The 72,089-nt window shown below is 41.8% G+C and overlaps 1 protein-coding gene and 1 long non-coding RNA gene across 2 annotated transcripts; one reads left to right on the top strand and one right to left on the bottom strand.

Annotated features, from left to right (window-relative positions):
• Positions 1-1,124: 1,124 nt before the first annotated feature.
• Positions 1,125-7,072, bottom strand: LOC137096371 (uncharacterized). The gene is made up of 3 exons (XR_010909405.1): positions 6,717-7,072; positions 5,212-5,340; positions 1,125-1,184 (listed from the first exon to the last, which is right to left on the bottom strand). It is a non-coding gene; the product is annotated as an uncharacterized lncRNA (long non-coding RNA).
• A 30,813-nt stretch (positions 7,073-37,885) lies between these two features.
• Positions 37,886-66,260, top strand: LOC132765687 (von Willebrand factor A domain-containing protein 7-like). The gene is made up of 17 exons (XM_067465521.1): positions 37,886-38,214; positions 39,791-39,913; positions 40,832-41,011; positions 42,588-42,663; positions 45,763-45,854; positions 47,169-47,333; positions 49,356-49,565; positions 50,470-50,608; positions 52,201-52,337; positions 54,462-54,749; positions 54,876-55,091; positions 56,946-57,118; positions 58,484-58,598; positions 60,817-61,021; positions 61,335-61,416; positions 63,957-64,180; positions 66,155-66,260. Exons 1-17 carry the CDS (start codon positions 37,962-37,964, stop codon positions 66,258-66,260), a joined length of 2,784 nt encoding a protein of 927 aa, XP_067321622.1. The 5' UTR covers positions 37,886-37,961.
• The last annotated feature ends 5,829 nt before the right edge of the window (positions 66,261-72,089 follow it).

Raw genomic sequence — 72,089 nt, 5'->3', positions numbered from 1 at the left:
AATACAGTTAAACTGCATTATATGAATCTACTACCATTTCCAAACTGCATTATATGGCAGTGTAACAACAACAGCAATAATAGTAATAATCTTTATTTATACCTTACCACCATCTCCCCGAAGGGACTCGGGGTGGCTCACAAAGGCACTTCAAGTGCCATACATAACAAACAATACATACGCATATAAAACAACAGCATAATTGTAAAAACAACAGCCACATGTTAAACCTCATCTAATAAAATTGTATACTTCATAAAACACAGTGTAGGTGAGAGGCTCATACAGAGCAATGTATAAGGAGGAGAGAACAAGTAGGTTAGATTAAATGTCCATTGTCTCCTTTTCATAAATAGTTGGGAAGGAATAATCTCCTCATTTAATGTTGATCTAAAATTAGTTAAGATTTTTATATTCATTTCCAAATAGGGAAATATATTTGTGGTGGTTTTGTGTGTTTTATAATACACCATGAACAATTGTGGTTGGTATTTATTAATGATGGCTAATGGTTTCCCCTGACATTAAGTTCTAGTTGTGTCCGACTCTGAGGATTGGTGCTCATCTCCATTTCTAAGCCGAAGAGCCGGCATTGACCATAGACACCTAGGTCATGTGGCCAGCATGACTGCATGAAGCGCTATTACCTTCCCGCTGGAGCAGTGTCTATTGATCTACTCACATTTTGCATGTTTTCGTACTGTTCGGTTGGCAGAAACTGGAGCTAACAGCAAGAGCTCATGCTGCTCCGCGGATTCCAACCTGCGACCTTTCGGTCAACAAGTTCAGCAGCTCAGTGCTTTAACCCACTGCACCACAATGCTAATTGACATCACGAGAGGCCATCCCTTCGTCTCACGTTTCAACCCAGGAACCTCAGGACTGGGTTGAGTCTGAGACAGTAGCCTTGCCCCCACCAGCCACATCTTGACTTTATGAGTATGCTGAGGTTACAATGGTTTTCAGTTTAAAATAAACTAGCCAAATGGTCATTGTGGATTTCTTATTGTCAACCAATGCTTAAGTGGCCTTTTGAGACCCAACCACACACAATTTCTGGGGGAGACTAGGGCTATGTTCTTCTTTACCACTGATGAGAGCATTTGGTCTGAAAAGAGATGAAATATACCTACCTCCGTTACAATTGAAAACATCCATCTAAAAAAATTAGTGGTATGAGGGTCCTATGGAGAAAAGGAAAAGGAAAGCAAATTCAAGTCTACATCATGGAAAGGGTGGAAAGGGCAATGGGGAAAGTTGTATTTCAGGAAAGCTGCTTCCTACCATTATGGCAGGCCCAACACCCAGGAGGTACATCTACACTGGAGACCTAATACTGTTTGACACTACTTTAGCTTCCATGGCTAAAGAATCATTAGAGTTTTAGCTTGATATGGTCTTCAGCCTTCTCAGCCAAAGGAGCTGGCGTGTCTCAACAAACTATAAATCCCATGGTTCCATAGCATTATTATTATTATTATTATTATTATTATTATTATTATCCAAAGCAAACAAGACCACTCTGCTGGCTGTTGTATTGGGTCACGCATCGGACGCCTCTCAAGTGTCTAGGACTATGTGATGTATTGGCGAATAATGTGTGCAGATCCAGTAATGTGGCCTTTTGCAGCTGGCAGATAATAATTTTGTCTGCGGCAATTGTGTTTAAGTGCAGGCCAAGGTCTTTAGGCACTGCACCCAGTGTAGCAATCACCACTGGGAATACCTTTACTGGCTTGTGCCAGAGTCTTTGCAGTTTGATCTTTAAATCCTCATATCGTGTCAGCTTTTCCGGTTGTTTCTCTTCAATCCTGCTGTTGCCTGGGATTGCAACATCAACGATCAATACTTTGTCAACCCGCCTGTTTAAGGAACTCCATTGGCTGCCGTTCATTTTCCGGTCCCAATTCAAGGTACAGGTTCTTACCTACAAAGCCCTGAACGGTATGGGACACGCCTACCTGCATGACCACATTTCTGTGTACGAACCCACACAATGTCTTGGATCATCTGGAGAGGTCCTGCTCTTGCTCCCGTCCCCTTCGCAGGCACGATTGGTGAGGACGAGGGAGAGGGCCTTCTCTGTGGTGGCCTTCGACTCTGGAACTCACTCCCCAAGGATATCAGACAAGCCCCCACATTGGCAGTCTTTAGGAGGTGCCTGAAAAAGTGGCTGTTCCAGTGTGCCTTCCCTGAATAAGGAAACAATGCCCTGCTCTGATTCATTCTCTGCAATTGTCCTCAGGAGCACTTTACTACCCATTGGGTTGGTCTCCCTACATTATCTTTTAAAACCCTCCTGCTTAGATACATCCTATCTCTGTTCACGCCCAGTGTTGATTTTAATTTTTTTTTAATTTATTACATCTGGCCCGGCCATAAGGTTTTAAATGCTCCGTGTTATTGTTTACATGTGAGTCATATTAATTGTACTGTTTTATTTGCTTGCTGTTTTGTTTTTACTGATGTCTTGTTGGGCTTGGCCTCATGTAAGCTGCCCCGAGTCCCCTTGGGGAGATGGTGGGGGGTATAAATAATGTTGTTGTTGTTGTTATTGTTATTATTATTATTATTATTATTATTATTATTTGTTTTTTAACATGATTGTGAGGTCATAAGTATTGTGCTTATTATTATTATTATTATTATTATTATTATTTTACTGACACAGAGCCACAGTATGTCACAGCAAACGAGATCTCTGTGCTGGATTTCATATCACAAAATCCCAAGTTACAAAATATTATTATTATTATTTGCCATATTTTTACCCTGCCTTTCTCTACCCCGACAGGGAGACTCAAAGTGGTTTACAATGGCACAACGTTGTGCCTCAACACAATCACGTAAACATTTCAAAAATTGCAACATATTAAACAGAGTTAAAACAGAGTTTAAAAGTTAAAAACATAGAAAACATGCCATCCAAGCTCATAGTCTGAGTCCGTTCCAAGGTCAATTCCACAAGATTTCGATTCAAAAATACTGCATTGCCTTAGTTTCCAAAGGCCTGCTCACAGAGCCAGGTTTTGACTCTTTTCCTAAAGGCTAATAGGGAGGGAGCTGCTCTGATGTCGCTAGGGAGGGAGTTCCACAACCAAGGGGTCACCACTGAGAAGGCCCTGTCTCTTGTCCCTGCCAGCCACGCCGGCAGGACTGAGAGCAGGGCCTCCCCAGAAGATCTTAATCTACATGCTGGTTCGATACGTTCGAACAGGTAGCCTGGGCCGGAACCATTTAGGGCTTTATAGGCTAAAGTCAGCACTTAATTGTGCTCTGTAGCCAACTGGCAGCCAGTGGAGCTGATGCAACAGGGGAGTTGTGTGCTCCCTGAACCCCGCTCCAGTGAGCAACCTAGCATTGAGCTAATAGTGGTGTCAAACTGCATTGACTATGTAGTATATAATCACCTCTGGATATTCACTACCACAGTATATGATGTGTAAAGTTATATTTAACTTTACATATAATTAGCTACGTGGTGGAAGGTCTAAGGAACGCTATTAATGAAATGCAAAACTGCATTACGAATATAAAGCATTGAGAAGACTGTATTGTCGAAGGCTTTCATGGCTGGAATCACTGGGTTGTTGTGTGTTTTTCGGGCTGTGTGGCCATGTTCTAGAAGCACTCTCTCCTGATGTTTTGCCTGCATCTATGGCAGGCATCCTCAGAGGTTGTGAGGTCTGTTGGAAAATTGGGTTTATATATCTGTGGAAAGTCCAGGGTGGGACTTCATTTCTTTCACAGATATATAAATCCCATTTTCCTAGTTTGCAACAGACCTCACAGCCTCTGAGGATGCCTGCCATAGATGCAGGCGAAACATCAGAAGAGAATGCTTCTAAAACATGGCCATAGGTAAAGGTAGTCCCCTGACATTAAGTCCAGTCATGTCTGACTCTGGGGTGTGGTGCTCATCTCCATTTCTAAGCCGAAGCGCCAGCGTTGTCCGTAGACACCTCCAAGGTCATGTGGCCGGCATGACTGCATGGTGCGTCGTTACCTTCCCGCCGGAGCGGTACCTATTGATCTACTCACATTTGCATGTTTTCGAACTGCTAGGTTGGCAGAAGCTAGGGCTGACAGCGGAATTGAACCTGCGACCTTTCGATCAACAAGCTCAGCAGCTCAGTGCTTTAACCTCCCATGGCCATACAGCCAGAAAAACCTTCAACAACCCATTGAGAAGAGTGTCCTGATGTACATCAGACTTGGCACCAGGATGCTTCCTAGCCAGTGCCTCACTATACATCAGTTTTATCGTGCATCAGTTACGTTACGCATGAATCACTTCCATTTTCCACAGACATAAGTCCTCTTATGGAGACAAGTTGTCTTCTAATTACATTTTCTGTTCTCCGAAAACCAGTAACTAAGGCAGCTTACAAATTAAAGTTGACACATATATTTGGAATGTGCAAAGGAGTAACATTAAAATGTGTATAAAATGTATTTACATTACAAACAAATTAAAACGCATGTGGTACTTTAAAAAGGTAAAAACAACATCTTAACAACACTACAGATCAGTTCTTGTGGGTTTTTTCGGGCTATAGGGCCATGTTCCAGAGGCATTTCTCCTGACGTTTTGCCTGCATCTATGGCATCTATGGCCTCTGAGGATGCTTGCCATAGATGCAGGCGAAACGTCAGGAGAAATGCCTCTAGAACATGGCCCTATAGCCCGAAAAAACCCACAAGAACTGAGTGATTCCAGCCATGAAAGCCTTCGACAATACATTGAACACTACAGTTATCACCTCCTTGGGTGCATCTGAACTGTGGAATTAATGCAGCTTGTCACCACTTTAACTGCCATGGCTCAATGCTATGTTATTATGGGAGCTGGAGTTTTAGAACATCATTAGATTTATCTGCCCCAAAATGCTGGTACTTCCGTAAACTACAACTCCTATATGAAACATTTCCACTGAAAAGTCCATAACATTATCACAGTAATTATTTGGCATCAGACAACAGCGACATAGCCTTTTTCCATCCAGAATATCAAGGCACATAATTCACAACATCTGCTTTGAACTGGCTTATCTGAGTCCACACTGCCATGTAATCCAGTTCAGTGTGGATTTTATACAGCTGTGTAGAAGGAACCTACAATTGCTAAACTTATACACAAGTACACAGAGTAAGCCTTGACACTGTTGATGGTACCAAAGTAACTTCCAGAACGCATTTGTAGATACTTACAATTGTTAATCACTTCTCATAGCCAGCTCAGTTGGTGTCCTGCGTGAAGGTACCGAGAAGCAAGGATAGATCAGCATGTTTTAAAGTCTTCAACATTTGCAGAAGTAGAAAAAGAGGAAAAACCTTCTTCTTTTTTAAAACGGAAGAGGTGAGAAATTCAGAGGAATAAAGCAAACTAATTAAAATGTGCCGCATTCAATAGTCCAGTAAGTGTTTGGGGGGAAAACAAAAACAAATGGTGTATCCACAGGTGCAATCCCTTATTGGGAAAAGATATATTGCAATCTTTTGCAGCAGGACTCACTTGTACCATTTCAACTACAGCCCTTTTCCTTCCCTATTTCTTTTGAGACTTCCCTACATTGCCTTTTTGTCCCCAAGAAGACTTGGTCTTCCATTTCCCACCAAGGATGATTCAAACATTCTTTAGACCGGAGTTTTCCAATCTTTTCTGGTTGATGATACATTTTTCAGACACGCATCGTTTCGCAACACAGTCATTCAGTTTTACAAGCAAGCTGGAGATCAAACCAACGCCTTATAAGACATACAGGCACATACATAAACTGTAATAACAACATGTGTGAGGACACAGCAAATTTCATGAAAACGTTTTATTTCTATTTTTTTAAATGTGATTTATTGCTTATATCACATAGACTCTGATGTTTCTTTCACACTATAGTTTGGAAAGCGCTGCTTTAGACTCTAAAACAGACGTAGGCAAACTTGGGCCCTTTGAGTGTTTTGGACTTCGACTCCCACAATTCCTAACAGCCTACCAGCTGTTAGGAATTGTGGGAGTTAAAGTCCAAAACACCTAAAGGGCCCAAGTTTGCCTACGCCTTCTCTAAAGTGTAAAATATATGAGATTTATTGCTTATTTCACATAGACTCAGAGTTTTCTTATTATGTTCCCAGGATCTGATCGTAGGTCTCTTCTACACTGCCATATAATCCAGATTATCAAAGGAGATAAACCACATTAAGCCACAAAGGAGATAAGCCACATTAAGTCACATTTTGAACCGGATTATCTGAGTCTACACTGCCATATAATCCAGATAATCTGGATTTTATATGGGAGTGTAGAAGGGGTCTCATATTATCTATTTGTTCCCAATCAGTTAACAGTATAGACTCATATAATCAAGTTCAAAGCAAATAAACTGGGATCAGATCCTGGCATATAGGGCAGTACAGATCCAGCTAGAGTTTGGATGGTCATCTGTTAGGAGCATTTCAATTGTGTGTTCCCACATGGCAGAATGCGGTTGGACTGGATAGTTGAGGTCCCTTCCAACTCCGTGATTCTAAAACCCAATGGGATTCATGGCACAATGGGAATTTCAGTATCCTAAATCTCCTAAATCCCATGTCATCACATGACCCATTGACCCATGCTGGTTATTTCCTTCTATCTTCACAAATTCTCTGGCATCAGTTAATAATCTGATGCATCCAAACCTCAGGCAGTTTAGGGGTTTGGTGCAATCCCTCCTTACCTCCTTCCAAATGATCCAGGTGGGTCTCCAAGCAACGGGGTATCTTCACTATCCCAGATATTTCAGCATCTGCCTTCTTTGCTTGCTTCGTCTCTGCTTTCGACCGACCAGAGAACTTCTGCTCTCAAGATGGAACTTGTGTCAAGAACTAGTTGCACACTTCTGCTTCTTCCGCCACGAAATTTGAACCCCTTGCACAAAACCAGAAACGAAACAGCAGATGTTCCCACTCAACCACAACACTAGAAGAACTAGGCCAGAAAAAAGGGGGTGGTGGGACTGCGGAAAGTCAAGAGGGGCCAGGGGTTCGTTCACAAAATGATCTGCTTTTTGGAGAAAAGCTCCTCTCTGAAGCTGCAAACAATGGAGTTGGATGCAAAAGAGACTATCTCCAAGGTCTTTCAGGAAAAGACATTTTAACCTTTGAAGCACAACACCGCATTTTTTACCGGAGGCTGGATATACACTGCCATATGATCCAGATTATCAAATCGGATAGTCCACATGATATGCTTTGAATAGGGGTTGCTGTGGTTTTTAACTTTGAATATGTTATTAATTGATTTTAACTGGGAATTCTTAATGCTGTTTCTGTCTAATTCTGTTTTAATGTTTGTATATTTGCATATTTAAAATTGTATACTAATGCTTTTATGTCAAGCCCTTTTTAATCTCCTTTCAGGAAATAAAGCAAGATATAAATAAATATAAATAATATGGGAGCCCCCAGTGGCGCAGTGGGTTAAAGCACTGAGCTGCTGAGCTTGTTGATCGAAAGGTCGCAGGTTCGATTCCGGGGAGCAGCGTGAGCTTCCACTGTCAGCCCTAGCTTCTGCCAACCTAGCAGTTCGAAAACATGCAAATGTGAGTAGATCAATAGGTACCGCTCCGGCGGGAAGGTAACAGCGCTCCATGCAATCATGCCAGCCACATGACCTTGGAGGTGTCTACGGACAACACTGGCTCTTTGGCTAAGAAATGGAGATGAGCACCACACCCCAGAGTCAGACATGACTGGACTTAATGTCAGGGGACTACCTGTACCTATAAATAAATATAATAAATACAATAAATTAATAAATAATATGAGGCCCCTTCTACGCTGCCATATAACTCAGATTATCAAAGCAGAAAATCCAGATTATCTGCTTTGAACTGGATTATATGAGTCTATGCTGCCATATAATCCAGTTCAACACAGATAATCTGAATTTTAAATGGCAGTATAGGAGGGGCTTGAGTCAAGAGAGAGGCAAATGGCTTAACCTTCACCAACCCAACTCACAATCCTCGAGTCAAGTTGCACAGTATCTATCTAAAATTGGTCAAGTTGTTGGTGCACAGAAGGCAGAAATTCCCACAAGCAAGTATTCTGTGGTTGTGGTTGTTGTGCATGCCTTCAAGGGAGGTGTTTTCTGTACTGCTAAATCAATGCTGTTGAATGAGTAGTACCTGGCTACAACTACATCTAATGTAAGATTATTTTTCTTTAAATTAAAAAAGGCAAATGGTCATAGTCAATTTTATTTATTATTTATTTACAGTATTTATATATTGCCTTTCTCACCCCTGGGGGGACTCAAAGCAGTTATACTTTGCATATCCTGTTTCCTGTTATACTTTTCACATCCCAGAATGAGGAAAGACAGACAATAGTAGATCAATTTGTTATTGTTCTTTCTGACTTGGAGGGTCCCTCTATATTGTAAAATTAATGCAGTATAACAAGCATTAATACTGTGCATGGCTTAGTGAGATGGAATCATGAGAATTGTAGTTTTACAAAGCCGTTAGGGCTGGGCTTTAGTACAGTGGGTTAAACCACCAACTGCAGAAAATCTTGCCAATTGAGAGGTTGACAGTTCAAACCTGGACTGGGGTGAGCTTCCAACCGTCAGTCCAGCTTCTGCTCACCTAGCAGTTCGAAAACAGCAATGTGAGTAGATAAATAGGTACCACTTTAGCAGGGAAGTAATAAAAGGTGCACCTGTGAACATGCCAGCAATTTGATCGAGAGAACATTTAAAGGACAACAAAGCTCCTCGTCATGGAAGATGAAGCAATGGCACCCCCTGTGGCCGGAGTCAAGCACAGCCTCCAGATGCTGAAGATGGAAAAAGATGGGAAGTCTTTACCTTTGTTTATGTACTGTCTGTCTTTGTTACTTGTGTAATGTCATACATGTGTACTGTAATCCACCCTGAGTCCCCTCAGGGAGATAGGGCGGAATATAAAAAAAGTATATTATTATTTAGACTCCGCTGCTAAAATGTACTGGTTCCTCACCAAACTAGAACTCATACGACTCCTGTGGCTTGTGAGCCATAGATGGATCAAACTCTTTTTTATTGCCCCCAAACTCTCTAGGCATGGTGTCTTCTTTCTTTCTGAAGTAGGCATTCTAGTTTGCTGATGATGTTCAGTGGTAAATGTATTACAGTCAATATGAAAGGAATCTTGAGGTTCAAGTTCAAGTTCATAAACCAGGACATAAATCATGTGGCCTGTATACCAACTCCAAACATAAGTGTACTACAACTGGCCTTGTTACCCCAGTTGAATTTCTTATGTATAAGAGAGTGGGAAAAAGAGGAACCACCAATTCTAGGCATGGCAAAACAATTGACCTTTTCAAAACATTCTGGACTTCCTCCTTAAACTCCCTTTAAAAAGAAATATTTAAACTTTCTCTCCCCAACTTCAGAATCAGAGGTGGACAGTGGACTTCCAGTCACAACCAACTGTTTTTCTCCCATGTTTTCTAATATTTTGGCATGCATCCACACAATAAATGTAGTGCACCTTGAAACCACTTAACTGCCATTATTTATTTATTTATCGTGTCAGGGGCAACCAGACCATTGTATTACATTTCTTACAGAACAAAACAAACAAACAGATAAAAAAACCACAAAGTTTGCAAACTTGGTAGTTGATTAAATGTCCTTTGACCAGTATCTGGCCACTTGGAGTGCCTCTGGTGTTGAGCAAGAAGGTCCTCCATTGTGCATGTGGCAGGGCTCAGGGTGCATCACAGCAGGCAGTCAGTGGTTTGCTCTTCTCCACACTCGCATGTCGTGGATTCCACTTTATGGCCCCATTTCTGAAGGTTGGCTCTGCATCTTGTGGTGCCAAAGCGCAGTCTGTTCAGCGCCTTCCAAGTCGCCCAGTCTTCTGTGTGGCCAGGAGGGAGTCTCTCATCTGGTATCACCCACGGATTGAGGTTCTGAGTTTGAGCCTGCCACTTTTGGACTCTTGCTTGCTGAGGGGTTCCAGCAAGTGTCTCTGTAGATCTTAGAAAACTATTTCTTGATTTAAGTCGTTGATGTGCTGGCTGATACCCAAACAGGGGATGAGCTGGAGATGTCTCTGCCTTGCTCCTTTCACTATTGGCTGCTACTTCCCAGTGGATGTCAGGTGGTGCAATACCGGCTAATCAGTGTAATTTCTCCAGTGGTGTAGGGCGCAGACACCCCGTGATAATGCGGCATGTCTCATTAAGAGCCACATCTTTGGCAGCTGACATGCCTTCAACTGCCATGCCCCAATGCCATGGAATAGAGGGGCAATGTAGATCCAGACCAAGTGGAATCACTGTGATATAAGTGTAACAGTACCTACCTTATTCCATGTAGAGTCATAGATGAAAACTGTGATTTCTTTTGGGTTTTTCTCCAAGTGTGGGGCATGCCAAACTAGGCTGGAGCTACACTGCCATATAATCCAGTTTTTGAATCCTGATATTTTATTTATTTATCGTGTCATCAGCAACCATTGTATTACAATTCTAACAGAGCAAAACAAACACAGAGATTAAAAAGAAAAAGGAAAAAAACACACAGATTTTGTAAATTTGGTATTTGGTTAAATGTCCTTTGACCAGTATCTGGCCACTTGGAGTGCCTCTGGGGTTGCCGCAAGAAGGTCCTCCATCGTGCATGTGGCAGGGCTCAGGGTGCATTGCAGCAGGTGGTCAGTGGTTTGCTCTTCTCCGCACTCGCATGCCAAGGATTCCACCCTGTAGCCCCATTTCTTAAGATTGGCTCTGCATCTCGTGGTGCCAGAGCGCAATCTGTTCAGTGCCTTCCAAGTCGCCCAGTCTTCTGAGTGCCCAGGGGGGAGTCTCTCATCTGGTATCACCCATGAATTGAGGTGCTGGGTTTGGGCCTGCCACTTTTGGACTCTCGCTTGCTGGGGTGTTCCAGCGAGTGTCTCTGTAGTTCTAAGGAAACTATGTCTTGATTTAAGTCGTTGATGTGCTGGCTGATACCCAAACAGGGGATGAGCTGGAGATGTCTCTGCCTTGGTCCTTTCACTATTGGCTGCTACTTCCCGGCGGATGTCAGGTGGTGCAATACCGGCTAAGCAGTGTAATTTCTCCAGTGGTGTGGGTCGCAGACACCCCGTGATAATGCGGCATGTCTCATTAAGAGCCACATCCACTGTTTTAGTGTGATGAGATGTGTTCCACACTGGGCATGCATACTCAGCAGCAGAGTAGCATAGCGCAAGGGCAGATGTCTTCACTGTGTCTGGTTGTGATCCCCAGGTTGTGCCAGTCAGCTTTCGTATGATGTTGTTTCTAGCGCCCACTTTTTGTTTGATGTTCAGGCAGTGCTTCTTGTAGGTCAGAGCATGGTCCAAAGTGACTCCCAGGTATTTGGGTGCGCTGCAATGCTCCAGTGGGATTCCTTCCCAGGTAATCCTCAGAGCTCGGGATGCTTGTCTGTTCTTAAGGTGAAAGGCGCATGTCTGTGTTTTAGATGGATTAGGGATCAGATGGTTTTCCCTGTAATAGGCAGTAAGAGCACCTAGAGCTTCGGAGAGCTTCTGTTCTACCATCTCAAAGCTCCCTGCTTGAGCAGTAATGGCACGATCGTCAGCATAGATGAAACTCTCTGTCCCTTCTGGCAGTGGCTGGTCATTTGTGTAGATGTTGAACATGGATGGAGCAAGCACGCTCCCCTGAGGCAGGCCGTTCTTCTGTTTCCGCCATCTGCTTCTCTGGCCCTGGAACTCAACAAAAAAGCTCCTGTTTTGTAGCAGGTTTCCTATGAGGCGGGTGAGGTGGTAGTCCTTTGTGATATTATACATTTTTCTCAGGAGGAGGCGGTGGTTCACAGTATCATAGGCTGCTGACAAGTCTATGAAGACAGCTCCTGTGATCTGCTGCCTTTCAAAGCCATCTTCTATGTGCTGGGTCAGGTTCAGCACTTGCGATCCTTGATTATCCTGATATTATATGAGTGTACACTGCCATATAATCCAGTTCAAAGCAGATAATCTGGAATGTATATGGCAGTGTAGAAGGGGCCTGAGAGGGAGAGGTGCACACAGAGACAGGGGAAGTGCTGAGCCCTTCTAGCATGTATTGAGATTTTTGAGGAAGGAAACCAAGCTGGGCAGCAGCCACCACAACACAAGATTGTGTGGCTCCGGCACAACAGATGTTCTGCATCACTGGGGATGTGAGACATGTTGCCTAGAATAACTAGATCGGGGTACATTGACTTCTAGCTATAACTCAGATGAAGGATTTCAGTAAGGCCTTTGACAAGTTCCCCATGACCCCCTTGCAAACAAACTAGTCAAATGTGGACTAGGCAATGTTACTCCATTTCAGAATCATGTATTTTAATTTTTTTAACTGTTGTTGACCTATTTATGTTAATTGTGGTGCTCTAATTGTTCTTTATGCACTTAATGATTGTCAATTGTAAGCCGTCCTGAGTCCCCCTTTGAGGGTTGAGAAGGACGGGATATAATGTTTTAAATAAATAATAAATAAATGAGATCTTTTCTTCCAAAGAATGCTACAACTCCCTTGATTTCAAGGCAATGAGCTATGGCAGTAAAAGTGGTGTGAAACTGCATTATTTATACAGTATAGATGCACCCTATAGAACCAATTTAATGCTCTTTACTTTCTTTCCTAGAGATGCGTGCTGTCTTTAAGAAGTAGAAGAGGACTGTGGTTGCACAAAAGAGGAAGTTCAGAAGGTTCAGTTTCTCAGGTGGCGACAAAAGTGGCACTGGGGGAGATTTCTACTTCTCCCTAACTTTTAGAGTTACTGTACGCCCACCTTTTCTTGTACACATCCTCTTTTTCACAGCTGCCTGTGGAGGCATATACTGAAAATTTCTGGAGATGTTTTTAAATTTGCCTGCCAATGCCTCTTTCTTATCATGACAGCTTCAACTCTATCAAGCGCTTCACTCGGAGAAGGAATGGAGCTGCCAATCTTGAGGGAGAAAGAAAGAAGGCAATTCAGATGTTAGTGGGAGAAGAGAGATCTGGAGGAGGAGGCAAATTAGTCAAGTGAGTGGCCAAGGAGGTCTTCAGCCATATTGGGTGTTCTGTCTTCCAGGAGCATAGTTTGCACTACCTTTTAGTTCTGTGAGATAGTATTCTTTTGCATTTCCCCAGGGCTGCTACAGACCCAGCAGCACCCTGGAAGTTAAACAGTATCAGAGTCTGCAAAGCCAGACTGCAGGCCCTTTTGCAGCTATTGGTTTAGGAAAGTATTTCTTTGGGTTTAGAGACTGCCCTTTTTCCTAGGGTTTGAGGTCTCCATTTTGGAATCATCCCTGCCTCCTTCAGTGTAGAGAAAGAAAGCTTCAGATGTGCTGTTGGTCAGGCAAGTAGCTCTGAAAAAATCATTCTAAGTATGATTGAGTCATATAGATAAATAAGCTAATTATGATAGATAGATAGATAGACAGACAGACAGACAGACAGACAGACAGACAGATAGATAGAATAGCAATTGAGATTTGATTGAGTAATATGGGGTCTAATTGAGTTATAGATAGATCGGATTGAGTGATTGAGTTATATAGATAAAGAAGCTAATTGAGATAGATAGCAATTGAGTTATAGATAGCAATTGAGATATAGAAAAGTTATTGAATATTATTGAGCAGTACTTCATCTCCAAAGCTAACCTTGAGCTATAGATAGGGGGGGGGGGGGCTGTTTTTTCTAACCATAGCAGCTCAGGGTTAGGGTGAAAGGATCTCAGGATATTTTCTACCTTTTGGGGAAGAGTTACCTCAGTAACTGAAGAAAAAAGAAAGATAATCTCTATGGTTTCACCAAATGACTGTTTTGTTTGTAACTGACAAGCTGTGCCAAGTCTGCAAGGACTTTGAGAAATAAATATTCTGTTTTGATGTTCCAAACCTGAAGTGGCCTCAGTTGCTGAGAATTTTTGAGCTTCTAAAGAAAGAACCCCGTGGTCCGCCCAGATAAAGAGAGAAGCACATCTTAGTTTTAATTTTATAGGGTCTGGGTGTGACAGCATATTGGGGCAATGGAATAAGGTGGCTTGGCAGAGTGTAGGATGTAGGAAAAGGCACAGAAGCATGAAAAGGAAAGAAAAATGATTACAATGAAAGTTAAAAATACAGTTAGCCCTCCAGATTGGCTGGTTTCACTTTTGCAATTAATATACTCTCTCTATGAATGTCTGAATCAGGGGTGGGGAGCCTTTTTCCTGCAAGCGCCATCATTTGTGACCTGTACTTTTAATTACACTATGTAACACTATTTTTGTTCCTGTGTTATAAATGCCATTTCCTAATTGGTTCTATCATAAAAACATGGTAAACGTTTATTAAACTGCAAAAAGTTTGCTTTTGGGGAACAGCCTCCAGCACATTTTGCTATAGTTTTTCAATGAATATTCCAAATCTCAACCAATTCAACATAGTTTGTGGCAGCCACAAAAACTAAGTTTCTGAAGTATAACAACTCCTTTCAAATTAAGTACCACACAATGAAACAGGAAATAACACTTTCAAACCAAGGACGCTATCAAAGATGTCACCCACAACTGTCACAGATTGTGCATCTTGGATTTGGAACACACCCAATATTTGTAGAATCAACTCTTGAGGTCTTTTCTGTGTACTATGGTTTCCTTAATCTGCAACTGAGATTCTGTTTTTATGAGGATTGTTTATGGTACCAGATCCAAGTCAGTACTTGGTTAGTATTTGGGAGACCAAGGGTCAGAACATCCCTGCTCTAGATCCTCCAATTCAGCACCATGGCCAACTCTCGATGGAGCTTAACTATACAGCCATGCATAAGGAATGCTTTTCTAGGTATCTATAGATCCTTCAAAATAATTTTATTGGAAGCTGACTAGAGAGTCACACTGGTCTGAGAGATTCCTAAACAGGTTTTAAAAGTGCCTTTTTCATGATTTTTCCATTTTCATGAGATTCTGTATCCATAACTCCAAGAAATGTGAAGAGATAGCTCTACGCTAAAACCTGAATTACTCCAAAATCCAAAGCTGGCTAAGATAGTGACACCTTTGCTTTCTGGTGGTTCAATGAACTCATGCACATTTTTTTTAAAAAATGTATAAAAATAGGTGTATATGAAACCTAAGTGAAGTTTGTGTTCAGCTTAGGGTCCCATCTCCAAGATACCTCCTTATGTGTTCCAAATCCTTTTTTCTTTTTCTTTTCTTTTTTTTTCTTTTTCTTTTCTTTTTTTTTCTTTCTTTCTTTTTTTTTTTTTTTGCCAAAATCTCAAACACTTCTGTTCCCAAGTATTTTTTTGAATAGGGGATACTCAAACTGTAGTAAGATTGAGTAAGTAGCAACATACATTATTATTATTATTATTATTATTATTATTATTTATTCAATACTCATTAGATACGCTGCTGAAATTGTGAACTGGACACAAGCAGAGCTGGATGATCTGGAGAGAAAAACAAGAAAACTGATGGCAATCCGCTACTCATTACACCCAGACTTTACCTGCCCAGAAAATCAGGAGGCAGAAGGCTTCTGGAAGTGAAACAAATGGTAGAAGAAGAGAAATACACACTGGCAAATTATGTGAAAGGCAGCCAAGAACCAACATTGAGGGAAGTCAATAGTAGTAAACTGCTTCAAGCGCAAAAGACAAAGAATGAATACTGTAAAAACACAATCCAGAGCAGAAGAGAAAACGGGTGAAAGAAGGCTCTCCATGGACAGTTCCTGGGGAAAACTGAGAGCCAAATTGACAAAGAAAAAACATGGCCGTGGCTCACAAATGGAACTCTGAAAAAGGAGATGGAGGGCCTGATTCTGGCAGCCCAAGAACAAGCCATTAGAGCAAATGCCATCAAAGCCAGAACTGAAATGTCAACGACAGATGCCAAATGTAGACTGCAAGAAAGCTGATGAAACAATAGATCACATCCTCGGCTGCTGCAAGAAGACAGACTACAAGCAGAGGCATAACACCGTTGCTCAGATGATTCATTGGAACTTGTGCCACAAATACCATCTGCCTGTGACAAAAAACTGGTGGGATCACAAGCCGGAAAAAGTTACAGAGAATGAACATGCCAAACTCCTCTGGGACTTCTGAATTCAGACAGACAGAGTTTTGGAGCACAATACTCCTGACCTCACGATCGTGTTAAAAAACAAAGAACTGGTTGTCGATGTTGCAATCCCAGGTGACAGCAGGATTGAAGAAAAACAATTGGAAAAGCTGACACAATATAAGGATTTAAAGATTGAACTGCAAAGGCTCTGGCATAAGCCAGTCAAGGTGTTTTTTGTAAGGTTTTTCAGGCTTTATGGCCATGTTCTAGAAGCATTATCTCCTGATGTTTCACCTCCATCTATGGCAGGCATCCTCAGAGGTTGTGAGGTCTGTTGGAAACTAGGAAAATTGGTTTTATATATCTATGGAATGTTCAGGGTGGGGGAAAGAACTCTTGTCTGTTGGAGCTAGGTGTGATATATAAACCACAGATATAGAAACCCAATTTAGATGCAGGTGAAACGTCAGGAGAGAATATTTCCAGAATATGGCTATACAGCCCGAAAAACCTACAACACCCAATACTTTATTTATATTCTGCCCTATGTCCCCAAGGGTCTCAGAGCAGATTACAGTATATATGTAAACATAAACACAGACAAACATTCAATGGTTTGATACAATTAACAGTAATTCACAGACAAAGACAAAGGCAAAGTCTTCTCCTTTTATCTCTGGCTTCTGGAGGCGGTGCTCGACTCTGCTCTGGGGGAGGTGTTCATCTCCATTCCCAAGCCGAGAAGTCTGCAGTGTCCATAAACACCTCCTTGTCATGTAGCTGGCATGACTGCATGGAGAACCATTTTACCTTCCCGCCGAGGCAATACCTATTGATCTATTCACATTTGCATGTTTTTGAATTGCTAGGTTGGCAGGAGCTGGAGCTAACAGTGAGAGCTCACTCCGTCCCATGGATTCAAACTGACAGCCTTCTGGTTAGCAACAATTTAATCCATTGCGCCACCCACTGGATTGAGCCAATCAAAGAAATTACAATCTTGAGTTTGTAAGACTTGAGTAGGATAGTGAATGATAAGAGTTCTTGCAAGTCTCTTGTTCATAGGGTTGCCTTAAGTTAAAGCCAATATGACAATGCAAGTATATTTATTATATATATATAAAAATTATAAGATATGTGTTTGATTGTTATTCTTAAGGGTACTGGTGTCCAAATGGCCATTGGGAGTATTCATTGTGTATCAACAGTCCTTAGTTTTTGTTCAGCTGCACGTTTGGTGCATATAATACCCATCAGAAGCTGTTGTGTATTGGAAATGATTCAACAGCCACTTCAGTGGCTCACCTATAGTGTAACAACACAGCAGTTCCTTGTTGTATGTGGATATTGCAAAACTGCTTGTTTCTGTTTCCCATAGATGAGAGTCCACCTATGTAGACAGAAGTCCCTTATTGAATTTCAGCTACAGTTAGACTGTTCTACTGTTGAACCAGTGTAACCATCTTAATCGTGACTCAGACTTCACAATGTGCCGGAGTTCCACTATGTAATGATGAATCCAACATGGTGACCAGGTGTCCCTTAATTTAAGGTGTGTTCCCTATTTGAGGAACAAAAGTATTTCCCCTTATAAGACTAGCACATGGCACACTCTTATTTTAGAGGATATCCTCTACTTGGGATTTGTCTTTTACAGACCCAGAAGGTGTCACTTATTATAAGGAATGTCCCCTATTGTGGGGTCAGACAGCGTTCAGAACAGCCTGAACAGGGTTCCCTTCCCCAATAAATCCCATATTTTGGGATGTGGGCCCTTCAATGCACAGAAAAATATGTGTTGTGTAATGTATGAATTTGCTAATTTTACAGAGAAACAAACAGCTTAGTTACACAAAACCAATGCTTGAAAGTGATATTTAGGTACAACATTGGCTTGCTAATAACTGCTTCCTGATAATATGCTCTGCATGCGATGAATGTCAGTTATGGATACTGCTGTTCTGTAAACCTGGCAACGCTGAAACCCAAGCACATTAAAGCTAACCCCTGTGGGGAAGCAGCTACCATGTACAGCTTGAGAAAGTTCCTTTTTAATATTTCCTGGATCCACAGGTTCACGTGTTCATGGCCATATTGACTAATGGATTCAGAGAACTGTTGTCCAACAACATCAGTGGCGTCAGATGTGACAGATTTTCAAGGAAGTCAATGTCAAACCTCCTCTGTTTCCTGCCTAAGAAAACCAATTATAGGATTATCATAAACTGGCGAGTGACTCAAAGACACATACACTGTGATGGCACACCTGAGCCTTTGGGAAAACTATAGTGTTTGGTTTTACTTGGGGATTACTTGTATACCTTCTGTTAAGATTAAGACCCTTTAACACAGAGAGGCACTTTAGGCAAGGTGAAAAGATAATCAAAAGAGTTTCCTGCAAACAAGATGAATAAAGGGTTAACTCCACCCGGGACTATCATAAGGTAACTTAAAACAATACATTACAAAAGGAGCCTTTGCTGGCTGCAGTCATCTTTCTGGAGTCTTTGAAAGTTTCCTGCCTCTGGTGCAAAGCAATAGTTATAAACTGCTGCTTGTAAACAGCCTCAATCCTCTTTCTTGTGAAGCATACGCTGGTCATAAGCTTCTGTTGTCCTTTGGACTGCTGGTATAAAAATACTGCTGAATGCAGATATTAAGGATGCCTGTTTGAAATGCTTTGGCCTAGGATTACCAGACAGTCCCAAGCCTAAGTCACAGTAGCTCTGCTGTAGAAAAGAGGGAGGTGTTCAGCAAAGAGCTCTATACAGGGAAATGGAATAGACCAACTATTCCATACTATGAGGGGGGGAGGGTGTTATGCTCCACCCAAAAACTAATTCAAAGGAAGGTATCTACACTATTGGAAAAACCTATGAACATGGGGAAGCAAAGGAGAGGAAAAGGTAGAACCAAGTCTTCACATACACAAACAAAGTTGAAAAAACTGAACTAGTGTATTGTCAAAGGCTTTCATGGTCGGAATCACTGGGTTGTTGTAGGTTTTTTCGGGCTATATGGCCATGTTCTAGAGGCATTCTCTCCTGACGTTTCGTCTGCATCTATGGCAAGCATCCTCAGAGGTAGTGAGGTCTGTTGGAACTAGAAAAATGGGTTTATATATCTGTGGAAAGACCAGGGTGGGACAAAGGACAATTTCAACAGAAATGAGGAAACCATGAAAATGAACAAAATCTGGCTACCTAAAACTCTAAAATTAAAACAGCAAAACAGCAGAGGGAAAACGATCAGGGACATCTAATCACCTCTCAACAAGAGATTGCTCCAGGCACTGCCAGGCTATCAAATGCTAATCAAGGTGGTTAGTTGAAACATTCACACCTAACTCCAGCAGACAAGAGTCCTTTGTCCCACCCTGGTCTTTCCACAGATACATAAACCCATTTTCCTAGTTCCAACAGACCTCACTACCTCTGAGGATGCTTGCCATAGATGCAGGCGAAACGTCAGGAGAGAATGCCTCTAGAACATGGCCATATAGCCCGAAAAAACCTACAACAACCCAAACTGAACTAGGTTTTGCTACACACAAATACATGCCAGACATTTGGTCATCTTACAAGAACAGAAAATACTGTATTCTTCAGTGAATTCTCTCTTTAAAATGCATAGCTCAGAGGAGACAGACATGCTTTTTGCGTACAGAAAGTCCCTGGTTCATTCCCCAGCAGTGAATAAAAAGAAACATCTCAAGATAGCATCAATGGGAAAAGCCCTTGGTAGAGATCTAGGAGAGATGCTGCCAGATGCTGCTGGACTGTTTTGAATACCACTGGTCACCAGAATGACATGTTTCTTTCTGGAATTCATAAATGAGAACCACATCACAATGGACAGGATTGCAGCAGCACCCTGGACAGATCCTTGTGTCACATCCTGAATGGACCTGACTCAAAAAGAGCTGTTTTATTTCAAAAATACGCAAAGCTCTTCTGATATGTGATGGTAATTTGGCTGGTGTGGGTGTGGTATAAATGCCTCCCCCTCTGAATGTCTAAATTTAAAGTTTGCTTTTCTTCCAGTCCAAATATAAACTTGACAAGCAGTTTCATGTTCCCTAACACGCATGAGGAACTTCTGTCGTCACTTTTTCTATTCTGCCTATTAAGGGAATTCCCTTGAATTTCTTTTTAAAAGTAAGAGAAGTATTTAGAAGCACAGGATATTGCCATAAATGTGAAGATTCAATCAAGTACGCAAAAGCTGAAGTTTTGAAGTAGCTTTATGTAAAATACATTGTAGTAATCCAGCTAGGAGATTACTGGTGCATAGATCAACCTGAACATATCAAGTGTTAAATGAGCAAGACTTAATTAGAAAGAAAGTAAATATTATTACTGACAGAGTTTTGGAGCCTTTATTTTACAGTTCTTAGATGTAAGAACTGGGCAGGCTTTAGCACAGCTGGTTAATCACCAGCAGCAATAAATCACACCAATCAAAAGGTTGTCAGTTCAAAGCCCGGGTCAGAGCGAGCAACCAACCTTCAGCCAGCTTATTGTCCACCTAAGCACTTTGGAAACAGCTGTAAGCTGCGAGTAGAGTAATTAGGCACCACAATTAAGTCGGTAGGTATTTTACAGCACCATGAAAAGGAAATGCCAGAAAATGCCGGTGATCAAAGAAAGGAGGAAGTCTGTGATCAAGGGATCTTCATAATAGAGAATGGAGGGACAGCACCCCCCTGTGGCTGGAGTTGAGCACAACCTCCAGGACGCCAAAGTTGGGAATAATGCCAACATATACCTCTATCTGCTGTCTATCCTGTCTGTTTAACAGCATTGAATGTTTGCTGTGTATGTGTTCTATGAACTACCCTGAGTCCTCTTCAGGGTGAGAAGGGTGGAATATAAATGCTAATAATAATAATAATAATAATAATAATAATAATAATGGTAGAGTCGCCACTTATAGCCAATTGCAACTACAGCTTTGTTGATTTACATTCCTTTAAAACTGAGCTCCTTATTTTTTGTTTTTACTCATGTCTCTCAGATAGGTAGATGATTGCTGGCCCAGAAGGGGGAATCATTACCATATTTACTTGAATCCAATGCAACCTTTTTTTGGCTAAATTACATTGCCAAAATGAAGGTGCGCATTAGAGTTGATAGGGCATTAGAATCATACACATAAGCCTACCTGTGTGTAAAAGGCCAAAGGAATGTGAAAGCTGGACAAGGAGGCAGAGAGGGACATGAAGAAGTGGCACCCAAAGAAGGATGGGGAAGGCCCATTCGTTCCTGCTGCTTAGCCATGGATCCTACCTCCCAGGTGGCCTTCAGGATTTCTTGCCCATTCAAACCCCAGGTTGAAGTTCCCAACTACCTCATTCACAAGGACTTCAACTTCCCTCCCTAATCATAGAATCATCGAGACTACATGGGCCAACTACTTCAACCCCCTGTCATACAGGAAAAGCACCATCAAAGCACCCTTGACAGATAGCCATCCAGCCTCTGTTTAAAAGCTTCCAAAGAAGGAGTTTCCACCACACACCAAGGCAGAGAGTTCCACTGTTGAATAGCTCTTGCAGTCAGGAAGTTCTTCCTAATGCTCAGGTGGAATCTCCTCTCCTATCAGTTGAACCCATTGCTCCAAGTCCTAGTTTCCAGGACAGCAGAAAACAAGCTTGCTCCTTCTTCCTTATGACACCCATTCACATATTTATACATGGGCACTACACCTTCTTTTCTGCAGGCTAAACATGCCCAGTTTTTAAAGACACTCCTCATAGGGATTCATGGTCTCCAGACCTTTGATCATTTTAGTCACCCTCCTCTGGACACCTTCCAGCTTGTCAATATCTCTTTTGAACTGTGGTGCGAAGAATTGGACACCAGGTAAGGTCTAATCAAAGCAGAATAAAGAGGCACCATGACTTCCCTGTATCTAGACACTAGACTCCTTTGGATGCAATCCAAAATTTCATTGGCTTTTTTAGCTGCTGCATCACACTTGTTGGCTCATGTTCAACTTGTTGTCCATGAAGACTCCAAGATCTTTCTCACATGGACTGTTGTAGAGCCAGGCATCACCCATCCTGTATCTTTGAATTTCATTTTTTCTGCCTCAATGTAATATCTTGTCAGGTTCAAAAGTGCACTATAATCGAGCAAATATGGATAAAGAACTTCTCACAAATTTATATTTTTGGCTTCTTCAATAAAAAAGGACATTTGGCATTGCTTGCAGCCGCCTTGGAGCAGATGTGATGTAGATGGGCTTTTGTTGGTATTCTTTACTGGTCTTGCATGTAAAATATGCCATGGCCAGTCATCAACGTCAGAAACAGGACTTTGAAAACAACCTCTGAACTCTTTTCTTCTAAAAGAATAATATCCCCAAATTGATTGATTTATTTATCATGTCAGGGGCAACCAGACAATTGTATTACATTTCTAACAGAACAAAACAGACAGACAGACAAAACACAAAGTTTGCAAGCTTGGTAGTTGGGAGACATGAGAGAAGCCTCTTCGCAGGATTGCAAGACATCCGGGCGTCCCCTGGGCAACGTCTTCGTAGACGGCTGATTCTCTCACTCCAGAAGCATCCAGAAGCGACTTGCAGCATGCAAACAAGCAAGCAAAACAACCCAAGTTGATGATGTTGAGAGATTAGATTTTCCTGCAGGAGGTGGTTTCTTCCCACTGAGCATACCAGATGAGGAATCTATGCAGTGGACATCTTGTTGAGTTCTCAGGGTTTTTTTTGCTTTCATGGGAATTTTGTGCTCCTAACCCCAGCAAATGTGGAGGACTGACTTTAGTGTGAATGAATCCCAGGGCTTTGGACCAACTTCATAAACTCAAACCAAGAATTCCCGTCTGGCAATTAATGCTGAGCCAAGAGGCCTTTCGCACAGATGGTCTGACATGTGGTCTCCCAGTAATACCAATAAAGCAAACAATTCTCAGGGCAAGAGAATACAGCTTTTGTGTCCTCTCAAACTGCAGCGCTTTATTTAGTGATTTTGTTCTTGTGTGGGAAAAAAGATATTCAAAATGCCAGCAGCTGTGTGAAAATAGCTTGTTGGTGTGCCTTCTTCTAACATTTCTACAGATGCCTCGAGCAATTTCCTTAATAAATCCCATTTATTTATTTATGTTTGTTTATATTGTAAAAATCCATTCTTAACATTTGCTACTTCTCTTCCTGCTTCCTGGTACAATAAAAGCACTTCTATTTATTTGACGTATCAAGTTGATATCCTGATCTTCAGAACCCATGCAGGAAGGATTCTTCTCTGATATACTGCAAATAATTTACAAGCCATTTTATATAACACTTCTCAACAGGAGTTGGCGCTTCTTGTGCCAATGAAAGGTTTAATCTGGGTCTTTGGACTGTCAAGGAACAATTCATGGCACTGAGTCCATTTGGTTGAATAGCTGCTGCACTTTGGTCAATGCCATATGCTTAGATGTGAATTCAAGATCCCATTGATATAGAAGTCAGTAACTTGCAGTTTGTATCATTTTCCACTCAAATGACCCAAAACACTTTACTTAATAACTTACAACCGCTAGCTCTAACAATAAAGGTAAAGTAAAGGTCTCCCCTTGACATTAAGTCTAGTCAAGTCTGACTCTGGGAGGTAATGCTTATCTCAATATCTAAGCCGAAGAGCTAGCATTGTCCATAGACATCTCCTAAGTCTTGTGGCCAGCATGGCTACATGGAGTGCCGTTGCCTTCCTGCTGGAGCGGTACCTAGTGATCTACTCACAGTTGCATGTTTTTGAACTGCTATGTTGGCAGAAGCTGGGGCTAAACGGTTCCGACCCAAAGTACCTTGCGGACCACATCTCGGCCTATGAGCCCACGAGGACCTTGAGATCATCTGGGGAGGCCCTTCTCTCGATCCCGCCTGCCTCACAGGCACGTCTGGCGGGGACGAGAGAGAGGGCCTTCTCGGTGGTGGCCCCCCGGCTGTGGAACTCCCTCCCTGCTGACATCAGACAGGCGCCCTCCCTCATGGCCTTTCGCAAGGGCCTGAAGACATGGCTTTTCGAGATGGCATTCAACTGAGTGCTATGTTACTGGAAATGACAACCGGAATGAATTACGACTACGAGATTGGTTATGATTCCACGATAAGATGGAGCGGATTATTTTAGTGTAATTAGATGTTGTGTATTAGTGATATGTTAGTTTTGTTGTCTTGGTTTCATTGTAAATTGTCTTTTATGTGCTGTACACCGCCACGAGTCGCCCTAGGGCTGAGAGCGGCGGTTAATAAATGCAATAAATAAATAAATAAATAAATAAATAAATAAATAAATAATGATGGGAGCTCACCCTGCCCTGCGGATTCAAACCACCAACTTTTCGGTCAGCAAGATCAGCAGCTCATCAGTTTAACCCACTGCACCACCACAGCCCCCAGTTTTAACTAACAGTGATAAAATTGCAGGAAATTACCAGCACTTAACTAATTTCACTTTTGAAAAGTGATACAGATTTTCGTTTAGAACTGTGTCTTTCAAGATATAGTTAGAAGACCTTTTTGCTTTAGAACCAAAGTGCTTCCATCATATTGTACAATTCTCATTTCAATCCCCTTCCTTTCAGATAAAGCACAAGAGAAAAAGAATGCACTGAGGTCAGTAGTCTCACTCAGTTCTCACTTGCCTTCACACATAGAAAATAACCAGCCTCCATCGCAACTAAAGATATTGTAAGTGAACTATTGTGCTTTTTTCTCTCTCTTTTGATGACACTTTCACTTACTGTGAGAACTAAACTTTATCTGCACATTGCTGAATATTAAAAGTGACCACTACCCTCAAAATATTTAAAGTTTCCCATTTGTCTAAAAAACAGCTCCTCTTGCCTTCATCAAGAAATTGTTGGACTACTTGTTCTTGAAGGGAGTGTCCCATTGAGCCGATTCTGCTGCCCATCTGGCAATGGCTTCAAACTACAGGAAAGGAGATTCCACCTGAACATTAGGAAGAACTTTCTGACTGTGAGAGCTGTTCAGCAATGGAACTCTCTGCCTGGAGTGTGGTGGAGGCACCTTCTTTGGAGGCTTTAAACAGAGGCTGGATGGTCATATGTCAGGGGTGCTTTGAATACGACTTTCCTGCTTCTTGGCAGAATGGGGTTGGACTGGATGGCCCACAAGGTCTCTTCCAACTCTATAATTCTATGTATTCACCCACAATCCGTGCATCCTCCATGTGATGTACACAGGTCTAATATTTTAGCTCTGGCCCAACATTTCCATAGGTGCAATGGGATATACAAGTGATCACTCAACATTCAGCCATTTATTCAATGGATCTACTGTACTTCATCAATTAGGTTGAGGCCAGGAGTGAGAACAGTGTGTGGAGAATATTGCAAGTGCTAGTTAAACAACATTTGGAAGGGCGCAGAAATTCCATCCTTTATTTAGAGCTGATTTAACTCTTGAAGAGTTAAATGATCTTATTCCAGCTATCACCAAGCTTTTAACCTCATGCATCTGATAAATGTTGGAGGCTATGATTTAACTCCCATAAGGCTTGACAATAACATTTCTGTTGAAGTGTCAAACACAGTATTCATCATCAGCATCAGTGTTATAAATGTGGAAACATACATGGTATTTCTAGCATGTTTTTGCTTATTTATTATTTATGGCTCATTTATCATATACCAAAAATTACTGGAGATACTTTTTGTTTTGTTAATCTGTGTTTATCTGTAGGACCTCTGATTTGGGGATTGTTGTTTCGTTGGATGTGACAGCGTGGCCAAGTTTGCTCGCTTGTTTGCTTGAATGTGTTCATTGGATTTATAACCCACCTTTGCTGCTCAGCCTCCGCAAATGAAGAGGCCATGCACATGGATGGGTTAACTAAGGGCAACTTTACTAATTGTTCCCTAATTAATAGCTATTATTCTTCCCACGATGCATTCCTGAATGCCTAATGAACTTGACCATGAACTTGACATTGAACTTTGTGAGGGCAATTATGTTCCCAGATTTATTAATGCCATATTTCCAACTCCTGTGCCATTTGCTTCCCCCCCCCCCTCTTTTATTTACCACCTAGAGGAAGGTTACAGCTCCTGGCCTACACTAAATGGGCGCCTTGGTTGTGCACCAAATTCAATTCCCTTGCTGTTTCTGCCACAGCAATCCTCCAGAATACAAAACATGTCATCTGTTGATAGGGTTCATCTCATCCATCCATCTCCACCTTGACATCTAAATCAAACTTGACATTTCAGGTGTGGAAAAAGTAGCAACGGATTACATAAAAGGTTACAGTGCTGTTTGTTCAGCATCAAAGATTTCTTAACAATTCAGCTCCTCTTTCACAGCACTGCTCAGAGAAGATTTCCTCCACACATACCTTCCCTCCATCATTTTATTTTTCATAATATCTCTGTGAATTGAATTGTTTCTGAGAGTTTCATGATTTTGAGCATTATAGCTGTGCTGGAATCTGAGTCCCAATATCTGTTTCACCATGATGATGCTGGGTCTAGTCCTGTACTGGTGGTGTCATTTGTGTCTAATCTAGAGTTGAAGGTATATCAACCAGTTGTGGAAATGTTCCTGCATTTCTCTTTCCAAATGTCAGCCCAAGTAGACCTGATGGTCAGGAGAGCTTCAGCTTTGGCTGATATGCCAGCTGCGCCCCATCCTAGAATCTGAGGACTCAAAGACAGTAGTATACACACTGGTAACCTCAAGGCTGAACTTCTGCAATGTGCTTTACATTGGCTTTACTTTGTACCCGAAACTCCAATTAGTTCAAAACATGGCAGTCAGATTATTGCAGGAACATCCAGGAGTGAACATATTAAACCTATCCTAAAGTCACTCCACTAGCTGTCCAATTAGTTTCCAGGCAAAGTATAAAGTGTTGATCTTGACCTTTAAAGCCCTACATCAGTGGTTCTCAACCCGGGATCCCCAGATGGTTTTAGCCTACAACTCCCAGAAATCCCAGACAGTTTATCAGCTGTTAGGATTTCTGGGAGTTGAAGGCCAAAACATCTGGGACCCCAGGTTGAGAACCACTGCCCTACATGATTTGAGTCCAGGTTCCTTACAGGATTGCCTTCTCCTGTATAATCCAAAACTTAGGTCTTCTGTGTGTGTGTGTGTTCATTCGTTCAGTCGTCTCCGACTCTTCGTGACCTCGTGGACCAGCCCACGCCAGAGCTCCCTGTCGGCCGTCACCACCCCCAGCTCCTTCAAGGTCAGTCCAGTCACTTCAAGGATGCCATCCATCCATCTTGCCCTAGGTCGGCCCCTCTTCCTTTTGCCTTCCACTTTCCCCAGCATAATTGTTTTCTCTAGGCTTTGCTGTCTCCTCATGATGTGGCCAAAGTACTTCAACTTTGTCTCTAGTATCCTTCCTTCCAGTGAGCAGCCGGGCTTTATTTCCTGGAGAATGGACTGGTTGGATCTTCTCGCAGTCCAAGGCACTCTCAGCACTTTCCTCCAGCACCACAGCTCAAAAGCATCGATCTTCCTTCGCTCAGCCTTCCCTAAGGTCCAGCTCTCACATCCGTAGGTTACTACAGGGAATACCATGGCTTGGACTAGGCGGATCTTTGTTGCCAGTCTGATGTCTCTACTCTTTACTATTTTATCGAGACTGGACATTGCTCTCCTCCCAAGAAGTAAGCGTCTTCTGATTTCTTGGCCACAGTCTGCATCTGCAGTAATCTTTGCACCTAGAAATACAAAGTCTGTCACGGCCTCCACATTTTCTCCCTGTATTTTCCAGTTGTCAATCATTCTTGTTGCCATAATCTTGGTTTTTTTGACGTTCAGCTGCAACCCGGCTTTTGCGCTTTCTTCTTTCACCTTGATTAGAAGGCTCCTCAGCTCCTCCTCGCTTTCGGCCATCAGAGTGGTGTCATCTGCATATCTGAGGTTGTTAATGTTTCTTCCAGCAATTTTCACCCCAGCTTTGCATTCATCCAGCCCCGCACATCGCATGATGTGTTCTGCATACAAGTTAAAAAGGTTGGGTGAGAGTATGCAGCCTTGCCGTACGCCTTTCCCAATCTTGAACCAGTCTGTTGTTCCGTGGTCAGTTCTGACTGTTGCTACTTGGTCCTTGTACAGATTCCTCAGGAGAGAGACAAGGTGGCTTGGTATGCCCATCCCACCAAGAACTTGCCACAATTTATTATGATCCACACAGTCAAAGGCTTTAGAATAGTCAATGAAGCAGAAGTAGATGTTTTTCTGAAACTCCCTGCCTTTCTCCATTATCCAGCGGATATTGGCAATCTGGTCTCTCGTTCCTCTGCCTTTTCTAAACCCAGCTTGAACATCTGGCAACTCTCGCTCCATGTATTGCTGGAGTCTTCCTTGCAGGATCTTGAGCATTACCTTACTGGCATGAGAAATAAGGGCCACTGTACGGAAGTTGGAGCAGACTTTCGCATTTCCCTTTTTTGGTATGGGGATGTAAGTTGATTTTTTCCAGTCTGATGGCCATTCTTGATGGTCTTCTAGGGGGCATCTATTCCTTCTAGCCAGAATCTAACTGACAACTATCACCCAGAGGACCTTTTCATCGGCCACCCCAAGACTGTGGAATGACCTGCCAGGTGAAATCCAACACCTGCATGAGCTGTCTGAATATAAAACACTACTGTATTTCTATCTCTTCCAGCTGGCCTACCCAGTTCTATTTAACTACGACTCTTTAATCACATTCTAGGTTTATTGTGTTTTAACTCATGCATTTTAATATGTGTATGTTTAATAAATGCCTTTATGCTCGAACAATATTGTAATATATGATTTTATAGATGCATTTAACTATGTTCTGCCCTGCCTTGATAAATTATTACTATTATTATTATTATTATTATTATTGCCATGTTCCAGAAGCATTTTCTCCTGATGTTTTGCCCACAATGTCAGGAGAGATTGCTACTGGAACGTGGCCATATAGCCCAGAAAACTCACAGCAACCCAATGATTCCAGCCTTGAAAGCCTTCAACACCAACATATTATTATTATTATTATTATTATTATTATTATTATTATTTGAAACACAACAAGATTAGTACACAGCAAACAAGGTCACTCTACTGACTGTTGTATTGGATCACACGTCGGACACTTCCAAAGTGACTAGAACTGTGTGATGTATTGGCGAATAATGCGTGCAGATCCCAGTAGGATGGCCTTTTGCAACTGACAGATGGTAATTTTGTCCGCACCTATTGTGTTTAAGTGCAGGCCCTGCACCCAGTGTGCCGATCACCACTGGGACCACCTTTACTCGCTTGTGCCAGAGTCTTTGCAGATCGATCTTAAAATCCTCGCATCATGTCAGTTTTTCCAGTTGTTTCTCTTCAATCCTGCTGTCACCTGGGATTGCAACATCAAATCAGTCTGAATTTGGAAGTCCCAGAGTAGTTTGACGTATTCATTTTCTGCAATTTTTCAGGCTTGTGGTCCCACGAGTTCTTTGTCACAGGCAGATGGTATTTGTGGCACAAGTTCCAATGAATCATCTTAGCAATGGTGTTATGCCTCTGCTTGTCGTCTGTCTGTGCAATCTTCTTGCAGCAGCTGAGGATGTGGTCTATTGTTTCATCTGTTTCCTTGCAGAGTCTACACTTGGAGTCTGTCGTCGACTTTTCAATTCTGGCTTTGGTGACATTGGTTCTAATGGCTTGTCCTTGGGCTGTCAGTATCAGGCCCTCCGTCTCCTTTTTCAAATTTGTGAGCCACATCCATTTTTTTCTTTGTCAATTTTGCTCTCAAAATTGTAAAACTACAACTCCCATGATTCCATAGCATTGAGCCATGGCAGTTTATCTGGTGTCAAACTGCATTCATTCTACAGTATAGATGCACCCTAAAATGTGAAATGATAGCGATCCTCAAATACCTGAAGAGCCACCACATGGAAGATACAGCAAAATTGGTTTCTGCTACCCTAAGGGGTCAGATTTGAACGAATGGATTTAAATTACAGTAAAGAGGATTCTGATTAAACATTCAGAAGAACTCACTAATACTATCTGTAAGAGTGATTCAACAGTGGAATCAAAAATGTGGCTATGGAAGAAGATCCGATTCACAGAATCATAGAGTTGGAAGAGACTACAAGGGCCATCATTGACAATTATTTATTTATCCAGGCAAAATGACAAGTTTAAGAATGGAAAGAGAAATAGGCTTGAGTACCTGTGTATTTAGGGATTTATGTTCATGGAGCTGGATTAAAGTTGCCACCTTTTCTTTCTTTGCCTTTTTCTTTCCTGACAGCTTTTTGTTTACATAGTTGGCAGGTAAAAAATAATCTTGTCATAGCTGGAAACAGATTTTCTCTTGATTCTGGCCAGTGTGGATGGATGGGAATTTTGTTTTGTTTCATGGATTCTGCATCAATAGGTTTAACCATCATTCCGAAACAAAACATTCCAAAAGGCAAACCTTGGTTTTGCTATTTTGTACAAGGGACACTATTTTATTGAGATCCCCCTGGTGGTGCATTGGGTTAAACCTGAGCTGCTGAACTTGCTGACCGAAGGGTCAACGGTTCAAATCCAGGAAGCAGGGTGAGCTCCCACTGTTAGCCCCAGCTTCTGCCAACATAGCAGTTCAAAAACATGCAAATGTGAGTAGATCAATAGGCATCGCTTCAGTGGGAAGGTGACGGCATTCCATGCAGTTATGCCGGCCACATGACCTTGGAGGCATCTACGGACAATGCGGCTCTTCAGCTTAGAAATGGAGATGAGCACCAACCCGCAGAGTCGGACATGACTAGACTTAATGTCAAGCAGAAACATGTACCTTTACCTAAAAGGTGGCGGCACTCCATACAGTCATGCCGGCCACATGACCTTGGAGTCATCTATGGACAATGCCAGCTCTTTGGCTTAGAAATGGAGATGAGCACCAACCACCAGAGTCGGAAATGACTAGACTTAATGTCAAGGGGAAACCTTTACCTTTACCTACTATTTTATTACACCATTGTAAATAATGAAACTTGCACTCTACATATATTTGGTAACCATAGGATAGGAATTCCTGCTTCTTGGCAGGGGGTTGGACTGCCAAGAAGCAGGCCCATGAGGTCTCTTCCAACTCTTTGATTCTATGATTCTATGATTCTATGATTCTAAGTCTGGAAACCAAACCCCAGCAATCACCAAGGCCAAATTGTAGTTAATTCTTACAAAACAAACTCCAAATTTAGAAGGTCACTTTATTCCTGACTCTATTTAGCTGAGAATGTTAGGTTTTTATTACTAACATTGGCATTAAGTAGATGGTGAAGGAGGGACATACATAGACTTTTGATGCCGGGTTGTAGAAGTGTGCCTGCAGCAAACAGTGCCATTAAGCTTGAGTTTGGAAAGAATTGGGTTCTATTCCAGCTGTGTGTGCCTGTCTGTGTTGTTCATTTGTTCAGTCATCTCCGACTCTTCGTGACCTCCTGGACCAGCCCACGCCAGAGCTTCCTGTCGGCCGTCACCACCCCCAGCTCCTTCAAGGTCAGTCCAGTCACTTCAAGGATGCCATCCATCCATCTTGCCCTTGGTTGGCCCCTCTTCCATTTGTCTATAATAGAAAAAACAAATGGCAGTTGCCTACAGAATCCCTTATTGAGCATTTGTGAATACCAGATATGTTATCGAAAAATCAGACACCCCAAATTATGAATAATATAAAATATATAAATCTATAGACACAGCTCCATTTAGCATACAGCAAGTGTGTGCGCCTTTGCTCAACAATATTTTTGTGAAATAACTCTTAAATGTTGTCTAATATCCTACCAGACCCTAGGAAACAATTCCTTCAGATGACCATAATCCCCTCTGAATGGACTGGGAGATTTGAGGGGAGTGCGTAAGGAATTTGCATCGGGACTCCTGTATCCCCTGATATAATCAGAGTTATCTGTGGAAACAATCCATCTCACATTATCCAAGCTAACCTTACCCTTGCAACACCCATTGAAATGGTCATCACCTCCAAGCACCCATTGTATACTTTGGACTAACTCCATTGTGTCCACCGGAGCCAAACCATTAAGCCAATCATAAACCCATTGGCAATTGCCACACCACATTCCTTCCCGATCACACCCCTCTCAAAGGTGGATCTATAAATGAAGTGACACTTCAATTACAATTACAGTTTATTAAACTTCCTGCCACCATGAAGAGTTAACCAGCAATTATGTTGTCCTGAGCCACTCAGGATGCGGATCCTAGCTAGATAGTTTCAAAACCCATCAGGAGCTTGTGTGGGGGTTTTTTGTTTTTTTTAATCACTATCAAATGAAATAAAAATGCTGTGTATGTGCTATTGTGGTATGTCTCTTCAGAGTGTTGTCTCCACTGACATCCTCTCTGTCCATTGAGAATAAATGATTTAGCCTTCGACTCACCTGTGTCTCATTTGGTCTTCTGGAAAGCTGGGCTCACCTGGCCTCCCAACCCGTGGTTCTTGTGGATGCTGAAATCACATAACAAATTTAAAAAGTGGTTAAGCCTGGTTGCACTGCTTGCAAATCACTACTGATTCTTTTTCAAATATTCCTGGGTGTGGTGAGTGGGAAGGGATCACAAAAGTTTGCCAATTTTAATCTTGAATCCATCAATCTGCAAACTTCCTTTTCGGTGAAGCCCATTTGGCTGATGACTCACATGAAGTTATTCTTCAGAAAACAAAACACAAAGCGCAAAACCAAACCAAGGGACCCGTGAATCCAAGGACTATTCAAGGTGAAGACTAACAAATAAAATGAGCTGAAGTTTAGAGAAAATTTGACTGAGTGGGATGATGAAAGTTAGCCATTCGTTTGGAGACTGTCACATTTTTTTCACCAGAGAAAATAGCATGCATGTGATAGGGGCAGCTAGGCTAACGTAGTGCTTTATGAGTTGGACTACAACTCTGGAAACCAGGTTCAAATTCTCACTTAGTCATTAAAATTAGGCCTGGGCGGTTTCGTTTCGTTAATTCGTAATTCGTTAATAATTCGTTAATTTTTCCAATTACAAAACGATAACGAACCATTCTGGAGCAATCATTAAAAAAACGAATTTTTAAACACGTTTTGTAAATGCTTCGTATTTCGTTATTGTATTCGTTTCGTTATTGTTCAGAGGTCGTTTCGTTATTATTTCCGCATGTCTGGGCCAGTTTTATGGTTTAATTAGTGAAAAAAAATTATAATATCACACCAACAGTCAAGAACAGAGGGAGAGGGAAGCTTCAGAAGTTTTTGGAGGTTTTTTAGCGTATTTCGCGGTCGCGTCCGCCATTAACGAATCGATTCGTTATTGTTTCAGAAATCGATTCGTTATTTTTTTTACCATTTACGAAATTTCGTAAATATCGAACTTTTTAAAAGGAAAATTTTGTAATTATTTTAAATATCGAAACAAAAAAAAACCCCAAATACAAATCGATTTTAGAAACAAATTTTTGCGTTGTTACCCAGGCCTAATTAAAATCACTAGGTAGCCTTGGGCAATTTATACTTGCTCAGGGCCTGTCCAGGAGCTTGGGCAAACAAGAGGATAGCCAGATGCAATTCCCTGTAAATGTGGAAGCAATTGCTACAAAAGGCAAAAAACACTAGATTTCTAGGTGCAGGAATATCATGGTTTTGAGCCAAATATCCGCATTTTCGAATGTCTGTATGTCCCTGCAATCAAAAATCATGCGATTTTTTTATCAATGTTTGTTTCTGGGTTTTAGATGTTTGTTCCTGATTGGTCAGTTTCTAAAAAGGTGACAGCCACGTATAACCCAGAAACAGCACCCTGTTGTTTGATTCCAGAAGCACACAACCAAATCTGTCTGGACAAATAGTCAGGCAGCCAGGCTCTAAAAAGTGTCAATAATGACAGAGTTCTGTTCCTGGGTTAAAATGTATGTTCCTGTTTGATTGTGCAGTGCTGACTTGGGCAGAACTGGTCCTACCCCATAAACTTTGTGTGGCAGATACTTCATGAAATGTCTGGAGGACGCAGACTTTTTCAGTGATTCCCTGCAGTGATTCTCCACATATCCACATATCTGCATCTTGGCAGCGATCTTGGGAGCCTCTAAATCTCGCAGCAAAACATCAAGTCTGGACAACGGAGGCAGAAATCCCGGGACCAACAGGTCTGTATGTGGACCTCTTCTAAAGTCCCGGGATTTTTTGCCCCTTTTTCAAACCCGTGATTTAGTGCTGTCTGGAAGCACTCTCAACCTCAGAAGAAGACAATGACAACCACTCTCTATAAACCCTATGTAGGTTTGCATTAGGGTCCTCATAGATCAGAAAACTCTGGAATATATACAGTCATAATATGTGATATCCCTTTAACAATCTAATTCAGCAATTCAAAGAATTCTAAAGACCTTGTAAAACGATGACTCCCAGAATCCATAGCATTGAGCATTAATTCTACAGCACAGATGCACCCTTAGTTATACTCAGGGCTATCCACCTACCTTTTCACACATTGAGTTTATTTGAGTCCACCTATGGGGACAATGTTTGGTTCTGGGGTATTTCATTTTTTTGGTATTCCAGATAAGGGAAATTTAGCCTGTACTAATTCATAGTTTTGGTTGGCAGTGGTTCTTCAGAGTGTTAGAAAAAGTTGGAAAGTGACTTTTGGACTGCAGTTTCCCAGAGTTTATCACTGGCCATATTGACTAAGATGTGTATTCGAAAAGGTGATGGTCAAACCTCATGCATTCCTCATAAAGAATAAAGTACAGGTTTAGTCCCTCCCTGGATAAGCCAAGGATTGGTTGATTTACACAGGATTTAAGATTCGATGCGTATTTCTGCTATTTATAGACTTTGCCCATTCTTGTTCCAGGAAGTTATATAAATTATTTTCAATAAGCTAAAGGTCAAAATATCATATTTGGGATTTTTAATTGCCAGCTTTCAGAACCAGTGCTACGCAGGCCAAAGCTCAATGAAACAAGAATTAAGAGCCAGGATTTTGCAGTGTAGTGGTTGAGTAAGACAAAAAGAAGTTAAAGGAAAAGACTTCTTGGTTTCTTCTGGGCAAGATTGTTGTTGTTAACTGCCTTTAGTTCAACTCTGAGTTGTGGTGACCTTACGAAGAAGAGATCTCCAAGTCACTGTGTTATCAAGCACTGTGCTTTGGTCTTGCAGACTCCAAGCTGTGGCTTCCTTGATTGATTCCTATCGTTCTGGAATGCGATTTTCCTCTTTTACGATTGCAGTTCATTATGCATGTATTATTGTATTTTCTAATGAGTCATATCTTCCATGATATGGCCAAAGTACAACAGTCTCAGTTCATCTTGAATGAACACAACAATATCGACTCTAAGGAATGCATGGCTACATTTTCATAATCCAAACTGCAACACAGGATGCCTGCTCACTAGGCTTGTGCAATCTGGGTAAATCTTTATCCGTTTCATGTCCCAGCTTTTGGTGGGGGCCCTGATCCATTTTTTGAGAGCCTCCCGAATTCGAGAGAGCAGATATCTGCTTTTGCTCTGGGGTGCCAATAGACCCATTTCCAAGGTAGGAGAGGCCTTTATGGGGGGGGGGGGAGCTTCCCAGATTCCCCTTCCTGTCATTTTAGGCATTTAAGCTATTCATTTATTTCCTATATTTTTACCCCTCTGAGAGGGGACTCAGGGTGGCCTCACAAAAGCACCATGAGATGCCAACTTCATAAAAACATTCAACCATACATTAAAATATTAAAAAACAGCAATTAAACAATTGATTAAACATGCCTGTTAAAATTAGAGTCCAAAAGTCCAAAATCCAAAGTCCAGTTCAGGTCAATTCATTGTCTTGAATCTTGAATCTTCTTTTACTTGCTGCTATTACTGGTCGAACGCTTGGTCCAATAGCCAGGTCTTAAGTTTACTTCTGAAAGAGAGGAGGGAGGTGGCCAATCTGATGTCCCTGGGGAGGGGGTTCCACAGACAGGGGGCCACTGCAGATAAGGCCCTGTCCCTCGTCCCCACCAGTCGTGTTTGCGATGGCGGTGGGACCGAGAGCAGGGCCTCTCCAGATGATCTTAAAGTTCGTGATGGTTCATAACAGGAGATAAATTCGGACAGGTAGTCTGGGCCAGAACCGTTTAGGGCTTTACAGGTTAAAACCAGCACTTTGAATTGTGCTCGGAAACTGGATGGGCAGCCAGTGGAGCTGGCATAACAGAGTTGTGCGCTCCCTGTATGCTGCTCCGGTGAACAACCTGAGTGCCAGCTGTTGGATTAATTTAAGCTTCTGGGCAGACTTCAGAGGCAGCCCCACATAGAGAGTGTTGCAGTAGTCTATTCGGGATGTAACAAGAGCATTTACCACCGTGGCCAAGTCAGACTTCCCAAGGTACCGGCGCAGCTGGCGCACAAGTTTTAATTGTGCAAAAGCTCTCCCGGCCACTGCCGAGACCTGGGGTTTCAGGCTCAGCAATGAGTTCAGGATCACTCCCAAACTGCAAACCTGTGTCTTCAGGGGAAGTGTAATCCCGTCCAACTCAGGATGTAACCCTATGCCCTGTACGGCCTTTTGACTGACCAGGAGTACCTCTGTCTGTATTTCTACTCTAGAGGAGAGGCACTGCAGGCAGGCGCGTCCCATTTCTCTACTGGGCCTGCACGCCACACACACTCTTTCCAAGGCATTGAAAGGAAGCAAGTTCTTAAAGCTGTTTCTTACTCTAGAGGAGAGGCGCAGGCATATGTGTGCTTTCTCTCCTGGGCGTGCACCATGCCAACATCCATGCACTCTTTCCAAGGCATTTTTATGAGGCTTCCCACTTCCAGGTAAGGAAGACTGATGACCTACTGGAGCTATCTTCCCTGGATTTCCTTTTTTCCTGGCACGCTTCAATCTCCTTTCTTCTTACGGTTTAATGCTTCATTACAACTGTTTCTTTCTTTTTTTTCTACTCTAGATGAGAGGTAACTGGTAGAAGTTTTCAGAGAATGAGGGTTTTCTTTTTCTTTACTGGGGAATGAATAAAAAAAGATTAAACTGTGATGCCAAAATGCAATGGAAGAGCCAAGATGGGTTCCTGCTTGCTTTTGTTGTGGGTGGGTTTACGGACCCTTACCATTATGGGCTCCCAAAGTACCGAAGGAAGAAATGAAATCCACGCACAAGTATACTTCTCACAGTAAGAAAAGCTACAGCAACTGGGCTGTCTGTGAAAAAATAAGAGTGTAAATTTCCTGTTTCCCCAAAAATAAGACATTATTTTTCTGGATTTTTTGAAGATGTTCGAAATATAATTTTAAACACTCAGTTCTTGTGGGTTTTTTTGGGCTATATGGCCATGTTCTAGAGGCATTTCTCCTGACGTTTTGCCTGCATCTATGGCAAGCTTCCTCAGAGGGGAAAATTAGTCCTAGGTGCAGGAGGAGCCGAAAAACGTCAATTTGGAGCAAAACTTAATATAAGTCCCTGTTTTATTTTCGAGGAAACAGGGTTTTATGTCAGCAATCAAAATGGCTAGAGCTTGGGTCTATTCCTGTCCCTATATTCCTTTTCCTGGGAATAGGAATTTCATTTTAAAGCCTATCTGTCACTCTTAAAGGTGTCAAAGTCTTGAGGCATGTTTATAGGTGAAGCACATTGACATCTCCCTTCCAGTAGAGATAAGGAGTGCTGACTAGTGATCAAAGAAAAGTTTGGGAAGTGGATAATTCCCCCTCCCTCCCTTTCTTTTATTTTTGTCCTTGTAGTTTTAGACATATGAGGAAATGGAGTGAACAGGTAGGGAGGTTCCCTGTGAGATGCCTCAGCTATTTATCCGAGAGGGCAAATGCAACACTCTGCTGTCAAAGCAGTCCAGGAGGCACATCAGGAGGGAGCGGAAGGCCTGTCCCATTTCTGCCATCCATCTGATCCCTGATATTAAAAGAATAGACATGCTGCTCCTCAAAAATCTCCCTCTGCTCCTCTGTCTGAGCATTGCGAGTGGATTCCGCCCCAATCATGAATCGGGTGGGATTGATCCAAGTGACTTCACGGATACTGATATTACGGAGATGGGGGTGCTTCGGGCCGTGGCGTGGTACATGGAGAGGAACCCTCTGCCCGGAAAACCACCCATGACCCCAGGACAGTTGGAAAATATGAAGCCACTGACTGCTACTGGACTTTTCAAGGCCTATTTTCAAGGTAGGAGAGGAGAAAAGATGAGGACTTTCCAAGCTCTATGCAAATAGTCCTTGTTGTCTTCCATTTTTGTTCCACGTGTTATGAATGTAGGTCTTGTTCGCTTCTCTATGGGAGCCAGGAGACCTGAGTTTGGAAAAGTTATCTTTTGTGGTCCAGAGAACATAACCCAAGCCCCCCTCTACACTGCCCTATATCTCAGTATCCAATCTCAGATTATCTGCTTTAGACTGGATTGTATGAGTCTCCACTACCAGATAATCTGCAATAAGAAAATCTGGGATAAGATCCTGGGGTATAGGGGCATTGTGGAAGGGGCCTTAATGATCTCAGGGCAAACTGCATATTCAAATTCATTGTTCCAATCCCTGCTCAATGAAACTCTGGAAATCAACATTGATTTACAGGATTTCACTGGCTCCTTCTTGGCGAGCTGAACGTCATCATGCATTGACTTTCTCCTACAATCCCCCCAAAAGCATATTTTTTCTTATGCCTAGTGACTGTTCTTCTGTTCAACTTGGAGCCCTTCCACACAGCCATATGACCCAGAATATCAAGGCAGAAAATCCCATAATATCTGCTTTGAACTATGTTATCTGGAGCCCCAGTGGCACAGTGGGTTAAAGCACTGAGCTGCTGAACTTGTTGACCGAAAGGTCGCAGGTTCGAATCCGGGGAGCGTCATGAGCTCCTGCTGTCAGCCCCAAATTCTGTCAACCTAGCAGTTTGAAAACTTGCAAATGTGAGTAGATCAATAAGTACTGCTTGGGCAAGAAGGTAACGTCACTCCATGCAGTCATGCCGGCCATGACTTGGAGGTATTTATGGACAATGCCGGCTCTTTGGCTTAGAAATGGAGATGAGCACCACCTCCAGGGTAGGACATGACTGGACTTAATGTCAGGGAAAAACCTTTACCTTTACTATCTGAGTATACATTGTTCAAAGCGGATAATGTGGGGTTTTATTGAGCTGTTTAGAAGGGGCCTTAGAGGAAGTAAGCCCCTGTCCTGTACTTATCACCCTTCAACTCATTTCTGATACATGGCAACCTTAAGGTGAACTCATAGGATTTCCTAAGGCTGAGAGTGTGCGACTAACCCATTGTCACCAATCTGGTTTCAATGACTGAGGGCCTTTCCACACAGCCCTATATCCCAGAATATCAAGGCAGGAATCCCACATTATGAGTGTGGATAACCCAGTTCAAACAGATATTGTGGGATTTTCTGCCTTGAAATTCTGGGATATATGGCTGTGTGGAAGGGCCTTGAGCAGATATTTGGACATCAGAGTCATAGTTTAGTGCTCAGACTGCAACACTATGCTACTCACCATCACCAGACATTTACGCAGGAGTGAGAGAAAATGTGGTTGGACTACCACTCCCCTTAATCTCAAGAGCCAGAGTGGCTAGTGATGCAGGATTTGGGGAATTGTATTCCAATAACATCTGGGGGGCCTTGGTTCCTGTTATTGTATCTAAATCCAGTTTGTAAAAATATAAGTTTGTATCTATGGATTTTGTGTTTCTGTAATAACATGACCTGTCTTCCCCCCTTTTTTCCTTGCCCAGCTGATGTCTCCCCCAATCGCTTTGTGAAAGCCCTTCAAGAAATCACCTCTGGGAATAATCTTGTGGAGGTCCTCCACATGGAGGACAGCAGCTTCTTCTTCTACTGTGAGGAGATCACTAAAAGTAAGCATGTGTTCAGAAGTGTTGTGACCTTCAGGGAAGTATTTCTTGGGGTTGGGTGCAAGGAAGAACTCAACTGTGAACTGGAATGGATTGGATATCTTGTTGAAACAAATAGGGTGTGGACAGAAATTCATGCAAATCCTGGAGAATTAAAAACATGATTTGCCTTTCATTAATTCCTGTGCTCTGTCACTGCGCTATAAATCTATTAGTCCAAACATAGAATCATAGAGTTGGAAGAAACCTCATGGGCCATCCAGTCCAACCCCCTGCCAAGAAGCAGGAAAATTGCATTCAAAGCACCCCTGACAGATGGCCATAGCCTCTGTTTAAAAGCTTCCAAAGAAGGAACCTCCACTACACTCTAGGGCAGAGAGTTCCACTGCTGAACGGCTCTCACAGTCAGGAAGTTCTTCCTCATGTTCAGATGGAATCTCCTTTCTTGTAGTTTGAAGCCATTGTTCTGCGTCCTAGTCTCCAGGGCAGCAGAAAACAAGCTTGCTCCCTCCTCCCTATGACTTCCTCTCACGTATTTATACATGGCTATCATGTCTCCTCTCAGCCTTCTCTTCTTCAGGCTAAACATGCCCAGCAATTTAAGCCGCTCCTCATAGGGCTTGTTCTCCAGACCCTTGATCATTTTAGTCGCCCTCCTCTGAACACTTTCCAGCTTGTCAATATCTCTCTTCAATTGTGGTGCCCTCAACAGGAAAATATTGGACACAATATTCCAGAAACCAAAAATGACAAGCCTACAGTAGGTCCCTCTCTCCATTTCTAACTCTACTCCAACTAAATCTAGGACTAGAGCAAGACATGCTATTTCGGACTGAAACCTGGATTAAACTTCCTCATGTTTGAAAGGAAATATGGTAAAAAATTGTTACAACCAATCTCTTCCATGCTATTCATTCCTAGGCATCAACCAACTCCGAATATTGAGGGACTCTGTGCTCTCTGGCCTCAAAGGCCATGTGAATTCGTCTGCTTTGGAGTCAGCTCGCCTGAGTGCTGGGAAAGCCCTCCATGTCCTCCAGAAATTCTACAGCAACACCAACTGGGCTGAAATGGGCAACAGCAAGCCTTATGAATATCTGTGTAAGTCAGACTGAATACGGAAAATCTAGAATGAGCCTTCCATATTTGCTGTAGTTCACTCCCCAGCTTCTAAAATAAAGAGGATTCATTTGAAAAGGGGGAAAATGCATTGTACATGGTGGCGCAGCGGGTTAAACTGCTGAGCTACTGAACTTGCTGACCAAAAGGTTGGTGGTTTGAATCTGGGGAGCGGGTTGAGCTCCTGCTGTTTGGCCCAGCTTCTGCCAACCTAGAACTCTGAAAATATGCAAGTGTGAGTAGATCTGTGGGAAGGTAACAGCGCTCCATGCAGTCATGCTATCCACAAGAACTTGGAGATGTCTATGGACAACGCCAGCTCTTCGGCTTATAAATGGAGATGAGCACCACCCTCCAGAGTCAGACATAGCTAGACTTAATATCAGAGGAAACCTTTGCCTTTACCTAACAATAACACATTTGATTTATACTGAACATTTCATCCTAGCTAATGTAGCTAATGCTCTTCATAAAACACAATTGAAACCACACATTGCAAATATATCCTGCTGTACTAAATTACAAGTTAAATCAGAGCTTTCCAAACATTTTGTGTTGATGACACACTTTTTAGACATGCATCATTTTGCAACACGGTAATTCAGTTTTACTAGCAAACCTGGAATTAAACGAACCCCTTATGGGAGATATACACATACATAAATTATAATGATGAAATGTATAGGGGCAGAACATATATCATTCAAACATTTCATATTTTTAAAATATTTGACTTAATTTTTATTTCACATAGACTCAGAGATTTCTCATTACGGTTGTGCAACACACTTACACACACTGCAGCTGACGCACTAATGCAGGAGTCCTCAAACTTTTTAAACAGAGGGCCAGGTTGCAGTCTTTCAAACTTTTGAAGAGCCAGATTATAATTTGGAAAAAAAAAACATGAATGAATTGCTATGCACACTGAACATATCTTATTTGCAGTGCAAAAAAACTCTTTAAAACAATGCAATAATTAAAATGAAGAACAATTTTAACAAATATAAACTTAATAGTATTTCAGTGGGAAGTGTGGGCCTGTTTTGGCTAATGAGATAGGATTGTTGTTGTTGTTGTGTGCTTTCAAGTTGTTTCAGACTTAGGTTGAGCCTGAGCGAGGGCCAGGTAAATGACCTTGGAGGGCCGTATCTTAGTTTGAAGACCCCTGCACTAAAGTGTTGTAACCCACTTCTTGGAAAACTCTTGGTTAAATAAATAGGCAAAATACTTTTTAAAAAGGTATTCAAGTTACTTTTTTATTTTTACACCGGTTACAACCTTCTCAGACCATGATCTGACAAATGAACTTGAACATATGCCAAACTTTCCAATTACTTTCAAGAGAAATCTGTGAAAAGAGATCCAAAGAAGTGCAGAAAGCGCAGTTCATATGATGAATTTAAGTAATTGTAAAAATCTCTGCACCCACATGTGTATTTTTTCAACCACATTTTTCAACCACAGAAGCATCCTAAACTCAGCTGGGTTTCAGAAGTAAGTGGAATTCAGATGTGTCTCTAAAATGGAATCCCTTCCTTTTCTGTGTGTCTTGCAGTAAACACAACCAGTCGGGCTTTTCCTGCGGCTCCAGCTTCCAAGACGACGTGTGGCAACTGTGTGAAAGAGTCAGGGTAAGACCAGTATGGGGCCAAACTCAGAGAATGCAGAGAAGAATTTGGACTTATGTATGAGCCACTATCTAGGAGCCCCCAGTGGTGCAGTGGGTTAAACCACTAAGCTGCTAAACTTGTTGACCATAAGGTCACAGGCTCTAATCCGGGGTGGGGTATGAGCTTCCACTGTTAGCCCCAGCTTCTGTCAACCTAGCAGTTCAAAAACATGCAAATGTGAGTAGATCAATAGGTACCGCTCCAGCAGGAAGGTAATGCCGCTGTATGCAGTCATGCTGGCCACATGACCTTGGAGGTGTCTACGGACAATGCCAGCTCTTTGGCTTAGAAATGGAGATGAGCACCACACCCCAGAGTCAGACACGACTGGACTTAATGTCAGGAAAAAAAACCTTTACCTTTACCTATGAGTCACTAACAATGGTTGGATCTATACTGCCATATAATCCAGTTTTTGAATCCAGATTACCTGCTTTGAACTACAAGATATGAGTTTCCATTACCATATAATCTGGATCAAAACATATACCGTAATCTGGATTCAGAAGAGGGATTATATGGCATTGTAGATGGGGCCAATAACTATGGGTCCTTTCACACAGCCATATAACCCAGAATATCAAGGCAGAACATCCCACAATATCTGTTTTGAACTGGGTTATCTGAGTCCACACTGCCATATAACCCAGTTCAAATCAGATAATGTATAAATATGTGAGAGGAAGCCACAGGGAGGAGGGAGCAAGCTTGTTTTCTGCTTCCTTGGAGACTATGGCTTCAAACTACAAGAGAGGAGATTCCATCTGAACACAAGGAAGAACTTCCTGACTGTGAGAGCCGTTCAGCAGTGGAACTCTCTGCCCCGGAGTGTGGTGGAGGCTCCTTCTTTGGAAGCTTTTAAACAGAGGCTGGATGGCCATCTGTCAGGGGTGATTTGAATGCAATATTCCTGCTTCTTGGCAGGGGGTTGGACGATGGCCCATGAGGTCTCTTCCAACTCTTTGATTCTATGATTCTATGAATGTGGGATTTTATACAGCTTTGTGGCAGGGGACTACCAGAGGAAGGGGTAATAAAAGCTTCCTACATTGTAGAAGTAATGCAGTTTGGCACCACTAAAACTGCTGATGCTCGATGATATGGAATCATGGTTTCTGCAGTCTTACAAGGTCTTTAATCCTCGGCCAAAGAGTGCTAATCCCTAGCTATTAGTCATGGAAGTTAGTGATGTCAAACTGCCTTAATTCTGTGGTCTGTAGATGGACTCCCTGTCATCTAGTAGAGATGATAATAACAGGAGACAAGAGAATCATAGAATCATAGAATTGGAAGAGACCTCTTGAGCCATCTAGTCCAACACCCTGCCAAAAAACAGGGCAATCGCGTTCAAAGCACCCCCAAAAGATAGCCATCCAGTCTCTTTAAATAGCTAATTTCCGTGTGTGGATAAGTTCCTGGAAGCAGTTTATCTGTTCAGTACCTCGTTCCTGGAAGCAGTTTATCTGTTCAGAATGCAGGTATAGTTTTGTTCCCTTTAGTTATCTGGTATTGTTCCATTATCCAGGCGGAGGCCACAAGGGGGTGCTAGAGGGAGAAGGATTGTCCAATGGGGGTGGGTTTAGAAGGAGGAAAACTAGGCCTGGGTAACAATGCAAAAATTTGTTTCTAAAATCGATTTGTATTTGGGGGGTTTTTTTGTTTCGATATTTAAAATAATTACAAAATTTTCCTTTTAAAAAGTTCGATATTTACGAAATTTCGTAAATGGTAAAAAATTAACGAATCGATTTCCGAAACAATAACGAATCGATTAGTTAATGGCGGACGTGACCGCGAAATACGCTAAAAAACCTCCAAAAACTTCTGAAGCTTCCCTCTCCCTCTGTTCTTGACTGTTGGTGTGATATTATAATTTTTTTTCACTAATTAAACCATAAAACTGGCCCAGACATGCGGAAATAATAACGAAATGATCTCGGAACAATAACGAAACGAATACAATAACGAAATACGAAGCATTTACAAAACGTATTTAAAAATTCGTTTTTTTTAAATAATTGCTCCAGAATGGTTCGTTATCGTTTTGTAATTGGAAAAATTAACGAATTATTAACGAATTACGAATTAACGAAACGAAACCGCCCAGGCCTAAGGAAAACCATTTCACTTGTTTTTGCTGGTTATCCCCCCTCCCTCCCTTCCCATATCATAAACTAGGCTTTCTTCCACGATGGGGACTTGGGTGGGGGTAATAACAGGAAAACAGGAGAAAATGGTTGTCTTCCTTCAGCCCACTCTCCACCCCATAAAATGTACTAATCTTCTCTCTCTAGCACCACCTTGTGGCCTCTGCTCAAATAATGGCACAGTACCCATTATGCTAATTTGTCCACTTAAACTGCTTCTCTTAGGCCCCTTCTACACTGCCATATAATCCAGATTATCAAATCAGATAATCCACATTATCTGCTTTGAACTGGATTATCCAAGAGCCCCCGGTGGCACAATGGGTTAAACTCTTGTACCAGCAGGACTGCTGACCGAAAGGCTGGTGGTTCAGATCCAGGGATCTGGGTGAGCTCCCGTCTGTCAGCTCCAGCTTCTCATGTGGGGACATAAGACAAGCCCCCCACAGGATGGTAAAGCATCTAGACATCCCTTGGGCAACTTCTTAGCAGACGACCAATTATCTTACAGCAGAAGCGATTTCATTAAAAAAAACTGGATTATCTGAGTCTACACTGTCATATAATCCCATTCAAAGTAGATAATCTGGATTTTATATAGTAGGGTAGAAGGAGCCTTAATTTCAGCTGCCAGACACAAATGGAACATATTTCAGTAATTTCCCACTTTTTTGCCAGTACTATCCTAGCTATTGCAACCATGTAGATAATTATTCTCCATGTAGGTTTGTTAATTCATTCATCTATCATGGTCAGAAGATACAGTTGCAATGTAAATCCTAGTTCTAATTGTAAGATTCCAATAATTGTATTATGTTTCTTCTTCCAATAATTCCTAACCCTTTTACATTTCCATAACAGATCTACTCAGGAATATTAATCCCCTTTCTCAATAACTCTTTGCGCTTAACAGTGGCTGGTATTCGTGTGATCAAAACCTTCTAGTCAAAGACATGCTCACAAGCGGCTACAAGTTATCAACAACATGCAGGACCAAACCAAGAGGTAAAAGCAGCTATCATCCCTGTAAAGTATATATAGATCCCTCTCTGTCTATTTTTAGTGGATACCTGATGGGAATCCCATGTGAATCTCTATCAATATGTCCTGGATACTAGAAATTCAGAGGATATAAAATGGGACCAAGATTCTAGATCAGCGTCGTCTTTGGCTTGCCATCTGCTCCAATCCAAACTTAACAGGCATCAGCCACTGTGAGCACGAAACTCTGTCCTCCTGTTCATTGGCATGGAGCAAATGGACATATCTGTCTCCCTCTCCTGTGCAATCTTTTGTTCGACAGTCAGAAGTAGGACCTCTGTCTCAATGTCTTCTTGCACCAGAGATTGGGCACAAAAGGGAGATGGAAATAGTCTGCTGTGTCCCATTTGACCAGAGAACAGACCCCCATTGCTCACAGAGGATGTTGCTTGGTAAATCAGGATTTCACCATTCCTGTGTATTACCTCCTCCAATGGTCCTCTACCTGAGGTCTGGGCATTGTTGTTGTTGTTACTATTATTGTTATTACTATTGTGGTTATTTTTTATTAGCAGTAACTGTAGAAGTGGAGCCCCCGGTGGCTCCACTTCTCTAAAATGGCGAAAATCAAGTGGGGAAGGTTGGATATTTTATGGGGAGATGTTTTGCAGCCCCGAATGGCTAAATTCATGGATGCAGAATGTATTTCACCATACAGAGGGCCGACTGCAATTTTGCAGCTAGTCTGCCGTCTACATTTGCAAATTTAACATTTGCAGATTAGATTATTCTTGGATTTAATTAAATATGTTCTCTGCAGGAACCTCTAGATCAGTGGTTCCCAACCTGTGGGTCCACAGATGTTTTGACCTTCAATTTCCAGAAATCCTAACATCTGGTAAACTGCCTGGGATTTCTGGGAGTTGTAGACCAAAACACCTGGGGACCCACAGGTCGAGAACCGCTGCTCTGGATCCTCCAGTACAACTCCATGGTCAGCTTCCACCAGAAATGTGACTTTATAGGCACACCAGGGGAACCTAGTGATTCTTAGATAGGATATTTCTCTAGGCAATTGTAGATCCTAAAGCAGTGGTTCTCGACCTGTGGGTCCCCAGATATTTTGGCCTTCAACTCCCAGAAATCGTAGCAGCTGGTAAACTGGCTGGGATTTCTGGAAGTTGTAGGCCAAAACACCTGGGGACCCACAGGTTGAGCACCACTGTCCTAGGCCATGTTTTTTTTGAATTGTAAGCTGCACTGACTCTGAATTTTGGGAGAATGTTGAGATATATATTCCATCATCTTCATCACCTCAGTCTCATAATCTTCTTGCAGGTAAATGTGGGCATGGTGGGAGAAATGATGTGACCCAGAATTTCCCTCCGACGGGTGGCATCAACAAAGAGACTTCGGATCGCGAACTTTCTCCACACTATCAGTTACACAAGCAAGCTGCTGAATTGGCCATACAAGCCACAAGAAACTTCTTTGTGGGAGAAGGTAAGTCCCCAACCTGAGCCTTTGACAATCAGTAGGAACAGAGGGGCAGGTTATTCCCTGCTCTGAGAGCTCTTTGAAAGTAGAATATGCTGACTCAAGGTATGGTGGAGTTTGCTTCTCTGAAGGTTCCTAAAGAGAAGCCAGATGGCTATCTATCAGGAGTGCTTGGATTGTGTCTTATTGCCTGGGAGAAGGGGGTCGCACTGGATGGCCCTTGGGGGTCTCCTCCAACTCTGTGAGTCTATGATTAATAGTCATGTGCATTCAAGGTAAATCTTGATCCATTTGGTGGCCTGGTTTTTGGTGGGGGCCTCAATCAATTTTAACTGAACCTCCCAAAATTGGGAGAGCAGATGTTTGTATTCTGTTTTCGGTGATGAAAGATCTGTTTTCTTTCAGCCCATTTGGGGGGGGGGGGTGGACTTCACCCATAGTCCAAAGCACTGGAGCCTACAGGTGTAGGCTTTGGTCCTACCGTCCCAGTCCTGGTAGGGTCTGCAGTCGAGCCCCAAGGAAGTAGTGCTCCTTAGTGGTCAGCTGCAGGCCCTGCCAGATCCCAGCACTTTGGGCCTGTGCGTGTGTTAATCAATCCGAAAAGCAGTCTTGGAACCGGTACCCGCTCCCACCTGCTTTTCGTATCATATTTTCATTCCAGGAAGGGCCTTTCCGTTTCATGCCAACCAAATGAATGGAACGAAATGGAAACATGAATCAAATTGATGAGACAAATCTTCTTTGGGTAACAACAAGGGAAACACAGCTACAACCATGTAGATGTAACAATTCAACCTATGACATGCTACATTTGGGGATAACAATGGTGCAGCTTCCCTTTTACAAAATATGCAATGATAAGTAATGCTGTAGCTTTTTTCATCTAACAAATGACATTTTCCAATTCTTCCAATATATTTGGATTTCGACTGATCCCTCAAATTTATACAATTACTTTTCCGTTTTCCTACAAAGAACGACCTCAAAGTAATAATGTATGACATTATGCTAGCAAAATTGGGTAACATTAAGAGCAAACAGTTATAGAATATGCATGCAGATAATGAGTTCTGTCAGTATTCGAGTACCGTATATACTCAAATATAAGCCAACCTGAATATAAGCCGAGTCACCAAATTTTACCACAAAAAACTGGGACAATGTATTGACTTTAGTATAAGCTGAGGGTAGGAAATGCAGCAGCTACTGGTAAATTTCAAAATAAAAATAGATATCAATAATATTCCATTGATTGAGGCATCAGTAGGGTAAATGTTTTTGAATATTTACATAAAACTGTAATTTAAGATAAGACTGTCCAACTCTGATTAAACCATTATTCTAACCTTCTTCATTGTAAATGTGCTTACATATCCTTCCAATAATAATGAGAGTAAAATAATAAATGTAATAATAATAATAATAATAAATAGAGTAAAATAATAAAAGTAATAATAATAGAGTAAAATAATAAAAATAATAATAGAGTAAAATAATGTAAATGTAATAATAATAGAGTAAAATAATAAATGTAATAATAATAATAATAATAAATAGAGTAAAATAAAAAATGTAATAAAATAATAATAACACAGTAAAATGATAAATAAGTTTGACGAGTACAAGCCGAGGGAGGCATTTTCGGCCTAAAAAAGTACTGAAAAACTCAGCCTATACTCCAGTAAATACAGTACGTTTTTTTATAAATGTATCTTTTACAAAAGCTGTTCATGCATATTTTTTTGCCAGGAAAACAAGACAGACAAATTCTAGTAACAACAGCCTAAGATGGTGTTATTAGTATGGCATTTGCCTTCAAGTTGTTTCTGAGTGATGATAACCTTAAGGTGGCCTTCTCAGAGGTTTTCTCAGGCCGAGGGAGTGTGACTTGCCCGGGGTCACCCAGCAGTTTTCAACGTGGCCGAATGGGGAATCGAACCCTGGCCTCCAGAATCATCGTCCAACAGACAAACCACTCCATTATAAGTATCTTATTACATATTTTGGTTTTGTTTCCTATTTGTACAGGTTCTGGCCTTCTAAGCCAGATTGGCCGTGATATTTTCAAAAAGTTCTTCAACTTGGAAGGTTACACCCTCGCCTTCGCAATAGACACAACCGGCAGTATGTCAGATGACATCCATCAGGTCAAAACCACCTGCATTGAAATCCTCCGAGAATATGCTGGCTCTCCTGATGCACCGTTTAACTATGTACTCGTGCCCTTCAATGACCCAGGTGAAATAGAAACCAAAAGAAACATCCACAATTATCTGTGTAGTCCAGAATTTGCAACCCTTTGTTCAAACAGTGTGCATGAGGAAGCTAACACCACTGCTGTCAACCTGTCTCCAATCTGTCTGCTTGTGCATTTTCACAATTCTGTGTTCTAGGAGTTAAAATAAACAATTAAATAAGAACTATTACAGTAGTACAAAATTAGGTAAACCTAGAAATTAATCGGTTAGAAAGCAATGTAAGTAAATTTTAAGACCACATTTTCCTCACTTGTGGCACTATTTTATTCTTTTAAAAACACCAAACTGTCCCTTTAAGTAGAGCCTGCTTTTTCTGTATCATTCCTAGTGCTTCTTTTTCCATGATTTCACTTGAATGTATCTTGGAGATTTCTTCTCACCAGAAATAGGGTGCTGGAAATAGATCCAGTCTTCTATTACAAGTTAAACCTGTTGCTCACACACATTTTTATTAATTTGTCAGTCATATTTTCAGTATCATAGTTGCATCAGAAAAGTGTATCCTAACCAGGAAACAAAAAGTGAATTACTCAGACCCCATCTACACTGCCATATAATCCAAATTATCAAAGCAGAAAATCCACATTCTCTACTTTGAACTGGATTATATGAGTCTATATTGTATATAATCCAGTCTTACCCTCTCTATTTTGAAATATTTGCTTTGTAATATTTGATTTATTTTTAACTGTTGTCAGCTTCCAAATCCTCTGGTTGGATTGGATGGCCCTTGTGATTTTTTTCTAAGTCTATAATTCTACGAAAAGACAGAAACAAATCTCACAAAATAAACAAATTGTTTGCTTTATGGTATGTCCATATTTTCAGCCATTATTAATGGTCCGTCATGCTTCCGTTTCTCTTTCTCCTGTTTCTCTTGACAGATGTTGGACCTGTCATGAAGACCAATAACGTGGATGAGTTTGAGTACTATATCTCTCGTCTCCGTGCTACTGGGGGCGGTGACTGCCCAGAGATGTCATTAACTGGTTTGAAACTGGCACTGCAAGAGAGCTTGCCAAGGTAATGTTCTCCTCGCCTTTCTCTGCTCACTTCCAAGCAAACCTCTTGGGGTATCATTCATTCTTCCTGCCGTACTTCAGGTTTCAGACTCCAGTGATAATGAGTTCCTTTCATTAACTGAGCAACATAGCTTGGGCGCATACTTTCTTCCAAGAAAGAAGGGGGTTCATGAGGTGCTGGGTTTCGAGTTACATTATTGGAGACAGAAGAGCACCAGTGGTCATGGAGACAACTGACCACAGAGATGGCCAGCTCTTCTAGATGCTCCTGAAGGGAAGTTATAAAACCCCTGGGGTCTTACTTACTTACTTAGGCGATCCCTCGAAGTCCGAGGATGATCATCCTCCAAGTGTAGTATCCTGGCGGTGGGTCTGTAGGTGACTGTGGAGCTCTATTCTTGATCTGCATCTTCTCCCACAGTGAGGGCATCAGTTTCCAGGTGGAAGGCGGTCCCGGTTGGGGTTGGCTTGACTCGCCTTCCCCTTGGCACGTTTCTTCCTCTTGGCACGTAAACCCTGGGGTCTAGTCTAGCCTCAAAGAAATTTCCATAGGTGCACTATGTTCCACTTGTCAATCTCCGTCTTTAATTATGGTGCCCAGAACTATCCACAGTATATTTCGGATGAGGTCTAATCAAAGCGGAATAAAGTGGGACTTCTATTGAAGCAGCCTAAAGTCTCATTAGCTTTTTTAGCTTCCACATCACACTGTTTACTTACATTGAGCTTATGGTCTACTAAGACTCAGGACATAATCAAATTGAGGTCCTTGATGCAGGGGACACTGGGGGGGAGGGGGGCCCGTAGGGCAACGGGACAAACAGTGGGGCAGTGGAGCGAATCTGTCGCCCCTGCTTGCCCATCACACACTGGAAAGAATAGCCCATGATTTTCAACCTGGGGAGTCTCCCGTGTTCAGTTTTACCCCTCCTACCACACTTCACCAATGCAGCCAGCATGGAGCCCTGCTGGAAGTAGATATGCATCATGTGATGAGATTCGGCGGGCTCTACCCTGGCTGCGTTGGTGAAGTGTGGTAGGAAAGAGAATGTCTTTAATGTGATGAGGTCCTTAGATATACATGGCAAACATTGAATGCCATAGACACACAACATATATACACAGATACACAGAGGCTATTTAACATTCCAGCTTCATGAGGGTATTCTGGCCACCAGGGGAGCTGTCGCTTCACTGTCCATTTGTGACACTGATGGAGTACTTCCTCATTCTTTGCATGCTTGCTGGAGATTTTATGGCATCGTAAATTAGTTAAATTAGCCTCCCCGGATAAGTGGTACTTAAATTTTGTACTTGACAGATGCAACTGTCTTTTGGGCTGTAAAGGTTGACAGCAAGCTACACAAATGGTTGGAAGCTCACTCCGTCTCAGGCTGGCTTTGAACGTTAGGGACCAAATCATCTAATTACACAATCAACCATTTCCCAAATATTTTCAAATTTTCTTTCCACTCCTACCCATGTGTACAAACTTTCTATCCCTTCCGTGTAACATTCTCCACTCCCAATAGTCAAGCTATTCTTGCTCCAACAATAATGAGTGACTGTTTGTATCCATTTGGCCTTTTCCAGATCAAAGATCTTCACCTTTACTGATGCTGGGGCTAAAGATGCCTGGCTGAAGGATGAGGTTAAGGTCCTCATTGATTCTACTGGGTCTGAAGTGAACTATGCCCTCACTGGATATTGTTCCAGCCGCAAACGGAGAAGTAAGTCAGCCCGAGAACCTTGGAAGATGATAATTTGGGTGGAAATGAATGGGAACTTAAATCAATTCTTACTGAGTGGGGAAGAAAAAGGAAATACTTTGGAACATCAACCTATATTACTTAATCTGTTTTGTAAATACGTTACCAAGCCTGTGTTTCATAAATTGTATTTTAGCTAGCCCAATAATAGGCTAACTGGAAAGCTCCAAACAAATATCCAGCATGGAAACAAAGGAGACTACCCTTCCACAAGGCTACTAAAAGTAATAGACTTGTTTATTATGCAAGTTCACAGAACACATTTCCAGTCATACAAAAACGTGATTTGAATTTGAATCATGAAGGAGAACCAAGTAATGCACAGAAAAGTTTAATTTCTAGGTCTCCAGAGTGATTCTATGGTCAACTTCCACTAAAAGTTGCTAGAAGTTGGCCATACAGTTAACAGGAGGCCTAGAGGGAACATGTCTCTAAGCATTGCTAGGTCCTCCGGCACAATTTTATGGTATGCTTCAGCCTGAAGACCTAGACATTGTTCATTTTGGGTAACAAAATTAGGGCTCCAGAATGCATGTCAAAATTAGAAAGGTCTTGGAATAGATCCCATGCAATGTGTGACCTTACTCTTAAAAAAAAGCAAAAAGCTGGGTACAAAAGGGACGAAGTGCATGTGTGGGTGTTTTATTTAGGTTAGGGTCCATTCACACTACATAATCCGACTATTTTAATATCACTTTAATTTTCATATTTGCATCCCATGGAATCCTGGTATTTGCAGTTTGGGGAGCATTAGAAGTCCAGCTATGTAATACAGTGGTTCCCAGCCTTTTTTGACCAGGGACCCCTTTGACCAGGGACTACTTTGACCAGGGACTACTTTGACCAGGGACTACTTTGACCAGGGACCACTTTGACCAGGGCCCTCTTTGACCAGCCCCACCCCTTTGACCAGGGACTACTTTTACCAGGGACTACTTTGACCAGGGACCACTTTGACCAGGGACCACTTTGACCAGGGGCTCCTTTGACCATGGGCACCTTTGACCAGGGACCACTTTGACCAATGACCACCTTGACCAGGGACCCTTTGACCAGGGACCACCTTGACTAGGGACCCCTTTGACCAGAGTCCTCTTTGACCAGGGTCCTCTTTGACCAGGAACCGCCTTGACCAGGGGCCCCTTTGACCAGGGGCCCCTTTGACCAGGTGCCCTTTGACCAGGGACACTTTTGACCAGGGTCCTCTTTGGCCAGGGACCCCTTTGACCAGGGACCCCTTTGACCAGGAACCCTTTGACCAGGGGCCCCTTTGACCGGGGACCCCTTTGACCAGGGACTACTTTGACCAGGGACCCCTTTGACTAGGAGCCCCTTTGACCAGGGACCACTTTGACCAGGGACCACTTTCCAACATTAGTACCAAAAGGATTACAAATTGGTTTTTGCTCAACTTTAGATTTGGTTTGGGATGCTGATTCAGAAAATTGCATTGGATAGACCATATCAGCTCTAGTTTCTGATACAGAACATGTGCCATGGTCAGCGACAGGGAAAGAGTGGTAGGCGGTGTGAAAGGAGCTGAAATAAAATAAAATAAAATAAAATAAAGAGGAATGAGACTCATGGACAAGATTTTCATCCTCGTGGCCCACTGGTGGTCTGTGATCCACAGGTTAAGAACCACTGATCTAATAGAACTACAAATCCCAGGATTCTATGAGTTGAGTGGTTAAAATGCAATGAAAGTGCTATAATTGTGTTCCACAAAAGAGCTCTTAGACAGTTTACTGCATGGCTGTACGGCAGGACCAGCATGTGACTCCTGAATTATTTTCCACTTGTGAACACAGGAGTTGATGAGAGCAAAACTTTAAAACAAGGAACAAGGGATTCTTTACTTAGATCCTTATCATACTAGGTTGTTACAGTGCTATTATCCACTTCAACTTCCTATGGAATCCCAAGATTTGCAGTTTAGGGAAAGGCATTTAGGATTTTTAGCTATAAAGTTCTTGGGCTTCACTAAACTACAACCCCCCAATTCCATGGGATGCAGTCCTGGCAGTTAAAATGGAACAATAGCAATATTTCGGTGATGTGTGAAAATGATTTCCATCTCCACAGGTGTTGCTGGAGAAGAAACTGAAGCCTCTGCCACAAGTTATGCTAATCCCTATGAAGAGCTGGCTGCCTATTCTGGTGGCTACTATGTGATGACCTCCAAAAGCCAGCTCTCCCAGATCCTAGGCATAATGAAGCTTTCCCTGAATGCTGCCCCAGCGAAGGTGGCTCATAGTCGCATGGATGGGGCGCGGTTCTCCTTTCTTGTCGATGAGACCCTCACAGAAATTAGTGTCTCTGTCAAGAGTTTAACCTCCTCTGGATTCAGCATGACTGTGTTGCGGCCTTCAGGTATGTTGATCTGTGATGTAAAGAATGAAGAACTTTGCTGCAAGTCGATAGTGAGAAAAAACAATGTCGTGTCATGTGCTTACTGATTCTCAAATTCTGTCCACATTTGCTGTCATCCTACGGCAGGTGCCACATCAGCCTCCACTGTTGTGATCAACACAGCCAACCACAAGGTTGTGGAGGTGTCCCCTATCCATGAGAAGGGTTCTTGGACTGTGGTGGTTTCTCCCAGTGGCTCCTATGAGGTGGAAATTGGGGGCAAGAGCTTGATGGACTTTTCTTACCAGATTATGCAAAAGCAGAAAGAGTATGTGCTCCCTGTCCAAGGGCGACCAGTAAAAGGTAAGAGGCATGTTTGTCTCATGTGGAAGGAAGAACAACACCTTCTCAACCTGTGGGTCCTCAGGTGTTTTGACCTACAACTCCCAGAAATACCAGATAGTTACAGCTGTTAGGATTTCTGGGAGTTGAAGGCCAAAACATCTGGGGACCAACAAGTTGAGAACCACTGTTCTACGGCATAGAGACATTATTGCCATCCCTCCACATTAAGGTTACAAGATTCCTACAAGAGTGGAAAAATCATGAATGCTTTTTACCTAAGAGAACACCTCTTTAGGAATTTCTAAGTCCACCAGCATGATTCTGCGATCAACCTCTATTGTACATTGACCACAGAGTTGCAGTAGAGAACTGGCCCAAAAGTAACAAAATGAATTTCAACTGGTAGAAATGAACAGTACTTAACTTAGGAAATAAAAATGAAATGTATAGATATAGGATAGGCAACACCTGACTTGAAAACAGTACATTTGAAAAGGATCTCTATTCAAGAAGGAGACTAACAAGGTAGAACATGTGTGGAGAAGAGCAACCAAAATGGTCAAAGCCCTATGGGATGTGGCTTAGGGAACTGCGTATGTTTAGCTTGAAGAAGAAAGGGTTGATAAGGGGCATAATTGTTGTTGTTCATTCGTTCAGTTGTTTCCGACTCTTCATGACTTCATGGACCAGCCCACGCTAGAGCTCCCTGTCAGTCGTCACCACCCCCAGCTCCTTCACGGTCAATCCAGTCACTTCAAGGACACCATCCATCCACCGTGCCCTTGGTCGGCCCCTCTTCCCTTTTCCTTCCATTTAACCTATGCTTAAATATTTGAAAGGCTGCCACATCGGAGATGGGGGCCAGCTTGTTTTTTGCTGCTTTTGAAACTAGAACAATGGATTCAAATTGCAGGAAAGGGGATTCTACCTTAACATTAGGAAGAACTTCCTGATGTTTAGAGCTGTTTGGCAGTGGGATATTTATTTGTTTATTTACAGTATTTATATTCTGCCCTTCTAACCCCGAAGGGCTCAGGGCAGATCACAATGTGCATATAGCAAACATTTAATGCTGTTTTTAAACATACAGACAGAAAGACAGCAAAAAGGCAGAGGTATGTTTGGCATTTCAGCTTTGGTGCCTGGAGGTAATACTCAATTCTGGTCACAGGGGGGTTCTGTTGCTTCATCCACTATGACACTGAGTCATTTTGATCGTATTTCCTTCTTGCTCTTTGATTGCAGGCATTTTTATGATGTCAAAAAATACTTCCCCACTTTAAGCGGTCCCTAATTTCTCTTCTCACAGCTCAGCTGTTTTCGAACTGCCTAGATGGACAGTAAGCTAGGCTTAACAGTCAGGTGCTCAATCCAACTCAGCCTTCAAACTTGCCATATTCCAGTTGGCAGTGATCTATTGCAGCTGTGATTAATCAACTGTGCTACAGCCCAGCCCATATGCTACCTTGGAGTGTGGTGCAGTCTCCTTCTCTGGAGCTTTTTAAGCAGAGGCTGTATGGAGATCTTATCAGGGTGCTTTGATTATGTGTACCTGCATGGCAGAATGTGCATGGATTGGGTAGCCCTTGGGATCTCTTCCTACTCTATGAGTCTGTGTTCCTTTCTGGTCTCTGAAAATCAGAGAAGCTGAAAAGGGAACCAGGAGAGAAGGAAAATTCTGAAACTCAATGCAGTAGACAGCAAAAAATCATAGAATCATAGAATCATAGAATCGTAAAATCAAAGAGTTGGAAGAGACCTCATGGGCCATCCAGTCCAACCCCCTGCCAAGAAGCAGGAATATTGCATTCAAATGGGGAAGATAAACAGAGATACCATGGTTGCCATTCTAACCTCTTGCATTTTTCTCAGGCGCAAACTACACGTTCTCCATGAAGGTGATGGGAGATGCTAAAGGTGCTGAGGTCCACCGTCTGGCTTATGTTTCTGGTCAAGGAATCCCCATTGGCTCTGTGGCTTTGAATCAAACCTCTGATGCCTTTGGCAACATCTTGGCCGTCGCCCCAATTATCTTGAATGCTCCAGTATGTACCTTTTCCTTTCCAGTAATTAGAGATGTGTTGAATGTACTGCTTTCATTTCTACAAGTATTTTGGCTTTACAGGTTGCAGAGATGAATAAGTTGACAGATTTTGATCAAGAATAAATCATTGGCATAATTTTTTTTAAAAAAAATCTAAGTTTCAGAGGGGCTGCCAAACACCAACAGGAAACATATATTTCTGGTGGTCTTAGAAATTCCTTTGGCAGAGAAAGCTGAAGATCTCTTCGCCTGTCCTTCTCTTCCTTTTTGAAAACAGATGACGAATCCTCCCAGCAAAGCCCCCCTCCACTGTGATAGACCAGCCTCTCAGCCAAGGGAGGGCTGTTTCTGAGACCCCAAGCAGGGAGGGGAGATCAAGCGTGTTTGGCACATGGCAGTACAGGTGAGGGAGGGTGTGTGAAGCAAGTCCCTTCAAGACATGGTGGTTCTGTGTGGGAAGTTTGGCTTAATTCTATCATTGGTGGGGTTTAGAATGGTCTTTGATTGTAAGTGAACTATACATCCCAGTAACTACAACTCCCAAATGTTAAGCTCTATTTTCCCCAAACTCTACCACTGTTCAAATTTGGGCATATTGAGTACTTGGGCCAAGTTTGGTCCTGATCCATCATTGTTTGAGTCCACAGTGCTCTCTTAATGCAGGTGAACCACAACTCCAAAACTCAAGGTCAATGCCCACCAAACCCTTCCAGTATTTTCTGTTGGTCATGGGAGCTCTGTTTGCCAAGTTTAATTCAATTCCATCATTGGTGGACTTCAGAATGTTCTTTGATTGTAGGTGAACTATAAATCCCAGCAACTACAACTCCCAAATGACAAGATCAATACCCTTCCCCAAATCCACCAGTATTCAAATTTGGACGTATCGGTATTTGTGCCAAATTTCATCCAGTAAATGAAAATACATCCTGCACATCAGATATTTACATTACGATTCATAACAGTAGCAAATTTACAGTTATGAAGTAGCAACAAAAATAATTTTATGGTTGGGGGTCACCACAACATGAGGAACTGTATTAAGGGGTCGCGGCATTAGGAGGGTTGAGAAACACTGAGTTAATAAGACACTTATTTAGAAGACACAGATATATTGGATAACTATAACCATAGGTTATGAAATTGGAAGTTATTTGTCTATTCTTTGTAGTTTGTTAGATTTTAGGGTTTTTATTTTCTTAATGTAACTGTTAGCTTTTTAGTGTTTGTTTGCTTTATTATTGTCTTATTCTTTTTTCTTTTTTGCAATTGTGTAAGTTTTTTCCTATGTACAGTGTAAAAGTATACGGGGACAGTGTAAAAGATCTTCAGCAGCATTTCAGTTTTCTTCTTCATCGTCTTTTAGACAACCCTGCTGATCGTAGAAGGCCTCTCTCCAGGCGGGTTTCCTTTTTCACGAGTGAGTGCTGAACCCATCACGACGGAGTCGGTGCAGATCTTGCCCTTGCCGGGTCAAAATGGTGAGTTGGAAAGGACAACTCTGCCCATTTCAGCTTCCTTCATTTTTCTTAATCTTGAATTCATTTCCTTCTCTTTTCACATGAATGGGATTTTCAGCTGCAGAAGTGTCTGCAGACGGATTTCAAAATGCTTGGAGCAAAAGTCCAAACCCAAAATGTATTTACGTTTTATGCATGCCTTATACACATAGGCTGAACATAATTGAATATGTAGGTTTTTAAAATAATTTTGTTGCATGAAATAGTTTGCATTCATTGAACCATCAAACAGCAAAGGTGTCAAGATCTCACCAGTCTGCTATCGAGCACAATTCAAAGTGCTGGCTTTAGCCTATAAAGCCCTAAACGGTTCTGGCCCAGCTTACTTGTCTGAATGTATCTCCCTCTGTGATCCACCTCAGAGGTTAAGATCATTGAGGGAGGCCCTGCTCTCTAGGTCCTACTCTCGATCCAGCCACCCTTGCAAGTGTGATTGGTGGGGACAAGCGAAAGGGCCTTCTCGGTGGTGACCCCCCATCTGTGGAACTCACTCCCTAATGAAATCAGGTCAGCCCCCCCCCCCCATCCTTTAGGAAGAAACTCAAATCATGGTTGTGGGACCAAGCATTTGAGCAGCAGATGCAGCAACAAAAATTGGAAATGACTTCTGTGATTGACAATGGACAGACCTCAGATTATGACTCTGGATTTGGATTTGTCTCTTTTAAATTGATGTTTTAAGTTTGATGTTTTAACAAATCATAGAATCATAGAGTTCGAAGAGACCTCATGGGCCATCCAGTCTAATCCCCTGCCAAGAAGCAGGAAAATTGCATTCAAACCACCCCCAACAGATGGCCATGCAGCCTCTGTTTAAAAGCTTTCAAAGAAGGCGCCTCCACCACACTCTGGGGCAGAGAGTTCCACTGCTGAACAGCTCTCACAGTCAGGAAGTTCTTCCTAATTTTCAGATGGAATCTCCTTTCTTGTAGTTTGAAGCCATTGTTCTGCGTCCTGGTCTCCAGGGCAGCAGAAAACAATGTTTAAGTGTGATTTCAACACTATTGTTGTTGGCATCTTAAGGATGCTGGTTGTGAGTCGCCCTGAGTCCCACCCTGGGGGTGAGAAGGACGGGATATAAATGTATGAAAGAAGAAGAAGAAGAAGAAGAAGAAGAAGAAGAAGAAGAACCACCACCTAGGTGGATAATTTTGGAGTTTGAAGCATTTCGGATTTTTTGGAGGCGGGATACTCACCATTATTATGATATTATATGAAGGCAAGATACCTGTTGTTCTTTTTATAATTTTACAATTTGTAGTTGTTTTTATGCAGCCCCTGAAAAATGGCCATAAAAATATATAAACATGGGACTTTTTGCAGTAAAAAATTAAAATAGTAATCTATCAAGGACTTAGGTGTATCTCTCAGTTTTTTCTGTAACTTTCATGAAAATTCATACATATTTCCATGCAACACATGCAGTTGCATTCACCATTCACCATCCTTACTCTAGTTAGGGGAACCTGAGGGCCCTTCCACACAGCCATATAATCCAGAATATCAAGGCTAATAATCCACATCATCTGCTTTGAACCTGGTTATCTGAATCCACATTGCCATATAATCCAGTTCAAAGCAGATAATGCGGATTTTATGCAGCAGTGGGGAAGAGGCCTGAGGGTTGTAGGCCAAACAAGGTATTTTGTTTATTTATTTATCTATTTATTTGTAACATTTATATGCCACCCTTCCACCCCAAAGAGGACTCAGAGCGGCTTACAAGTAATATGTAAATACAATATATTAATACTATAGCACAATATTCGTATTATATATTACTATATTGCACTATACCATTATACTGTAATATTATTAGTAATATTACATGTAATATAAAATATATTATTATAATATCATATTATTATTACTAGTATTATATTGTATCACATTATAATATTATCAATATTATATGTATACACAATATATTATATTATATTATATTATATTATATTATATTATATTATTAGCACAGTGCAAGAGACAAGATGGGATGGTCTTCCTGGCCTCTCTCTTCACTCTAGTCCCACATCAGCAGTTGGTGCTGAGGGAAGGGACTCCCAACTGATGACACAGGAGACAAGATGGAACTGTCTTCCGGGTCCCTCTCTTCACTCTGATCCCAGAGCCTTACTGCAAATTTTGCTACCTTGTGAACATGCTATTCTGCTCTTCTTAGGGACACTGTCACCCGGGGAGACCTTGGAGCTCTCTGTCGTGGTGGTGAATGATGGGCCAGCCGCTTCGTTCTCCTTCAAGGTCTTGGATGACTTGGGTCTCATGAAGAGCTTCAGGCCAACATCAAGCTTCTTAAATGGAGGAGAAAACATCACCCTCACTGCAACTTTCATGGCATCTGGAGAAGACAGTAGCTTTGCCTCCAGGTAAGATTGCTTGGAAGGACATCTATGAAGGAACCAGGCAAGGTTTAGAGGTATATTAAACCCTGTAAATAAATATATCACTGAATACTAAAGTTAGGTTGGCTAGACCATCATGTTTTCCATGTCTATGAATTGTTGTGAAAGTTGGATAGTGAAGAAAGCTGATATGGAAGAAAATCATCTGGACAGGGAATTAGAGTCGGATGGGATGCTAGAGGTAGCGGAATGGGTGAGCTGGGTGACCCTGTATTGTAGATGTCCCTTTGTTCATACACTCCACCTATTCATACCAAACCCTTACATCTTCTTCCAGTATCGCAACATTCACTGCAAAGAGCCCAACAGCCCAGAACTACCTGAAGCTGCCTGTCACGGTCATTCCTGAGACAGCCCTGGTGAGTTTGACCACTATATAGACTGTCTGTGGTTACTGCTAATGCCCAGCATTCAGTTCTTTATTTCATGTCAGCTCAGAAAACAGTCTCCTAATAACCATATCGCAAGGACTGCCATGAAGCTTCAGTGGGCTAAACCGCTGAGCTGCTGAATTTGCTGACCAAAAGGTTGGTGGTTCAAATCCAGGGAGTGGGCTGAGCTCCTGCTGTTAGCCTCAGTTTCTGCCAATCTAGCAGTTTGTAAACATACAAATGTGAGTGGATCAATAGGTACTGCTTCGGCGGGAAAGTAACGGCGCTCCATGCAGTCATGCCAACCACATGACCTTGGAGGTGTCTACAGACAACTCTGGCTCTTCAGCTTAAAGACAGAAATGAGCACCTCCCCACAGAGCCAGACATGACTAGACTTAATGACAAGGGAAAAACTTTACCTTTAAGTTCTACCATATTATTGGGGTTTGCAGGGTTTTACAAATGTGATGGAGGAAAGTTCATCCAAGAACAAAGACTGCTTAAAAAAGACAAATAAATGTGACCTAAAGGAAGTCAAGCCTGATCTCTCCCTACACATCAAGATGTCTAAGCAGGCTGTGGTACTTTGACCATATAATGAGAAGGCAGGACACATTAAAACTGACAGTAATACTTGGGAAGATTGGAGAAGGCAGTGTGAGAAGAGGAAAACTGCATTCCAGATGGACTTGACCAAAGAAGCTGACTGCCCTGAGTCTGCGAGACCCAGCAAGGGCTATTGAGAGGACCTTGGAAGTGTCTCACTCATGATTTTGCCTTAAATTGATCTACTTATCTGCTTTTCCGAAATTATCTGGTAGTGTAGATTCATATGATCCAGTTTTTTTTAATTGTTTTATTGGTTTTTCCCACTCCCACCCTCCCCTCCTTGTACATGCCATTTATACATCAAACTACAGAAGTTACATTTGAAATATCAGTCTCAGTCTTAATTTTTCTGCTCCACATCCTAACACATTCTCTAAATAATTCCGAACTGGTTCCCACATCCTCTTAGTTATTGTAACCTTTTCAATTTTATCTATATTATTCCATTTGCAATTTGTTATTTCCACATTTAACATATTCACTATATAGTTATACCAATTAATCAGCGTCCATTTTGTTTTGTCTTTCCAACCCCTCACTAAAACAATTTGTGCACAAGCGATTAATTTGTCAACCATTTTTTCCTTTTGTATATTCTTCACTCCTGCTATTCGTGCATGTAGTATATTTCTATTAATTATTCCTATTTGTAAGTTTAACATTCTATTGATTTCCCCTTCAATCCTTTTCCAGTATTCTTGCACTTGATCACATTCCCATATCATATGATTAAACACCCCTCTTTGTTCACAGCCATGCCAACACCTATCCTTGATCCCTGGTACAAAGCGTGAAAGTTGTGCAGGAGTTCTGTACCATTTTTGTAACATTTTCCTTCTTGCTTCCCTTAATACATTATACTTTTCTTTTGCTATATTACTTATTTCCCTTTGGATGTCTTCCCTCCCAATTTCCATATCCAATCTCCATGTTTGGAAAATTTCCTCTATTATTTCTTCTTTTACTGTTATAATTTGGTCATACAGATCTCCTGCCACTTTCTTCTCCCCTCTCAAACATTTCCTAATCACCTTCTCAAATGGGCTATCCTGTTCTCTAATTTTCCCCCTCCGTCTAAAAATTTCCTGTCTTATAGCCCAGCTTTGAATCCAATTCCCTGACCCTATCCAATTCTGAATTTCTTTTTGTTCTTCGGGGTTTCCATCCTCTGTATATAGATCCTCTACTAACCTTTTCCCTCTGCTTTCAATCAGTCTCAATGTTCTGCCTATCATTTCATCATTATTATAATTCATTTGCCATATAGTTGCCATCTTATTCTCATTACCTGGATTTAACTTCTTCTTTCTTTTTTTCCACACTTTTACTGTTCCTTTAAAGGGTTCCTTAAGTTCTGTTTCCTCTCTCCTCTTCCATTCCCTAAATATTATTTCTTTTCCTTTAATATTATTTATTATCTTCTCCATATTTACCCATTTTTTTCCCGTATACTGTATTTCCAGCAATCTTTGGATTTGAAATGCATCATGATAAACTTCCAGACTTGGGATCCCCCAGCCTCCTTCTTTTGCATTTAACCATTTATCCCTTATTCTGGGTCTTTTCCCGCCAACTGCCCATATTCTTATTCTTCTGTCCCATGTCTTTCATATGATCCAGTTCAAAGCAGATCATCTACGATCAGATCCTGAGGTAAAGGGCAGTGTGGATCCAGTCTTAGTCTTAAATGTGGCAAAATTAATAATAATAATAATAATAATAATAATCTATATAAATAAAAATGTAATGCTCATTTGTGGGATTAACATAACTCAAAAACCACTGGACGAATTCTATGAAGGAGCTACTAGAATTTTAAAATAATCTTGCAAAGAATCTTCACATATGTTTTGTGTGGGTTTTGATATGTACCGATGGGGGCTATTCACTCAAGAGTATTGCTAACTCACCAACAGGAAACAGATGAGACCCCTCCGGTCTCCAAGCTGCTAGACTTCTACATGCCTTGCGTAGGCAAACTCCAGCAAAAGCCCGTCTGCTCTGGGCACAGTTGGCGCATGAGGTTTTCTGCCAAGGATGCTGAGAGTGCCGTCACTGTCCGAGTCAACGCAAATCCTACCGGTCTGACATGCAGCTCTCGAGGAACTGACGGCGACAGAGATCTTATCTGTCACTATCTGTATGTACATCTATTGTTATAAGAAATCTGGTTTAATGTAATGTCGAAGATTTTCATGCCTGGAATCACTGGGGTGTTGTGTGGTTTTGGACTGTATAGCCGTGTTCTAGCACAACATTTTCCCCTAACGTTTCACCTGCATCTGTGGCTGGCATCTTAAGGTTTTCTTTTCCGGGTGTTGAAAATCTTCCTCTGATGGAAAATCTCTCTCCTGCTGATGTAGGGCCCTTCCACACAGCCCTATATCCCAGAATATCAAGGTAGAAAATCCCACAATATCTGCTTTGAACTGGGGTATCTGAGGGGCCTTCCACACAGCCCTATATCCCAGAATATCAAGACAGGAAATCCCACATTATCTGAGTGTGGACTCAGATAACTCAGTTCAAAGCAGATATTGTGGGATTTTCTGCCTTGATATTCTGGCTTATAGGGCTGTGTGGAAGGGCACACAGCCCTATATCCCAGAATATCAAGGCAGATGTTTAATATATAAAAACAACACAAAGAGATGGGAAGTACTTTTCATTAGAACTACTAAAGTTATATCAATACCTCTCACAAAACACTCAGAGAAACTGCTTCAAGTCTTCCCTCGGGTCTCTTAAAATAAGGGCCCTTCCACACAGCCATATAACCTAGAATATCAAGGCAGAATAACACGCAATATCTGCTTTGAACTGGAATATCTGAATCCACACTGCCATATATCCCAGTTCAAAGCAGATAATGTGGGATTTTATTCAGCTGTGTGGAAGGGGCCTAAGATTAGCCAACAGCACCCTCTTGAGGTTAGGATCTGCTCTGCAAAAATGCATGGCTTTGCAAAGATATTCCAGTTCAAAGCAGATATTGTGGGTTATTCTACCTTGCACCCTGGGATAGAGGATGCAATTAACCTAAAATAAAAGATATCCCTTAGACATGTGATTTAGAGCTCAGAAGGTATGAATTCTGTATGGGAGAGAATATTGTTAATATTATTAAATCTTGCCAGTTTTCTCTACACTTAAAAAGTAAAATTAACAATATTCTCTCTCCCATGCAGGGTTCATGTGTATGTCTGGTCATGCCCTCCGAGTTATAAATCACATGTATAAGGGATTACTTTTATTTTAGGTTCATTGCACCCTCTATCCCAGAGTGCAATGTTGGTTTTACACTTGATAAGAACAAAACCACAAAAAGCAAGGCAGTTCGACAACACTTCTATTGCCATGGCTCAATGCTATGATTTCATGGTGGTTGTAGTTTTACAAGGTCTTTAGACTTCTCTGCATCACCAAGCTACATTTCCCATAGTTTCACAGTACTGACCAGAATGATCAAGGGTCTGGAGAACAAGCACTATGAGGAGCGGCTTAAAGAGCTGGGCATGTTTAGCCTGCAAAAGAGAAGGCTGAGAGGAGACATGATGAAGGCCATGTATCGAGATGTGAGGAGAAGTCATAGGGAGGAGGGAGCAGGCCTGTGTTCTGCTGCCCTGGAGACTATGCACAGCCCTATATTCCAGAATATCAAGGCAGAAAATCCCACATTATCTAACACAGCTCAAAGCACATACTGTGGGATTTGCTGCCTTGATATTCTGGAATATAGGGCTGTGTGGAAGGACCCTAGGATGTGGAACAATGGCTTCAAATTACAGGAAAGGAGATTCCACCTGAACATTAGGAAGAACTTCCTAACTGTAAGAGCTGTTCAGCAGTGGAACTCTCTGCCCCAGAGTGTGGTCGAAGTTCCTTCTTTGGGGGCATTTAAGCAGAGGCTGAATGACCATTTGTCGGGGTGCTTTGAATGTGATTTACTTGCTTCTTGGCAGGGGCTTGGACTGGATGGCTCATGAGGTCTCTTGCAACTCTATGATTCTATGACTCATAGCTGCTAAAGTGGTATCAAATTTCATTAATTAACTTTCCTTTTTCCATATGACCTTTTTATTTATCTGTCTCCCACATTTGTCCCAATTTATAGGTCAGACTGCTGTTCTCCTTATGCAGAAGTCCTGATGAGTGATGAAAATGGGAACACAGAGACTCTCACAATAGACTACCGGCGCCCACGTCCCTCAACAGCCTAATGTATATTGCTTTTTGTTTGCTTATTTCACATGATTTTGCCCCACTCCTTAGGCCAGTATAGATCAAAAGGCATCTGTGGTAGTACAAGCCCTGTCATCAGGTTCATTATTACAATTTATTTACATGTCCATATCTCTTCTAATGGGTTTATATTCAAAGAAACAAACCTATAGTCAAACAATCTAACCAAGACATATATGGAAAGACAGATTTCACAAAACAAAAGGACCACATCCTTACAAAAAGAAAACAGAAATTTGTCTTAATATAAAACACTAACCTCAAACAACTAACAAACTCATTCTAAAACAATCATGCTATCTGGGTTGTACTTGATTTTTCTGACTGTATGGCCATGTTCTAGAAGCATTCTCTCCTGACATTTCACCTGCATCTATGGCAGGCATCCTCAGAGGTTGTGAGGTCTATCCACAATATCCTATCCCCAACAACCTGCTTTGAGTCATCTTCAAGGGAGATAAAGCGGGGTATAAATAAATATAATAATAACCCCACACTAAACAAACACCTCCTATATGTAGAACAATAAAAACAAATCTATGCCTCACACTCTCTGCCTGTTGTTCTTAATTTCTCAATTAACTGTTACCTAACCATCCTTCGACTTTTAATAACACTCTTCTAGGTCAGAAAACCAGTAATAGAATTTTGTTTCAATCTTTATTATTATTATTTGAAACACAACAAGACGACTCCACAGCAAACAAGATCACTATGCTGGCTGTTGTATTGGATCACATGTCAGATACTTCCCAAGTGTCTAGGACTGTGTGTTGTATCGGCATATAATGTGTGCAGATCCCAGTAGAGTGGCCTTTTGCAGCTGACAGGTGGTAATTTTGTCAGTGCCAATTGTGTTTAAGTGCAGGCCAAGGTCTTTAAGCACTGCACCCAGTGTGCTGATCACCACTGGGACCACCTTTACTGGTTTGTGCTAGAGTCTTTGCAGTTCAATCTTTAAATCCTTGTATTGTGTCAGCTTTTCTAGTTGTTTTTCTTCAATCCTGCTCTTGCCTGGGATTGCAACATCAACAATCCTTACTTTGTTTTTTTAACACAATCGTAAGGTCAGGAGTATTGTGCTCCAAAACTCTGCCAGTCTGAATTCGGAAGTCCCAGAGTAGTTTGACGTGTTCATTTTCTGTAACTTTTTCAGGCTTGTGATCCCACCAGTTCAAGAGATGTGGCATGCTCACCAAAGGTGTCCGCCTTTTGCAAGACAATGCACCAGTCCACAACTCACATGTTGCCCAAATGGAAGCATGCTCCTGTGGCTTTGAAATTCTACCACATCCCCCTTATTCACCTAACTTTGCACCATCGGTCTTCCACCTCTTTCCAACAATGAAGTTATTTTTGAAGGGCAAGCATTTTTCAGATAATGAGATTCTGATTTCCAAAGTCACAACGTGGCTTTTGGAGCAACCTGTTGACTTCTACAAGTGAGGTGTTTACAGTTGCTTAAAAAGATGGGAGAAGTGTGGGTCCCTGGGTGGCACCTATGGAGAGAAAGACTCATAACTGTGCCAAGTTTCATTATTCTCATTGTTCTCACAGGAAGTAGGACAGGAGAAATCTTTAATGAATGCTGAGAGCAATTCTCTAGGAATGTCTATGTCCTCCAGTGCAATTCTAGTCAGTTTCCATCTTGCTGGAGGACCTACAGAGGTTTTTGAAAAGCATTTTTAATTTGTTGTTTATCACTTTCATTGGGGATCTTGTGTTTACCGCAGTGAGTACAGAGGGCTGATTGTGCAGTGAATGGACCACTTCAAACATATCAACCAAGAAGTCTGGAATGGCAATTAATGGTGAAATAAGAGGCCTTTTGCAGAGACAGTCAAACTTGTGGGCTCCTAGCCATGCCAAATAATGCAAACAGTTCTCATGCTCAGAGATCATTGCTTTTGTCTCCGCTCAGTCCACAGCACCTGCCTTTTGTGGTTTTGTTCTTATGAGGTGGAAAACCAACATTCAGAATGCCAGAGACTGAGTGAAACTGGGTTGTTGGCATGCTTTCCTCTACTGCTTCTGCAGAAATGCCTAAAGCAATTCTTAATGTGTTTATCTTCCTCCTTCCCGAAACTATAAAACCACTGCTATTTATCTGATGTGCCAAGTTGATATCCTGTTCTTCTGTTAAAGTGGAATCCTTGGAGGAAGAATTCTTCTCTGACAAAATGCAAATCATTCATAATCCATGATCTTCTTGCAAACAAACTAGAACGATATACTACTGTTAGGTGGATTTGTAATTGGTTGAGCAACCGAACCCAAAGGGTGCTTGTCAATGGCTCCTCTTCATCTTGGAAAGAGTGACTAGTGAAGAACAAATGTACACTTGGGCAGAACAAAATGAAATTCCCAGATACAGCATAGGTGAGGTCTGGCTCATCAAGAGTACATGTGAAAGAAATCTTGGAGTCTTAGGACTGTTTCTAATATATGCATCAAAGCTAAATTAGAGGCAGTCATCTCTCCATGTTCCAGTTTGCATAATTCCCTGGGAAAGAGGACTATAGTCAAAATCCCTCCAGCCATTTCCCAAGCCAGATAACTATCAGACCCATTGTGTACATATATATAGATAAATTATCTTCTTCACTAACAAAATAAGCTCAGGATGTTTGTCCATTTAACCTGTGGCTGAGAGTGTGTTGTTCATTAACTTTCTATGCTGGCAGCCAAGTCCTTGATTGTCTGAAATCATTACCTTTGTCTTTGGGTCTTGCAACTTTATCGCACAGAACTGGACACCTGAGTTATTCAGAGACTCATCCACATCATTTTTAACTCATGGACTGTGTCTTCCCAAAGGACATCTCTACTATGGATTGGTTCCTTGGACAGACCAATCCCCTGCTGCTGTTCTTTCCTCCACGAAAATCCCTGCCTGTAGGGTGTGATGTAAACAGAACCCCCAACCAATCCGGGTGCAGATCCTAGCCTGTCTCTTTTACAGCCAATCATGAGAGGGAGCGGGAAGTCTGAATAGCTGTCAGAACTGCATAAGATGTCATGTATTTCTCTGTAGGTTTATGCTTGTATTAGAGATATTATTATTTATTATTATTTATTTCATGTACTTTTACCCCACCCTTCCCCCCCCCCCCCCGAAGGGGGACTCAGGGCAGCCTCACATAAGCACCATACGATGCTGTCAATTCAAAGTAGAATGAAAGCATTAAAAACATTAAAACATTAAAAATCATTAAAACACATTAGACAATTCATTAGACAGTAGATTATACATGCCAGTAAAATCAAATCAAAGTCTAGGCAGATTCAATGTCATTGTTGCACCTCAGAATAGATTCACCTTGCTGAAATTACCAAAACTGCACACAGTCCGAAGTCTTTGTAGTTTATTAAAAAAATAAAAGATGAAAAGTTTAAAAGCAAGTAATGTTTTAAAGATCAATAAAACATAGCACTATAAAGCAGGATTCCAAGAGTCACCAACAAAACAAAGTCCCATGAGAACATGACAAAATCCCAAGACCATGGACACAAGAACTGTAAGATAATCCAGGCAAATGAGCACAAGCTGCTTGTTTGAGCGAGAAGATGCTCTGACAAAGGTTTGTTTTCAAACACACTGCTTAATACCCTTTGCAATACATGAAAGCATTTCTTTGGCCTCTGGTCTCCTTCTTGTTGGCTATTCTCACACTCCTTCGAACTCTGAATTCCAAACAGTCAGCCCGATCTAAGATTCCCGTTTCATCAAGGTCAGGCTGCTCATTAATGTCATCCTGGTTGCCTTCCTGCCTACTATCAGGCTGAGAACTGTCCTTCTTTCCTGAGTCAATTTGCACTTGGCTAGATTCAGTATCAAAAACATCATTCCCTGCTGTGGGAAACTGAACTTTCACACCCTGTTCCTCATTGCCTACAACAGGAACATTTTGAACCTGATTGTGAACCTGAATCCCATCATCCTTGTCAGAGTCACTCTGAGACCCCATCTGAGTCACAACACTATTAGTCTGTGTCTGTGGTTCCAGCTGAGTCCCAACAGTCGTAAATATCCTAAGTCTTTTTTTTCCAATTGCTGCTATTCAATTAATCAAGCGTCTGGTCCCAGAGCCAAGTCTTCACTTGTCTTCTAAAGGACAGGAGGGAGGTGGCCAATCTGATGTCCCTGGGGAGAGAATTCCACAGACTCTATTAGACAAGGCCCCACCCCGGCAGTCTTCAGGAAGAGCTTGAAAACTTGGCTGTTCCAGTGTGCCTTCAATGGATGAATGAACAATAATATCCTTACATGACCTACCTCTGAAAAATGGCCCTCAGTAGCACTTCATTTTACCTGTTAGTGCAATCACACCCTACTCTACCTCTCGGATCCCCTGTCCAGATACATTACATTGCTATCTCACCAGTGTTTTAAATTTTTAATCTATTCAAATTGGCCCGCCCAATGTGATCAATTTCTATGTTTTAAATGTTGTCATTTTATATTGTCGATGTGTTTAAAATGGGTTTGTATTTTATTTTATTTTATTTCATTTTTGCTGTGTTCTGTTGTATACTGTTTTATTGTACTACTGGGCTTGGCCTCATGTAAGCTGCCCCGAGTCCCCTGGAAAGATGGAGGCAGGGTATAAATAACATTTATTTATTTATTTATTTGTACCCTTTCAAGCATGTTGCGTTTATTTGCATCCTTTTGGGTCAAATCGTAATAAACCTCTGTGGTGTTGCCTTCAACCTGGGGAGCTTGTTTCTCTGTCCTGGCTGATCTGGTTTAGTGAATGTTCACCAGGGATGGACCTCTCTAACCGCAGTCCCAGCTGAAATCACTACGTCTTTATGTACATACTAGCCGTCCCCTGCCACGTGTTGCTGTGGCCCAGTCTGCTGATCTAAAAAATAAAGGAATTAGAAAGTGTTGGTTTCTAATATATGTAATTTCTTTATGCTTGTGGGTAAAAGGTATTTCTTGCTGTTTCTTTGTCAGTGTTGATGTGCAGATTGTCTGATTTGCCTACTCTGGAACATGCAACATATTATGGGCAGACCAATGATACTATATCTTTGTGTGTGTGAATCATATATTTCTATCTATATCTATGGCTGGATGGTTCTTTGTCAGGAGGGCTTTGATTACATTTTCTTGCCCCGGTGAAGGGAGTAGGACTGGATGGCCTTAAGTATTTTCTGTTGGTCATGAGGTTTCTGTGTGGGAAGTTTTTCCCAATTCTATCGTTGGTGGGGTTCAGCATGCTCTTTGATTGTAGGTGAACTATAAATCCCAGTAACTACAACTCCCAAATGTTGTATATCCCCCCCCCCCAACTCCATCTGTGTTCATATTTGGGCATATGGAATATTCGTGCCGGGTTTGGTCCAGATCTGTCATTGTTTGAGTCAACAGTGCTCTCTGGATGTAGGTAAACTACAACTCCTGAACTCAAAGTCAGTGCCCACCAAACCCTCCCAAATTTTTCTGTTGGTCATTGGAGTCCTGTGTGCCACGTTTGGTTCAATTCCATCATTGATGGAGATCAAAATGCTCTTTGATTGTAGGTTAACTATAAATCCCAGCAACTACAACTCCCAAATGACAAAATCAATTTTTTTAGTGATGGTCATTCCGTGAGTTAGTAGGTGTCATGTGGCCAAATTTGGTGTCAATTCGTCCAGTGGTTTTTGAGTTCTGTTAATCCCACAAATGAACATTACATTTTTATTTATATAGATGTGCTTATGCAGGCATTCCAATATCCCAACAAAATTCCAAATCCAGGATACTTCTGGTCCCAAGCCTTCTGAATAAGGGATATTCAATCTGTAGTCATTCT

Source organism: Anolis sagrei, chromosome 2 (genome assembly GCF_037176765.1).
Source record: "Anolis sagrei isolate rAnoSag1 chromosome 2, rAnoSag1.mat, whole genome shotgun sequence".
Lineage (NCBI taxonomy): Eukaryota > Metazoa > Chordata > Lepidosauria > Squamata > Dactyloidae > Anolis > Anolis sagrei.
Note: the sequence above shows the minus strand (reverse complement) of the source record. Positions and strands in the feature narration are given on the sequence as shown.

Excerpts from the sequence above, each read along its gene's own strand:
- LOC132765687 (XM_067465521.1), top strand. The coding sequence starts at position 37,962 with ATGCTGCTCCTCAAAAATCTCCCTCTGCTCCTCTGTCTGAGCATTGCG. Across the intron at positions 49,566-50,469 it reads CGTGCCCTTCAATGACCCAG|ATGTTGGACCTGTCATGAAG; the intron begins GTGAAATAGAAA and ends TTCTCTTGACAG. Across the intron at positions 61,022-61,334 it reads GACAGTAGCTTTGCCTCCAG|TATCGCAACATTCACTGCAA; the intron begins GTAAGATTGCTT and ends ATCTTCTTCCAG.